The 60948-nt window shown below is 50.9% G+C and overlaps 2 protein-coding genes and 1 non-coding gene across 3 annotated transcripts; 1 reads left to right on the plus strand and 2 right to left on the minus strand.

Annotated features, from left to right (window-relative positions):
- Positions 1–24634: 24634 nt before the first annotated feature.
- Positions 24635–26917, plus strand: MARCKSL1 (MARCKS like 1). The gene is made up of 2 exons (XM_055139073.1): positions 24635–24933; positions 25662–26917. The coding sequence occupies exons 1-2, from the start codon at positions 24847–24849 to the stop codon at positions 26154–26156; spliced, it is 582 nt and encodes a 193-aa protein (XP_054995048.1). The 5' UTR covers positions 24635–24846; the 3' UTR covers positions 26157–26917.
- Positions 26918–27121: 204 nt separating this feature from the next.
- On the minus strand, positions 27122–59849 carry HDAC1 (histone deacetylase 1). The gene is made up of 14 exons (XM_004603567.2): positions 59693–59849; positions 52277–52389; positions 43294–43411; positions 36287–36361; positions 34897–35035; positions 34297–34438; positions 33042–33134; positions 30040–30148; positions 29814–29954; positions 29071–29179; positions 28855–28985; positions 28504–28656; positions 27964–28009; positions 27122–27716 (listed from the first exon to the last, which is right to left on the minus strand). Exons 1-14 carry the CDS (start codon positions 59739–59741, stop codon positions 27689–27691), a joined length of 1446 nt encoding a protein of 481 aa, XP_004603624.1. The 5' UTR covers positions 59742–59849; the 3' UTR covers positions 27122–27688.
- On the minus strand, positions 49313–49420 carry LOC129405259 (U6 spliceosomal RNA). The gene has a single exon (XR_008630440.1). It is a non-coding gene; the product is annotated as a U6 spliceosomal RNA (small nuclear RNA).
- Positions 59850–60948: the final 1099 nt, after the last annotated feature.

Below are 60948 nucleotides of genomic sequence, written 5' to 3' on the forward strand. Positions count from 1 at the left end.
AGCACCACCAGCTGTGCCCACACACACATACCCCACCCCACCCCCAAAAAAAGAGATGGATTATTTTCAGTCTCTCCCTCCTCTCTGCATCTGTCTCTGTCTCTGTCTCTGTCTCTGTCTCTGTCTCTCTCTCTCTCTCTCTCTCTCTCTCTCTCTCTCTCTCGGAGGGACCACACCCTGCGGTGCTCAGGGCTTACTCCTGGCTGCACACAGGGATCACTCCTGGCGGGCTCAGTCGACCATATGGGATGCCTCAGATTAGGGTGCTGGATTCTTCCATTTCTTCCTTTCTCTTTTATCTTCCTGACTTTCTTCTTCTCATCTTATCAACCCTCATTTCCTTTAAAATTGAGGCTCCAGAGGGGCTGGAGCGATAGCACAGCGGGTAGGGCGTTTGCCTTGCACGCGGCTGACCCAGGTTCGATTCCCAGCATCCCATACGGTCCCCTGAGCACCGCCAGGAGTAATTCCTGAGTGCAGAGCCAGGAGTAACCCCTGTGCATCGCCAGGTGTGACCCAAAAAGCAAAAAATAAATAAATAAATAAATAAATAAAATTGAGGCTCCAAAGAAATATCGCAGATGGCTGGTGTGCAAGGTCGGCATGCAGGAGACCCATTCCCTGAACACCACTGTCCGTGAACCCCCAAGCACAGAGCTGGGAGTACCTCCAGGTGTGGTGCTAAGACCAAAATAATGAATGAATAGATAAATAAGATTGACTGGAGCCAGGAATGTGGCACAGTCGCAGTCCACTTGCCTTGCATGTGAGGCTTTTGGTTTAATCCCTAGCACCACACAATCCACACAGCACGGCCGGAAAGGCCTAGGTGTGGCCCAAAATTAAAAAATAGGACAGTATGGGGCTGGAGCAATAGTAGAGTGGGTAGGGAACTCACTTTGCATGGGGCCAAAATGGGTTCGATCCCTAGCACCCCATATGGTTCCCTGAGCTCCGCCAGGAGTGATCCCTAGAGCCAGGAGTTAGCCCTGAGTACCACTGGTGGTGCCATTCCCTTACCCCCCAGAAAAAGAGGGACTAGAGATATAGTACAGGGGTTAAAGTGTGTGCCTTGTATGTGACTGACCCCACTTGAACCTCTGGTACCTCGTGTTCTCCCGAATACCACCAGGTCACAGCCCTGAAGGCCCCAAGCACTGCCAGTAGTGACCCTGGAGGCCCTGGGCATCTCTGCATCTTGGATCCTAGCATTGAACCCAGTTGGCCGAAAATCACTGGAAGGGAAACCCAGGTCTCCTGAGCACTGCTTGGGTGACCCACAAATTAATAATGAATAAAAGCTATTTGGGTTACTAGTTTTCTGTATTCCAGAGAGATAGATAGTACAGCATATAAGCTGACCCAGGTTGAATCCTTATCATCACATGAGTCCCTGAGTCCTGCCAGGAATGATTCCTGAGCAGAGAGCTAGGAGTAAGCCCTGAGCATCACCAGGTGACCTTAAAACACACACACACACAAAATAGACTTGGTATACTAGCAATGGGCTGGAGTATACAAGTTTTTTATCACTTGGACCCCCAATCTCTGAGCAGTTCAGCTCCCAAAAATGTGTGTCACCCCCAAATAAACAGAAGTAAAATATAAGTGAGGGCTGCAAAAAATTCCTTGCCAATGGGTCAGAGCCTGTGGCTTGTTAGTTCTAGAAGCCCCTTAGCAATGAGGCAGGTGGAGAGAACATTATGAGCCAGAGAAAGGGAAGCACGTTTAAGGAATCACTCAATCTGAGGGCCAGGACCACGGTATAGCGGGTAGGGCATTTGTCTTGCATGCAGCCAATCCGGGTTCAATCCTTAGGACCCCCGTGGCCACCTGAGATAGCCAGAGTGACCCCCAAGCACCCAGCCAGGAGTAAAACCTGAGCACTGCTGGGTGTGGCCCCAAAACTAACAAAGAAACAAACCAAAAATGGAGGCATCCTATCAACCCACAACAACTATCAGAGGCTCGGAGCCAGGAGGGAAGCAAACAGCTCCTTTCCCTGCCGAGCCCAGAATCAGAATTCAGGATAGTGAGTAAAAAAGAAGCCAGCGGGGGCGCCTGGCAGTAAGGCACTTGCCTGGCAGGTGCAAGCTCCAGGTTCGGTCCCCAGCACTGCAGTAAGCCAAAGAGACCTGGAGTCTGAACTCGGGTCTGCAGGTGACCAAATAACAAATGCCATCCCTTTCTGTTTCCATTCCTTTCTGTTTCTTCTTCCTTTTCCACGCACTAGGACAGTCACAAGTGCCAGGTTTGGTTCCTGACTCCGCCATGCATGAGCTGTGCCAGCTGGGACTGGCTGCTGAGCCTCTCTGAGCCGCTATCTGCAGCCCGTAGACCGGGGCGAATGATGCCTGCTGGCACGTGTCGGTCGATGTGCACGTGGCCCCAGGCAGGCCTCTCTGGCACAGCCTCCCCTTCATGAATAAGTGACGCTCTCTCTGCTTCTGCTTTTGACTTTAAGGGGCGGTAGAGAGCCAGCCATGTCCCCCAGGGCCAGCTGATACCCAGCCTTGGGGACTTCTTGCCTCCCTCTGCCAACTTCTGCTAAGGAGCTGCAGAACTTGGGGGGTGTGGGGGGGGAGAATATTGCCAGGGGAGTTTCTAGGTGGGAATGGGAGCACTACCTTCCTCACTCGAGCGGGTAAATCTGTCCCCAGTCTCCAGAGCAAGACCCCCAGATTCCAACCATTTTTCCCCCTGAGCCTGTGGAAGAGGGAAGGGCCCTCGGAAGGAGGGATGCTCAACTCCCTGCCTTTTCAGACTTCTCTGTCAGATAGCTTATTAGCCAGCCCCTCCCTAAGGGACCCCCATTTAGAAGGAGGGGGCGAAGTACAGATGGACCCCCAGGTTTCCATGGAGATGGCAGGGAAAGGGTTGCTGTGTCACCATGGCAACAATTGACGTCAGTGCTACCCTTTCCCATTGCTTCACAGGAGAGGGGGGCAGCCACCCTACCCGCAAGCAAATCCCCCACAAAGCCTCCTCCCCTCCCTGAGCCAACCAACCAGGGGGTCTCTGGGCTTAATATAGCACAGGAGCTGAGCGCACAGACTCCAATGGCAGCCAGTCCCCGATTCAAGTCCTCACCCAGCTGCATGCTGACAGCATATCAGCAAGTCTCTTCATCCCTGGCAGTCTCAGTGTGCCCTGGGAGAAGAGTCCGGGGCTCGACACGGGGAGGTACGCTCAGTCCCTGGAGGCAAACAGGTCCCTAAACCTGGGTCCTTGCATCTGAGGATCTCAGAATTTGGGGGGCTCAGGATGGAACCAGCAACGGCGGAATTTCCAGACTCTGAGATGACCCGTTGCCGGAAACTCCAGTACATCTGGACTCTGACCCAACTTCCCCTTTCTCCCCCAACCCCTCTGGGGCATCCTCTCTCTTGAGTGTCCAGCTCCTCTGGGCAAAAGGACAGCAGTAGGGAGATCCGGACCCTGGATTTGTGGGCTGAACCCTAATAGGAATGGCCTCTCCCCCATCCTTTGGAACAAGGTCACTAGAATCATTCTCATTCCCTCTCTCGCCCCCAACCCAGACCGGGGACCTCCAATCTTCTCATTTACATCCTATTTGTTTTTTATTTTTGATCTTACTCTGCTCGGGCCTTGGCACAGCAATAGGGCGTTCACCTTTCATGCGGCCGACCCGTGTTCGATTCCTCCACCCCTCTCGGAGAGCCCGGCAAGCTATCGAGAGTATCGCGCCCGCACAGCAGAGCCTGGCAAGCTACCCGTGGCGTATTGGATATGCCAAAAACAGTAACAACAAGTCTCACAATGGAGACATTGCTGGTGCCCGCTCGAACAAATTGATGAGCAACGTGATGACAGTGACAGTGACTCTGCTCAGGCCTTACTCTTGGCTCTGCACTCAAGGATCACTTCTGGCAGGACTGGGGAGACCACAAAGTGTCAGAGATTGAACCCAGGTCAGCCACATGCAAGGCAAGCTTTACTCTCTTACTCTTTACCCTCTCTTTCTCTCTCCCCGCTGTACTCTCTTTCCGGCCCCTCATTCCCACCCTGAATCAGGCCCCTGACACTGATCATGTGGACAGCCTAGCCGTCCCCCAACGGCCTCCTTGCTTCCTTCCTCCTCATTTCCCCAGTCTGGAATGATTTATAAAGCCCCCAAGCCCGTGTTCATGTTGCACTTAAATCTCATCAAGGGAGTTTTCTCTCTCCCTGCCCAGACACACTGGACACCCCACAGCTCCTCACCAACATGTCCCCACCACTCACCCCTGGTGGTGCTCAGGGCACCATATATGGTCCCAGAGAGTGGACCAGAATCGGCCTTGCACAGGCAAGTGCCCACTGTCCTATCTCTCCACTCCGTCTGTCCCTTGCTAAACCGGCTCCTTGGCTACCTGCAGAGTCCACTGGCTCAGGTCTATTCCTGGACCCCATGAGAGTGCGACTCACCGGCTGTGCCGCAGCGCCCTGAGATCCCTGGGCCTAGGGTGTGAGGGCGCAGGAGTGTGAAGACCGCAGCTCAGACTTGTGAGTGAATGACTGCTTGAGAAGTCCACAGCGAAGAAAAGTCAGGGCAGAACCTTCCAGGCTGGCCCCTTGGGGCCTAACCCTGGGATGGAAGGATGAGGAGCACCAGTGCAGGCAAAGACCTGGGCTAGGAACTGTCCTTGGCACTGAGATTGGTAGGTGCCAGAACAGTCTTTTTGGGGGGCCAGGGGAGGGAGTCGAGGGAACACCAAGCATTGCTCAGAGCTTACTTCTGGCTCTGCCCCCAGGAGTTACTCCTGGCAGTGCTCAGGGGACGTTATGGGATGCCAGGGAACGAACAGGCATTGGCCTTGTACGATGCAAGTGCCTTACCTGCTGTTCTGTCTCTCTGGCCCCAGGATACTCCTGAAGATACTGTCCAGGGCAAGACAGGCGAGAAGGTCCTGAGGGAGAGCAGTAGCGGGACAGGCCTTGGTTCAGTAGTGCTGTTCCTCCCAGGTGAACGGAAGTTTTCTCTACACCCAGGAATACTACCTCTGTGCTCAGGGATCACCCTGGGTGATCACTCAGGGTGCCTGGGATTGAACCATGTGAGCTATGTGCAAGGCAAGTGACTTAAACCCCTTTAACTCCTGAACTATCTGTCCAGTCCATGACTTTTAAATTTTTTTAAGATTTCTTAAATTGAATCACTGTGAGATAGACCCTTACAAAGCTGTTCATGATTAGGTTTCAGTCATAGAGTGTTCCAACACCCATTTCTCCATCAGTGTACATTTCCCAGCACCAGTGTCCCCAGGTTCCCTCTCATCATCACCCCCCAAGCCTGTCTCTATGGAAGCACCACATCTCTCTCTCTCTCTCTCTCTCTCTCTCTCTCTCTCTCTCTCTCTCTCTCTCTCTCTCTCTCTCTCTCTCTCTCATTCTCTCTCTCTCCTTTTGGGCATTGTGGTTTGCAATACAGATCCTGAAAAGTTATCGTGTATATCCCGTTACCTACTTTTAACACTCAGTTCTTGTCCAGCGTGACCAATTCTAACTCGTCCAGGACTTTTTTGTTTATTTGTTTGTTTGTTTGGAGTATTTTGGGCCACACCAGTGATGCTCAGGGGTTACTCCTGGCTCTACACTCAGGAATTTCTCCTGGTGGTGCTCAGGGGACCATATGGGATGCCAGGGATTGAACCCTAGCAAGCACCTTACCCGCTGTACTATCACTCCAGCTCCACCCAGGATTTTTATTTTCAGGCCTCCCAAGCTATACTCAGAAAACTGGGCCAGATAGTTCAGTGGTTGGGCTCAGCAGTGCTGGTGGGGCGGTGATGGAACTCTGGGTCATCCTAGGCAGGCATCCTGGCCCCTGAATTATCGCCACAGCTCCCAAACAGAAGAATTTTAGGTATGTTGGAAAGGAAGAGAGGGGCGGGGGAAGGGAGGGAGGGAGTCTTGAATCAATCCCAGATTTCCAGGGCAAGCAACTGAGAAAACAGCCAAACTCAGGACCATGGGGGAAAGGGGCAGACCTAGGCACATGACCTGTGAGGTGGGCACAGGGCAGAGATCTGTGAGACAGGTGGGGCAGGGAAGGAAGGATGCCCCTGAATGGGAAGGGAGTGTCACACATAGGGCACAGGGGGAGGTATGGGAAACTGAGCGATTCCCTCCGGGAATGGGCCGAGCACCTGAAACATCCGTGATTAGGCAGCGAGCCGTGGATAAGAAACTTGCCAGGAGGTGGCATCCACTACGATAGCAAGCAAATCAGAAGTGCACACTGTCCAGAAAAACAAGGGGACGTGGGCATTTCTGATAGGGCACTGACCTCATGAAGTCAGCCCCCACTGCTGAGGCCTCAGTCAGATAAAGACTCCCTGGGTGGCACAGAAAGGAGGTCAGAGTGACCTTGAGGCAGTCCCAGGGCAGGGTGGGGGAGCAGGCCAGATGGCTGGGGTAAGGGAGGAAGAGGGAGCAACGGGCGGGGACAATGCTCACGAGAGTGTGGGCTCGGAAGGGGAGCTGGAGCGGAGTATGGGTGGAAGGAGGGCTTTCTGCTTTCTCAAAGACAGAGAAGACGAGAGCCCATTTGTTCGGGGCTGGGAAGGAGCCATCTGGAAGAGAGAGGTCAGAGAGAGGGAAAAGAGGAAAGGGGAGAGGAGGGAGAGTCCCGCGGGGTGGGGGAAGGGAGGTGGACTCCCCCCCAACATGGCTGCACAACTGGTAGGGGGCACGTTGGGGCCTGTCCTGTGCTCTGGGGGCTGGCATTGCTGCCCACTCTTCCGAGCAGCCAGTGTGAGTCATGGGGTGAGACAGCCCCAACTGGCAGTGTGGGAAAGGGAACTGGGCCAGCATGTTCCTCGGGAACCCCAGGGGGTCGAGGAGCAGGGCCCAGTCTGGGCTCTGAGCCCTGAGCCTCGTGTCCTGGCAGGACAAGGACACAGCAGAATTCCCCCAGCCCCGCCATGAGGGGCAGGCCGCAGAGTAGAGAGCCAGGCTTTTCAACTTTCCTCGGCCCCTTTCTGAGCCTCAGTTTCTCTTTCTGCAAGCAGCGAAGGTTTGACTGGATCAAAGAGTTTTCACTGTTTCTTATTGAACAGTGGTACCTAGGACCCTGTCTAGATATTTCCGGGAATATTTGTGGTATTTTTAAACTAAATAGGTAGATCAGTGGATCCCAGAACCTCAGATTTCTGACTTCCAGAGAACTTCTGAACCAGAACCGACTGAGAAGCCTTCTTGACGGAGTATTGCAGAGGGCTGGGGAGACGGCTCCAAGGGTTGAAGCACATGGGTGAGGCTCAGGGTTGGATCCTGAGGTTGGATCCCTCATAGCCCACCACCCTATGCCCCCCATTACCCAGAGACCAGACCCTGAGCACTGCTACACATACTTCTTGTTTTAGTTTGGGCGACACACTCAGTGATGTTCAGGACTTACTCCTGGCTCTCCTCTTAGGGTTGACCCTTGGCAGGCTCAGGGGATCATATAGGGTGTTGGAGATTAAACTCAGATTGGCTGCATGCAAGGCAAATGCCTTACCCTCTGTACTATCACTCCAGCCCCGACTCAATATACTTTTAAAGAAGTGAGGTCAGTCAGGCACCAGAGGGATAGTACCAGATAGTACCAGAGGGGTAGGGTGTTGGCCTTGCACCGACTGACCCAGGTTTGAACCCTGGCACCCCATATGGTTCCTGAGTCCTGCCACAAGTGATCCTTGAGCACAGAGTCAAGAGTAAGACCTGAACACAGCTGGGTGTGGCCCAAAATAAAAAATAAAAGGGAAGAGAGGGCCAGTGGAGAGATAGTACAGCAGACAGGGCTCTTGCATGCACCTGACCAAAGTTCAATTGCTGGCACCATATAGGACCCCTGGAACCCCACCCAAGAGTGATCCCTGAGCACAGAGCCAGGAGTAAGCCCTGAACACCTCTGATGTGGCCCAGAAAACATACAGAAAAGTGGGCCTGGAGAAAGCATCCTGCTCTGGCCTTACATGCAGCTGACCATCGTTCAATCCCTACCACCGTATATGGTCCCCCAAGCCCTGCCAGGAGTGATCCCTGAGCACTGCTGGGTGTGGTTGTACCTGCCCCCCAAAATAACACTTTTTAAAAAGTATGTACTTGCCATACATATTTGGGGGGGGGTGAAGGCCCACCTGGCAGTTTGGGAATTGAAGCCTGGTCATCTGTGTGTAAAGCATCTAACCTGTTGTACTATCTCTTCAGTCCCAATTTTTTGTTTGTTGTTTTGGGGTCACACCGGCGGTGATCAATGATGACTTCTGGCTCTATGCTCAGGGGTTACTGCTGGTGGGAATCACAGACTGTATGTGGTGTCAGGGATCAAACTTGGATTGGCCACATGCAAAGAAAGCGTCTTACCCACTGCACTATCGCTCTGACCCCTCTGACAGAAATTTTTAAAAAGTATATTGGAGGGGCTGGAGTGATAGCACAGCGGGTAGGGCGTTTGCCTTGCATGCGGCCGACCGGGGTTCGAATCCCAGCATCCCATATGGTCCCCTGAGCACTGCCGGGGGTGATTCCTGAGTGCATGAGCCAGGAGTGACCCCTGTGCATCGCCGGGTGTGACCCAAAAAGCAAAAAAAAAAAAAAAGTATATTGGAACCTAAAAGGAGGCTCTCCTAAGAGCAGTGGGAGACAGTGCAAGGAGGTCACTGAAGTGTGGGGTTCTCCCTGGCACCCCTGGCTCACTGCCTCTGTGCTTGCCCCTCAGTCCTTGATCTGGGGGCGGGGTGGTGGTGGCTACAGTACCAGCAGGGGCTCCGTGACCTGGCCATCAGCCCCCTCCACTAAAGCAGCTCAACCTGCTGTAGGGTTGGCACAGCCCCTCATCGCCCCTGCCCGCTGACGCCTGCTAAAAGCAGCAGGGCTCAAGGGGACAGCCGCTCTCGGCCGCCCCCTCCACCCACCACCCACGGGCGTTATTAGAGACGCCAGAGTGGGGTTGGGAGGGCTGGACACCACGACCCGCACCAAGACTGCCCCGCCGTGCTGTGTTTCCCTGTTCCGGTGGGAGGGTCGGGGAGAGCACCCAGGGTTCTATAAAAGTCTTGGTCAGGCTGCGGGGAGGGGCAGGCGCCCGTTCCTCGGGAAGGCCCGGCGGGGCCCTCCAACGGTCCTCTAACACCAGCAGGAGAGGCGGGAGAGCCGGCTGCAAGGGCTGGAGCGCACGCTTCGGATGCGGGAGACCGGTGCTCCGACCCCGCGGCTGCACGGTCTCCCGAGCGCCCTAGAGACTCAGCGCCCCCGGTGTGGCCCGGAACAAAACCTAACTCTCCCAGGAGTGACCACGGGGCTCGCCCACGCCGCATCTGGCCAAAGAAGGCCCCCTTCCGTCTCTGGGGGCGCTCCCGGGGCCACGCCCCCCCGCCGCACGCACGTTTTCGCTGCTGTGGGGTCGCAGCCTGGGGGATGACTGGCTGAGCCCCAGGCTCACTCCGGGTAGGCGCGCAACCCGAAGCCGCCCTGGGGAAGCCCGACCCGCCGCCGCGCCCCGAGCACGCCCACCCGGGAGCTACTGCGCGCGCCCGCGCGCCCCGTCAGCGCGCGGCGCAGAGGCCTGCGAGTTGTGACAGGGCGGGGCCCTACCGGGGGCGGGTCTGGGTAGGGGGCGGAGCCCCAGAGCGGGGCCGAGTCAGGATTGGTTGGGAGGGGCCTGACGGGCTTGGGAGCGGGAGGGGACGGAACCGAGGTGTGAAAGGCGGGCCTGAGGAGACTGAGCGACCCGGAGGGAGGGCGCCCTTCCCCCCATCCAGCCTGTCCAATTTTCTCTCCATACAAGAGTGAGCACTGGTGGCAGAATATTAACTGTCAACCCTTCGACAAATGGAAGAGATATCTCGTTCCCCTCGCCGGTGAGAACCGATGAGGGGCGGGACCATAGAGGGCGCGGCCGGAAGGGCGGGACCTCACGGAGAGGCATGACTAGAGGTGGGGCCTGTTTTAGAGGGGTATCTGGAGGCGGGGCCTATCCCAGGTACTGCCTGGAGGCGGGGCCTATCCGAGAAGCTATCTGGAGACGAGGGAGTATCCCAGAGGCCGTCTGGAGGTGGGGCTTATCCCAGGGGCGTGTCTGGAGGCGGGCCCCAGCCGAGAGGCGTGTCTGGAGGCGGGGCTTGTCCTAGAGGCGTGTGAAATGTGAGGTGTGAAGGGGTGAGCGCAGCGGAGGAGGCCTGGTAGAAAACTGTCGGCAGCAGCCACGCCTTCCTGGCTCACCCCGGTGAGGTTGAGAGAACTCAAGCCCTCGGGTTCCGCTTGAGTCTGTTTGGGGTTTTTATCTTTCTCCTTTCCAAATTAACACACTTTTGATTTTTGCATTTTGAGTCTTTGGTAACTACTTGAACCTAGACTCCCTCATACAAAGCATGAGCACTACTAGTCCAGTGAGCCCACTTCCAACACTTAAAACAAACTTTTGGGGGTGCTGGGGATTGAACCCAGGTGCGTTCAAGGTAAGCGCCCACCTACTATATTATCTCTTCAGCGCCTAAAATTACTATTGTGGCCATAGAGATAGTACAGTGGGTAGAGCACTTGCCTTATACACAGTTCGTTTGGATTTGAACCCCGGCAGGAGTGATCCCAAAACAAATATATAAAATAGCATAAATCACAGTCACAGGAAGATAGCAAAAAACAGTCAATTAGAATTTCTTTCTGTTTTCTTTCTTTCTTTCTTTCTTTCTTTCTTTCTTTCTTTCTTTCTTTCTTTCTTTCTTTCTTTCTTTCTTTCTTTCTTTCTCTTTCCAATAATTAGGGAGCTTGTTGGTGCCAGGGCTTAAACTGGGGTCAGCCACATGCAAAGCAAGTGCCTTAACCTCTGTACTGTCTCTTTGTTCCCTAGTAATTTAGAATTTCAAGCAGGTTCCTCTCAATACCGGGTTTTGTGCTATTAGATCAGCCCCAGGCTAGGAATGATTCCTAGGTCAAATGTGTGGCTCAGTATGTTATATGTTTGGCCTTGGGATTCAGCCCAACTCTGCAAAAAACAACAACAATAATAATAGGGCTAAAGGGACAGCTTAATAGGTTGAGCACATACCTTATATGCCGGCGCTCAGTTTAATCCATGGCACCACATGGTCGCGTCCCTCCCACTACCTTCTCCTGTCACAACCAAACTGAATGGCCTAAGGGCAAGAAAGGCAGAGTTGTGGGACCCTCCTGTGTGTTCATGAGTTTGCTTCACACTTTTGAGCATCTGATCAATTGTGCTTCTGATCAGAGCCCTGAGTGTGACTCTGTTTTTCTGTGTGTCCATCTCTCCTGTCCCTGTGCCCATTTAGTTACTCAGCAGGCACCTGGCCGGGGCCTGTTTTAGGTCTTGTGCTAGGTTTATACTCTGAATTGGTCTTTGGGTTCACATGGATGATTGTGCCCTCATGGCACTTGCCTTCATCTGGGGAGACTGACAGTAGGAGAGAAATGGTTCACTGTTTGAGAAGACAAGGCAGCCCGAGTGTCCCTGCAGGGGACTTTGTCATATTTTTGGCCACACCCGGTGGTGCTCAGGGTTTTACTCCTGGCTCTATGCTCTGGGATCACTCCTGGCATTGCTCCGGGGACCCTATGGGAAGCTGGGCATTGAACTTGGGTTGGCCCTGTGCAAGGCAAGTGCCCAACCTGCTTTACTCAGAGAACACTCCTGATGGTATTGGGAACTATATGGGATGCTGGAGATCTACCCCAGGCTGACACAGGTGCAAGGGAAGCGCCCTTTCTGCTGTACTATTTCTCCAGCCTGAGCTCAGTAATTATTGAATGAATCTGTGGCTTGGCAGGAGGTCATGTCTGAGTAGGTAACTCTCAGTCAAGGCTTGCAGGATGACAGCTCATTGCTCAGACCTGGGAAGAGTCAGCATGACAGGAACAGCCTGGCTGAAGAGCCAGCATACGGCTCATGCCTCTGGCCGGCCGGCACATTCCTATGCCTGCATTGGTGTCCCTGTCCCTTTGATTCTGCTGGAAGGTGCTGAGAACTAGGTTTTAATTAAATAGGCAGAATTAAACTGGGCCCCTCCACAGGCCTAGGGAAGTAAGGTCACTCCAGAGCTAATTCAACCCATTGGCTGTTCCCCTGGAAGTGGCCCCTTCCCCCACCACAGTCCCCTGACCTCTGGCTCTTTCCCAATGTAGCACCCTGCAGACCGGAAGGAAGTCCTTAGTTGTGTCGAACTAGGGTCCCAGCTGAGGCCACTCATCTTTTCTCTCCTGCCTGGTGGGCCACAGCAGCAGGACCTGCCTGAACAGAGCCCAGGAAGGAGCTGACAGTATAGTCACTCTTCTTACAAGCCTCTGGTACATGCATTGTTCATATCACTCTTCCGCACCCCAAAATACAGTGAACACTCGGGCAGGCCAAGAGAGGAAAGCATGATGAAACAGAGACAAGAACTTAAGTCTTTTGATTTAAAAAAAAATAAGTAATCAGGTGGCAAGAGATGGTTGGAGCGCAGGTGCTGTGCACGCAGGAAACCCGGGTTAGTTCTCCCAAGAACTACCCCAGGCTAGGAGTAGCCCCTGAGCATGGTGGGTGTGGCATAAAAAACCAAAATAGTCATAACTGATATTTATTGTAGGGGCAGCTTGGAGGAAGGTGGGTGATTGGCAGGGCACTCACTGGGGGTCCCTTAAGACTGGTGGCCAGCTGGACTCTATTTAAAATCTGGACCTGGGGTTTCAGGATCTTGAAGTCCAGGAGAGGGGTTGGCATTACCAGCAAGAAGGGGACACCCAGGTCCCTCAGTACCACCAGGTCCCAGCTGTGACTCCCACCAGACCCTCTGCTGACCCAGCACGGGTTCTTTGTGGATCTCTGTCACATACTGCAGAGCTACCCTCTTGCCTCCAGCCCTGTCTGCCTCCACTGGAGGCCAACCAGGCCCTGGAATTCTCTCCTCTGCTCAGCGCCCAGCATTGTTTCTGGCCCAGTTCTGCTGACTCTTTCCTAACTTGCCTCCAACGCGTACCTCTGCCCCTACTCTGTGTCCATGGTACACTGCCCCAAACTGGCCTCTCCGTCTCCTGTGTCCGGGGGCCTGGTGCCTCCTTCTACTTGCTCGCATCAGACCCTCACCTGCCCTCCTCCTTGCTCCCAGCAGCCTTAATCTTTTCCCTAGATTCTGTGCTTCACACCCTCTACTCCTTCACCCCCACTTCCTCCACCGATCAACAGCACTTTTTTTTTTTTGGCTTTTTGGGTCACACCCAGCGATGTACAGGGGTTACTCCTGGCTCATGCACTCAGGAATTACTCCTGGCGGTGATCGGGGGACCATATGGGATGCTGGGAATCGAACCCAGGTTGGCTGTGTGCAAGGCAAACACCCTACCTGCTGTACTATGGCTCCAGCCCCTGATCAACAGCATTTTGACAAGGCGCATCATTTCTTCCTTCCAGAAACATTTCCTCTCTCAGCCTTCAGGCCTCCTGCTCCGGGCCTCCTTTCTCACTGGCCATCTGGACCCTGCTGTTTTACCTTCAGAGCCCAAAGGGTGGCGAGTTTCACCTCTCCCTGGTGACTCCTGTCTGGTCCTGGGATTTTAGGATTCCCCCCACCCCCACCATCGCCAGTTCTCCACCTTGGTTTAGGATCATGGATCCATGAAGTGCCAACCTGATGTCCCCAGAGGGACCCTCACCAGCATCTCACACTGAACCCTCAGCACCAAGAAGAGGTTTGGCTCAGGACTGGATGGACGGAGCTTCAGCTCACTCCTCTGTTTATAGCCTCGTCAGGATTTCAGCCTTGTCGGGATTTTAGCGACAAGCTTGCATGGCAGGGAAGGGCGATTCGATGCGGGCAGAGGGACTGCCTGCCTGGCCGCCTGCCTGTGCAGAGGTTGGGGCTTGGCAGGAAGCCCGGAATATGTGGGGAATCAGACAGTGACAACCTTAATGGAAGGTGCGCATTTGTCCTCAGGCAGTAGAGAGCCACGCGCAAGTCTAAAGGGAGCAGGATGAGGCTGTAGATAGCTTGGCGGGGTGAAGCATTCCCTGGCACATGCAAATCTCTGGGTTCAATCGCCTAAGCCACATGCCCACATCCCCTGGCATATCAGAGTGGCCCTGGTGGCCTCAGTACTGTTGGCCACGGGGTGGTACATCACTGCCAGGTGAAGCACTGGCCACCAGAGCACCAGCAGAGTATCAGCAGAGTGGCACCTGGGCATTCACGGACCACAAGAAGGACCCTGTACATAAAATAAAGCGGGGGGGGGGGGCCGGAATGATAGTATAGGGGTGGGGCGTTTGCCTTGCACATGGCCAAACCTGGGTCGATCTCCGGCATCCCTGAGCACTGCCAAGAGTAATTGCTGAGTGCAGAACCAGGAATAACCCCTGAGTACTGCTGGGTGCAACCCAAAAAAGTCTAACATAAATAAATCCCTGTATCACTGTATCACTGTCATCCCATTGATCATCAGTTCGCTCGAGCTGGCACCAGTAACGTCTTCATTTGTCCTAGCCCTGAGATTTTAGAAGCATCTCTTTACTCATTATTCCCAGGGGTGCCACATTGGAGGCTCTTTCAGGGTAAGGGGAATGAGACCCATCATTGTTACTGTATTTGGCATATTGAATACACCACGGAGAGCTTGCCAGGCTCTGCTGTGTGGGCAGGATGCTTTCGGTACCTTGCCAGGTTCTCTGAGAGGGAGAACTTTTGCAACCGTGCGCTTCCAGGAGCTTTGTTTTATATTCTCTGGATTTTGGCTGTTGATAGGATTACTGGGCACCAGGGGGCAGTTTGTGGATGTGACTGCCAACCTACTAGAAAATGGGGGATCTGGGTGGAGGAGACCCAGTCCTGATCTGAGCAGGCTTGGCGATCTCAGCCCCGGGTCCCGCAAACCTGGGTTCCTCTGCCAGTTCCTTCATGCGTGAGGCTCGTCCGAACATGTGGAGAGGGGCCTTGAGCATGGCCATGGCTGGGTTCCGGAGCTCTTCAGACTGCCGGGGCTCTGCTCCAGGCGGGGAAATAAATTAATTAAATAAAGTGGGCTACGGAAATAACTTAGCACACGGAGCACATGCTTTGTATGCAGAAGCCCCAGGTTCAGTCCTCAGCACCACAGTCCCGCAGCACTGCCAGGACGACTTCGGAGCCCTGCCTGGAGAGCACCTGAGTCCTGGTAGGTATGGCCCCAAACCCAAGATACTAAAGCAAGCCGGCAGGACAAAGGGATGGATCCGACAGCATGAAGTCACAAGTTCGAACACCCCACTCCACCCGCACCGGTCATCACAGGTACAGAAGGAAAGGTGGAAATTTCAAGAGTAAAGCAACAGGGGCCAGAGAGACAATTCAGTGGACCAAGTGCATGTGGGAGGCTCCCAGCATGCTCTGGCTCCCCGATTACTGCCAGGAGTGACCCCAAAGCATAGTCGGGAATAGCCCCTGAGCACTGCCAGGTATGGCCCTACAAAATAAAATTAACTAAAAATAAAGAAGCAGGACATGTTTCCCCTATTTAGGCCACTCCTGCCTTCCTGAATTTACATTTATGCTGTCAGTCAATCACTGTTGAACAGCCATTTAGTTTTTTTTTTTTTTAGGTTTTGGGCCACGCCCGGCAGTCCCCAGGGCTTACTGGCTCTGAACTTAGGAATTACACCTGGTGGTGCTCAGGGGACCATAAGGAGTGCCATGGATTGAACCTGGCCACGTGTAGTGTAGTAAGTGCACTACCCACTGTATTATTGCTCCGGCCCCCATGAATAGCGCTTTGAGAAAATGCCCCTGAGATAATGGAGACTGTATTGGGACCTGACTTGTGGCAGCGACAACGGAGGCAGATCCAGTGAAAAGGCAGTGGGACTAGAGGGGGTTGAGGGGTGCTGCGTGGAGGTGGAGGTGGGGGGTTGCTGGATATCACAGGGGTTTCTGGTTCGGGCTCCTTTTGCTTGTTCTTGTTTTGGAGTCACACCCAGTGGTGCTCAGGGCTTACTCCTGGCTCTGTGCTCAGGGATCACGCCTGGTGGTGCTGGGGGATCATATGTGGTGCCGGGATGGAACAGCGGTTAGCCATGTGTAAGAGGAGCCCATGGCTACCCTTGCAAGCACTTCACTACCTCTCCAGCCTCTGGATCGGGGTCTTAAGACAGGACTAATACCCAGCGGCTGGAGAGGGGAGGAGAGGAAGTGTAGTATGGGACATGGCATATTCAAAGGTCCTGGGGTGTGAGAAGTTCCCAGCTCTGAGGAACTGAAAACCTGTCCCTGGGAGCTCAGGAGACTGAAGAGGGAATGGAGGGGTGTGAGACGGGAGGACACTGAGCTTTCTCTCTTGGGCCACTCCAGGAGTATCGTGGCAAGCCTGCAAGTGCAGAAGAGCAGGAAGGGGAGTGTGAGGAGGGCCAGGAGGGGATAGACAGATGAAATGTGTGTCAGAAGGGGCTCCAGAATCCGTCTGTCGGGAAAGAGCCACTGACAGGCTAGTGACCTGACTGAGAAGGCAGACAGCTGGGCTTGCTTCCCAGAAACACTCCCCCCGGTGCAAAGCGGGAGCGAGGGAATCCCGGGGATCCAGAGGGGCAGATTTCTTCACCACTGAAGGAACTGACGGAGCCAAATAAATTTCACCACAAATAGCTGAGCACCCTAAGCACCGCACCCAGCCCCTTAGTAAAATGCCCAGAAGAAAGTGGCAAGAGAGGACCGGGGTTATCTCAGAGATTTCTGGACTCCACTCCTGTGCTCTGTGGGAGGCAGGGGGAGGAGAGGAGGGCAGGGAGGGGGAAGGGGAAAAAGAAGGAACTGGAGGGGAGAAAGGGAGGGGAAGAAGTGGGGAGCAAAGGGGAGGAGGAGGAAGAAGGGCAAGGAGGAAAGGGAGGGAGCAAAGGGGAGAAGAGAAGGGGAGGTGTGGAAGAGAAGCTGGGAGGGAGAGCAGGGGAGGGGAGGGAAGGGGCGCAAAGGAAAGGAAGAGGAGGGAGGAGAGGGGATGCAGAGGGGAGAGGCACACTTTTACTCAGCATCACCCAGTTACTCCCAGGAACACTGTGGACTGTTCCAGATGTCTTGCTTCTCAGGGATTCTGCTTGAAGCGCTTTCCTGGATGGCACTTGACTTGGCTCCCAGTAACCCCGAGAAGTAGGTACTATTATCGTCCTTTGTTACTGGTGAGGGCTCAGAGGGGCCTGCAGCCCACAGCTTGGATTGGATGGAGCCTGAGCATCAGGGCTGCCGTGGCCTCAGCCCAAGACCCTCACAGAACGGGCTGAAATGGGACCCGAGGGCCTTAGTTTATAGACGACGCAGGGTAGGAGTAGACCAGGGGAAGGGGCTTGCCTGAGACCACAAAACGGCAAAGGACTAGAAGTTTGGGTCCAGGTCTCTGCAGGGGAGGGCCTAGGTGAGAGAGAAGTTGAGGCACCCATGAGAGGAAGAGATGGAGTTGGGTAATGGACCAGGCGAGACTGAGTTTTTTCTATCTTTCTTCTATCTATCTGTCTGTCTATCTATCTAGATATCTATCTATCATCTCTCCACTCTTTTTTTTTTTTTTTTTTTTGCTTTTTGGGTCACACCGGCAATGCACAGGGGTTACTCCTGGCTCATACACTCAGAAATTACTCCTGGCGGTGCTGGGGGACCATATGGGATGCTGGGAATCGAACCCGGGTCGGCCGCATGCAAGGCAAACGCCTTACACGCTGTGCTATCGCTCCAGCCCCTCCACTCATTCGTTTTTTTTTTACCTCACCGGAAATTGTGTCCTGGGAGGGGGCGGGAACAAGACCTGGGCTTTGCCACTGAGTCACAGCCCCAGCCTTCAGTTGCTGTTTAGAGGGACTTCCCCTAAGCGGGGGATTTCTGTTGGAAAGTTGTAAACAATCCACTTTGTGCTTGCAACTCACATTCTCTTCTGGGGACCAGAAAAGAAACTGAAAGCTGGGAAGAGAGGGAAGGGGGGAGGGAGAGGCTGAGGATGAACTGGGTTGAATTTCTGGTGACCTCATCAGGCCCGTGGAGAGAGGCAGAGAGCTGGGATTACATGCCTCTTGCTACTGGCACAATTGAGCCCAGAGAGATAGGGGCTGGGCCTGGCCAGCTTACACCATCACCCCCCGCCTCCCCACAGTCACACACACACACACACACACACACACACACACACACACACACACACACACACATACACTCACTCACCCACATACACACACATTCACACACAGAGATCTCAACATCTAGAGTTTAGAATCTCAGAATCCCTGTGATTTGTAAAATTTTAGAATCCCTGTGAATGATCTGTAGAATTTTAGAATCGATGTGATTTTTTTTTCCTTTTGTGGTGGCAGGGACCAAACTCAGGGCCTCACACATGCAAGGCGGTGCTAAGCCACATCCCCAGGCCCTGACCGTGACTGATTGGATGGTGGGTCCCAGAGAAGGGGTCCTAAGTTGCCCAGGTGTCCAGGGCTCAAAGGCTCTCCTGGCCAATGTCCCAACTGCATTTCCCAAACCGGAAGCAATGGGGCCCTCTGCGGCCGCCTCCAGCAGCCCACACCATGTTCTCAGACTCGGGGGACAGCAGCTCTTGCTGCTTATGCTGATCTCCTCTTGCTCACAGGGAAGCTTCGCCCCACACTGTTTCCTCTGGAAACAGAAGCAGCGGCGGTTCACATCTCCTGGAGCCTGAGCACGTCACGGAAAGCGGTTGGCACCTAGGGGCCAGGGAGAGAACTAAATGGGCTGAGCACACGCTTTGCATGGGGGAGGTCCAGGGTCTATCCCCAGCACCACACTGTCCCCCAAGCAATGCTGGGAGTGACACCCCCCACACACACACACCAGCAGAGAGCCAGGAGTAGCCTCTGAGCACCACCCATTGTGGCTCCCAAGCTAAACTAAATTAAAACAAAACAATAAGCGTGGAATCAATGCAGGCAGCTATGATGATTATTTTTATTTATTTATTTTGGGATTTGGGCAACACCCGGTGATGCTCAGGGCTTACTTCTTGCTCTACAGTCAGGAATCACTCCTGGCTCTGCATGGGGGACCATGTGGGATGATGATTATGGTGGTTGCTTATCCCTGCCCTTTTCAGACTCTCCTCTGTGCTCATGGAGCTCCAGATTTTGGGTTTTTCTGCCCTCTCTCCTGTTCCCCCTCCACTCATTCCTGACCCCTTAGTGCCAGGGCTCCCCACTGCCAAGGAGCTTTTTGGGGCTCATGAACCCCTTATGAACTGGTTCCACTCATACTCTCACTCGCAGCAGCCAGAGGCCCAGATTTCCTGGGGTCAGTTCTGAGCTAGAACCTGTCGTCTCTGGAACATCACCAGCCAGATTTGGGGCCCGTGTCTTTGTCTCAGAATCAACTATCTGTGTGCTGAAACTGAGAGACTTTCAGCTGCCTCCTGGTTGTCCCCTTGAGTTGGAGGCTCTCAAAGTGATTGGCCTACTGCCTCCTTTTCAGACCAAATACATCACTCGTGTCTCCCTAGAAACCTGCCTTCTTTCAGCCAGAGATAGTACAGTGAGTAGGGTGCTGGCCTTGCATGTGGCCAACCCAGGTTCAATTCCCAGCACCACATAGAGTCCCAGAAAGAAAGAGAGAAAGAGAGAAGAAAGAAAGAAAGAAAGAAAGAAAGAAAGAAAGAAAGAAAGAAAGAAAGAAAGAAAGAAAGAAAGAAAGAAAGAAAGAAAGAAAGAAAGAAAGAAAGAAAGAAAGAAAGAAGAAGAAAAAGAAGGAAAGAAAGATGGGTGAGAGGGAGGGAGGAAGGAAGGAGGAAGGAAGGAAGGAAGGAAGGAAGGAAGGAGGAAGGAAGGAAGGAAGGAAGGAAGGAAGGAAGGAAGGAAGGAAGGAAGGAAGGAAGGAAGGAAAGAAGGACGAAAGGAAGGACGGGGGAAGGGCAGAAGGAAGGAAAAACAGAAAATGTCCCACCAATTGCACCCAAGGCTACTTAGTGCACCCCCCCAACCATTCCAGTACCCTCCAGGGTTAGTATCCTCCGCCTTGGGAACCACTGTCCCGAATGTTCTCTAGCTGTCCTGTCTCCAGGCCTTGCTCCCGACGAAGGCCCTCTGTCTGGCCGCCTCACACAAACCCCACGCCGCTGCCTTAGGCCTACTCTCTGCTCCACCCCGGCCACTGGGCCACCTCAGGCTCTGTCTGAACCTACTCCAGGCTTCTCTTTCCCCCAGGCACTGCCCATCTTCTGCCCTCCCTGGGAACCCTCGAGGGCACAGGCCCCGGGTGACTCACCTCCCGTGTGTGAGCGGAAGGAGGAACTCCAGTCTGGGAGCATGAATCATGGCGCCTCACTTGTGACCCCACAATGAGAAGACTGAGGCACAGGGGACGGGAAGAGCCAGGGGAGGCAGCCCTGGGGCTCACACCAAGGTCTCAGGGGCCAGCTGGTGCTCTGGGATGAGGACCTGGGCTGGGAACCAGGGCTCCGTTAGCTCCGCCATCCTGCCACTAGGGGGGCCCACCAGCAGGTCTGAACAATGAGCGCCCCCATCCACCTCACCTGGCATCTAACCTGCTCCCTCCCGCAGGGACACCGCAGGGACACCTCGGCAGCCTCCATCAGGCCTTGCTCGCTTGGCCTGCTGCCACCGCACTCTCCCCTGATGTGCGAAGGGCAAGGAAATTCTTTTCCTCCCTCCAGGGTGGCTGAAGTCCCTCAGCCAGGGCCGGGGCCTGAGACGGTGAGGGAGAGGGGCCGCAGCGAGAGCACAGAGGTTAGGCGTTTGGGTGCGATCCCCAGCATCTCATATGGTCCCCCGAGCATGGCCTGGCGTGATTTCTGAGTGCAGAGCCAGAAGTCACCCCTGAATACTGCCTGGTCTGGCTCCCCCGCACCCCCCCGCACCCCCAAAAAAGGCATTACAGGAGAGACGGGAGTGAAGGCAGGTGTGTAGAACCTGGGCTTCCCTTCCTCCTCTCCATGTCAGTCACCCTGTACCTTCCCTGCTGCTCTGTCCTGGCAAAAGCACAAACCCCCAAAGTCCCAACCATCAGGGCCTGGGAGTCAGTACAGGGGTGAGGGCACTTGTCTGTGTGTAGCCAGCATGGGTTTGTAGGTTTATTGTTGTTTTGTTCTTTGGTTTGTTTGGGAACCATAGCTGGTGGTGCTCAGGGCTTACTCCTGGTTCTGTGCTCAGGAATCACTCCTGACAGTGCTCAGGGGACCTTATGTAGTGCCGGGAATCACACCTGGGTTGGCCACATGCGGGACTAACGCCTTAACCTTCTCTTGTCTCTCAACCTGAGTTTGACTGTCACCCCACGTAGTCTCCTGAATATCCCGAGGTGTCGCCCTGCTGGGGTGGCCCGGGGGGTTCTCTGCACTGCAGTGCCCAGGCTTTGCTGCAGCATCCCCAAGCCCTAGTTTGAACCATCCAGCCCAGTTGGCCGAGAGTCACTGGGAGTGGCCCCTGGGTCCCCTGAGCCCCCTGACACCACTTGGGAGATCCTGCCCACCGGAACAAGTTCCTCCACCACTCCTCAGTGACCCACCAAGGCACACTCTGCTCCTCTCAGGGTCCCTCCACAAACCTTCTCATCTAACTCTCAGAGACACTCTCCCTCAGAGCCACGCACTCACTCGTCAGCCTGTCACCGCCGACAGTAACCAGTGTACAGTCTCAGACAGGCACACACCCAGAAAGTCTTCCAGTCACCAGGAGTCACCAAGCCTCTCTCACCTTCGAGACAGATCCAAGTCCAGATGCAGACTCATAGCACCAGGAACAGACACACCTAGGGACACACACACACACACACACACACACACACACACACACGCAACGGAGTCACAGAATCGCACACACAGACACAGAGCGATAGAGTCGCACACAGAGAGAAACAGACGCACACAGTTGCACGCAGGCCCCTGGAGACCGGAACAATGGGCGCATTGTCCAGGCTGGCAGCAGCTGGGGAGGAAGGAGCTCAGGGCGGACGGAGGAGGCCGTGGGGGATGCCCACCCCCTGCCTCCCCGCCCCAAGCATCTTTAGCCTTGCCCCCTTTCAGAAGCTACTTTCTGCTGGGACCCAGCTTTGCTAAGGGATTGGACTCCAGACCCCCCACCCCCGCAGACACCCGGTGACAGGGCTGCAGGGGCTCCCCTGAGACCTCTCTCCCTCAGTCTGGGGACTCAGGGTCCTTTAGCCCAGAGGAGCCTCCTCTTGGGCTCATCCCGGTTCCGTGGTCCCCAGCATCCGGGGTTCGGAGTCAGCCCCGCTTCCCCCAGAGCTCACACTCCAGCCTCTGCGCCCTGCCAGACAGTGCGGGCAGTGCCTGGCAGCTCTGGGCTTCCTATTGTGGCCCAGACAGAGGTGCAGGTCACGAGGCTGTCCCTCAGTGGCGGCAGGTGAAGTCACTGTCCTATTAGTGAGCTGCAGCGGGGTATGGGACCCCTTCTGTGCCAAAGCCAACTCATCTCTCTCTTTCTTCTTCCTCCCTCTCTCCCTTCATTTCTCTCTCTTCCTTAATCTTTCTTTCTTTCTGCTCTTCTTCCTCCCTCCCCCCCTCTCTCTTTCCTTTTCTTCCTTCCTTTCCTTCCTTCCAGAGTCCCACACATGTAAGATCCATACCTTACCACTGAAACCACATCCCTGGCCCTAATCTCTGCTTTGTTTTCTTTTGGCAGTGCTCAGGAGCTAGTCATGGCCCTGTTAGGGCGGGGAGGGGTTACTCCTGGCAATTTCTGTCTCCTTACCCCTTGCTTTAGACTTTAAGAGAGGTGTTTGTATGTTTTATTTTTTCTTTTTAAAGAAATCCAGCTGGGGATCAACCTCATGCAAGGTCTTAACCCCTGTACTCTCTGTCTCTGAATAGGCAAGAGCAATTTCTCCCTCCCTCCTTCTCTACCTCTCTTTTTGTCTCTCTCTGTCTCTGTCTCTGTCTCTCTTTCTCTCTCTCTGGCGCGCGTATGGGTTGGGGGAGTTGGGGTGGTCACACCTGGGATGCTCAAGAGTTGCGCAGGAATCACTCCTGGCAGTGCTCAGGGGACCATGTGGGGTGCTGGGATTGAACCTGGGTGGCAGTGTGCAAAGTAAGCGGCCCTACCTGCTGTTATATCTCTCTAGTCTCAAGAGTGATCTTTTAGGAGATTCCTTATAGCCTCAGACCAATTTAGGTCTTTGTGGATGTGGGTTTTTTTTTTTTTTTTTGGTGGGGAGCACACTCAGGGATCATTCCTGGTGCCCCAGGTGACACCAGGATCAAACTCAGGTCAGCTGTGTGTAAGGCAAGCACCCTACCTACTCGAGGCCCCCAGACCATTTAGAAAGTCTGTTTAAAGTCTCTCATCCTCAGCTTTTGGTTTCTTGTGTATGTTTGGACATGTCAATTTCCTTTCCTAAAAGCTGGGGGTCCAGACTGTCAGAGGGTGGGAGGCTGTGTGGGAAGCAGTCTGGGGCTGGGGAGGTCAGATGGACACGGGAGCAGGTACTGGAAGTCGGAGCCCATCAGCTCTCCCTGACACGATGCTCGGTGCTCAGGTCTTTGGGAAGTTCTGGATTTTTCAGGCCCGGGGGTGTCTCTGCACCTCCTAGTAGGAGGGGCAGGGGACAGGCTGATCTGTTCAGGACACAGCCTCACTTTTGCAACATTTTGCTTCCTTCAACCCACATCTTCCTCCTGAGGGCTCAGGGCACTAGCAGAAACACAAACCCGAGGCCAGCCAGGACTCTGGACTTTTCATGGGGCTTTCACAGGTCTGTCCACGTCAGGGGAAGCAGCAGGGGCCAGTGTCTGAATCACCTGTCAACCGTCATCCCTGCCCCCAGGTCTGCTCCCTATTGGGCTGAACTGGAGGCTGGGTAGTCTTGGGTGCTCCAGGGCTCTCTGAGAGGAACTTTTGGGAGACCCCACCCCCACTCTTCAGGAAATGAAGTGTTTCGTGATGTGCTCAGTTCTGGGGTTCCTGTGCCAGGTCGGGAAGCCTGTTGCAGCGGGGAGGGAGAGAACAGCAGCCAGATCTTATCTCTGCTTCCAAGAGGGGTTGCCGGTACCCTCCAAGGTCCCAGGAGCTCGGGGCATTCAGATGGCTCAGCCGGGATGGAGAGGGGCTGAGGGTGGGCTTGTCTGTGAGGGCTCGCTGTGATTGGCCACCACGGGGCTGAAGATGAACCACTCTGTCCAGAGGGACCCTGGGTCAGAGGGCTCAGCTGGCTTGCGGGGCAAGTAGGAAGGGAGGGAGGAAGGTGGCATCCCCGAGGTGCTTCTAGACTTGGGGCGGAATGCAGAAACAGCGCGGGGACCCTGAGGCTTCACTGACTATCATCTCGGGAGCAGAATTCAGGACCCATCTTCAGACGAGTGGGTCAGCCTGTGACCCTGTCCAAGACTTCACAGGGGCTGTCAGGGTAGGACCGGGCGCTGGAGGCCACTCCAGGCGTCCAACCCGAGAGGCGAGTGGTGAGAGGAGGCATGACGGCTCTCTCCCCTTTTCTCTAGGAGCGCCCCCTCCACGCAGCTGGCCGAGGGCCGCCTCTCTCTGTCCCAGACCGCGCCCCACCTGGCCCTGGTCACCGCGAGGCTGGGGGACCCGACCGCGGCCCCGCGCACCGCCCGCGCGGGCGGGCCCTGACCCCACCCCCGCCCCTCCATTGGGCGCTCATTTAAATGTCCGGCCCCGCCCCACGCGCCGGGCGCCTATAAAAAGGCGGCGCGGCGGGCGGCGGGCTGCATTCTGGCGCGGAGCGGAGCGGCGGTGGGCGCAGCTCGTGGGTCGGGCGCGGAGCGGGGGCTCAGCCTGGTCTCCCCCGACACCCCTCCCCCTCCGGCGCGAGCCCCACCCCTCCGCCGGCCAGGCCGACCCAGCCGAACTCTCCCCTGCGGCGCGAGCCCGGGGCGGCTCCGGGCGGCCCCCTGCAGACCCCCCCCACCATGGGCAGCCAGAGCTCCAAGGCTCCCCGGGGCGACGTGACCGCCGAGGAGGCAGCAGGCGCCTCGCCCGCGAAGGCCAACGGACAGGTGGGTGCGCTCGGCGCCGCCGGCCCCGGCCCCCGCCTCCCGCACCTCGCCCCCTCGAAGGGCCCGGGGCCGGGGCCGCGCGCTTTGTCCGGCCGGGGACACGCGGCGCCCCCTCCCCCGCCCGGTCCCTTTGTTCTCGGCGCCGCAGCCCCCGCGGGCGAAGCGAGGGGAGGGGCGCGGAGGGGGCGCCGGCCCGGGCCCCGCCGCCTCCTTTGTTCGCGGCCCCGGCCCCCGGCGCTGCCCCCCGGCCGCACCGAGCGCCGCGCGGGGAACAAAGGCGCTGCTGGGCCGCTCCGAGGGGGCGCTCGGGGGCCGCGGGGCGGGTACCCGGAGGGGCGGCGCTGCGCCCGTGGACCCGACCGCGGTGGACCACGTTTCCCCCCCGCCCTCCGAAGGGAGTGGAGATGTGGGGAGAGGCCGAGGTGGGTGGGGGCCCGTTTACACAAAGCGGGAGGCCGCGGGCGTGGGCCCGGCCAGGTACCCCGGGCAGCCCCCGGGCCGGCTTCCCGCCCATTGTCGGGCGGCGCGGCCCTCCCGCCCGCCCGGGACCCGAAGCTCCGAGCGGCTGTTGGCGGAATCGAGCGCGCCCCGGGGGAGGGGGCGGGGGGGGGCCGGGACCAGCGCCTCCTGCCGGCCGCGGCGCGCCGGGTGGGCCGGAGGGAGATGTTAGACGGGACCCGCGGGCGGGGCCGCAGCCTGGCCTGAGCGCGCACTCCTCTGCCTTGCAGGAGAATGGCCACGTGAAAAGCAATGGAGACTTATCCCCCAAAGGTGAAGGGGAGTCGCCCCCCGTGAACGGAACGGAGGACACAGCCGGGGCCACTGGTGATGCCATCGAGCCCGCACCCGCTAGCCAGGGCGCCGAGGCCAAGGGCGACGCCGCCCCCAAGGAGACCCCTAAGAAGAAGAAGAAATTCTCTTTCAAGAAGCCTTTCAAATTGAGCGGCCTGTCCTTCAAGAGAAATCGGAAGGAGGGTGGGGGTGATTCCTCGGCCTCCTCGCCCACCGAGGAGGAGCAGGAGCAGGGGGAGATCGGTGCCTGCAGCGAGGAAGGTTCTGCCCAAGAAGGGGGGAAGGCTGCTGCCACCCCTGAGTGCCAGGAACCCCAGGCCAAGGGGGCAGGCGGAGACACCGAGGAGGAGGCTGGGCCCCAGGCCGCCGAGCCATCCTCCCCCTCGGGGCCTGAGAGTGGCCCCACACCAGCCAGCGAGCAGAATGAGTAGCTGGGTGGGGGCAGGCGGGTGATCTCTGAGCTGCAAAAACTGTGCTGTCCTTGTGAGGTCACTGCCTGGACCTGGTGCCCTGGCTGCCTTCCTGTGCCCAGAAAGGAAGGGGCTGTTGCCCCCTCCCAGCCACGTTCCCCCTCCTCTCCCTCCTGTGGATTCTCCCATCATCCATCTGGCCTTCCTCCTGAGGCCAGTTGAAGGTGGTCCCTTGCAGTTTCCCAAGTTAGGTTAGTGACGTGAAATGCTCCTGGCCCCTCGCCCTCCCGCCCCCCTGTCCCGCCCCTGAAGGCAATTGCTGGTTTTCTCCCCCGTTCTTTTCCAAGTAGGTTTTGTTTACTCCCCAAATCCCTGAGCCAGATGTGGGGTGCCTACACTCCCAAATCCTGAGTGTCCAAGCTTTCCCCCTGTTGCGTTTTTAGTCTCTTGTGCTGTGCCTCGTGGCACCTGGGCTGGTGCACACTGCCCCTGTCTGGGTTTTTATAAATGTCTTTACTTACTCAAGTTCAAACCTCCTGCTTGTGAGTCAGCTCTCTTTTGGTAAGCAAGTATTAGGCTTTGGGGTGGAGGGAGGTCTGTAATGTGAAACAACTTCTTGTCTCCCCGCCCCCTCCCCTGCCCCCCACTCCCATTGTTGTAAATAACTTTTAATGGCCAAACTCCAGATTTGTACTTTTTTTTTTTTTCTAACTGCTAAAACCATTTCTCTTCCACCTGGTTTTACTGTAACATTTGGAAAAGGAATAAATGTTGTCCCTTTAGTGGTGTTTTGTAATGAGTGGTCTTCTGTGGGCAGGGAAATAAGCTTGGTTAACCACGGACCTGGTGAGATGGGTTAAGAAGTGTGTGTGTGTGTGGGGGGGGGGTCTTCCGTTCTGGGGGTTGTTTAGATCCTTCTACACCCCTTGAAGGTCAAGGCAGTACAGTTGAGATCAACCCAGGGATATGACTAGGAGACAAGATCAGGAGGGTATAGAAATGTACCATTTTATTACAAAGATTCTCACAAAAATGAAAATAGTATCTCAAAAAAGAAACTAGACTACCGGTCTCCACTGCAGAATTGGGGGAGGATAGGGCATTGTGGCAGCTTCCAGGCTCACCTGGGGCCTGCAGAAAGGCATGAGAACAGCCAACCTAAAAATGGCTGATGCTGCCGTAATGAGCTGCAAAGCTCCTGAAGACAGTCACCCTATAGAATGCGCTATAGGGGCACCTTTCCAAAGCTTAGTACTAGGCAGGCACTTGGCATTTCAAGATCCTGCCCTATGGCTGCTGAAGAGGCCTGCTTCCAGTCAGGCCAGCACCCTTTCCGAGTCAAAGTGAAGGGGGAGACAGGCAGCAAGGCAGCTGAGAAGAGCTCACGGGCATGTGCGCCCTGGGTAGGGTCTGGCTCCTTTCTAGTCCCTGTGGATAGTTATACTTAATATATTTTATATATAAATACACAGAAATAGAAAATATAAAATCTGAGGGGTTGTGGGAGAAAGGGGTGGGGGCTTGGCAAGAGGCCAGAAGCCTCAGGGATCTGCTCAGGCCAACTTCACCTCCTCCTTGACCCTGTGGAGAGAAGACACTGCCGTGAGATAACCCGCCCGGAGTGGGGACAATGATACGCACAGGCCCCTGCCGCCCAGGTGACCACCGAGGGCTGGGGCTTCCTAGCTCTGCCTAGAACTGCAGGCGGACACGCTGAAAGGGGCCTTTATAGCCGGACCAGCTGTCCCGGGGCCTTCCTCTCCTGTGCCACGGGATAAAGGGCTGGTGCTCTGATGCCAGGGACACAGCTGATACACAACTTCCTCACCCTTTGACTTCTTGTTTCTCTTCGGTTTTCTCCTCTTCTGTGACTTCTGGAACATAAGAAGGCAGGGCTAGCCGACAGAGTCCCTTTCGAAAGACCCAAACCCCTTCCCCAACACTATACAGTTCACTGGACACACAAAAGAAAAAGCCCATCCCAGGTCCTCCCAATGAGCCTGCAGAGAAGAAACCGGTCAGGCCGGTTTCCCAGCCTCCCAGAGCCCGAAGCCAGTGCAGAGAGGCAGCCCCCCTGGGAAACTTGGGGAGAAGGGTTGGGAAAAGGGGTTCGGTGGTATGTGGGAGCCACCGTCCTGTCCACGGGGAGCCCAGGCATGTCCCTGGCACTGCAGCCTGGCAGGGCTCGGTTGTCCAGTGAGGACAACGGAGTTTTCCTCCTGTGGGTCCTCTGTGCCAAGAGCCTGGGAAGCGCTGGGAGGCCCCCCGCGCTGAGGAGCCAGCTCCATCCTCCCCATGGACTGGCAGGGCCCATGCACAGGACCAACTAGCAGGGCCCATGCACAGGACAGGCCCCACCCAAACCCACCTTTCTTCTCCTCTGGTTCTTTCTCTTTTTCATCTTCGGTTTTGACTCTCTTGGCTTTTTTGAAGTTGGAAGAGTTCTTGCGGCCACCCTCTCCCTCCTCCTCAGAGTCTGAGAATTCTTCCTCACAGGCAATGCGTTTGTCAGAGGAACAGACTGGGAGGCAATGGAAAGCCATGGGTGACAATGGGGACTGAGTGGGTACCGGGACTTCCCTGCACCTCCTCCAAGAGACACCAAGGTTAAGGGGGAGGGACCTTGGGCTCCCCAACTTGTTCCTACAGGCACCAGAACGTGGGTTTCTCAAAAGGGTGAGGCGAGTGGGAAGGAAGCCGCCCTGGGTCTGAGACTTACTAGAGATGCGCTTGTCAGGGTCTTCTTCATCCTCATCGCCGCTCTCCTCCGGGATGGCATCTTCAGGAATCGCCTGCATCTGGACCCCAGGGGCATGGGGCAGCATTCTCAGGTTCTCGAACAGTCGCTGTCTATGGCCAATGGTAGAGAGGGTGGCTGGGCTCCGGTTGGGGGTAAACCAGAACCCAATCGAGGGGTGTCTGCAGGAATACTCACTTGATCTTCTCCAGATATTCATTAGTATTCTGGTTAGTCATGTTGGAAGGACTGATGTGAAGCTTGAAATCTGGTCCAAAGTATTCAAAGTAGTCATTGTATGGAAGCTCTGATTGGAGTAAGAAAAAAAATAAGGTCATGAAACTTGCTCCCATGGGACCCTGAGCAAAGCATCTGTAAATTTAACTGAACTTGCCTGTCCCATCTTCCAAATTGGGAAAAATATTTACAACCTAGGGGGATATCTGGGCCTATAAGGCTTCAATCTTTTTATTACTATCACCATTTTGGGTGGGAGTACCGTGTACCATGGACTGAATACAGGATTTTACATATTCTCATCCCTTGTCAGATTTCAGTGGTTTTAATGCCATTCTCTAGTATCCACACCAGAGGTGGAGATATACAGACATAGGTACAGACGGATAAAATCGCTCTAAGGAGAAGGCCCAAATAAATCTCTGGTTTAGAAATATTTAGACAATGCTTATGCAAACACGCCCTCTACTAGTTATCCTACAGAACAGAAATATCCAAAGCTAAAAACAACCACTGATCATTTTCTCCAGACCAGGAGCTGAAAGGAGAACACAGTGTGAAAAGGACTGAGCAGATACTGATGGCTATGGTGATGACTGCATCAGAAGGAGCAGTCCTATGACCAATGCCAAGGGGTGAGTGGACCTGAGGGCATGAGCTCCAGCTGGTGCCCTAAGGTCCCAACTTGGTGCCCAAGCTGTTACCATTGGGGATCTCCGTGTCCAAGGCCACAGCTGTTTCGTACGTCCAGCACCGGGCAACATTGCGAATGGTGTAGCCACCGCCTCCCAGCATCAGCATAGGCAGGTTGAAGCTCTTCACAAATTCCACACACTTGGCGTGGCCTGGGGTTGGAGGCAAGGTGCTGGGTTACAGGAGCACCCGGCAGGATCCTGCCCACCAGCCCAGCCCCATGTTACCTGGTCTCACCTTTGATGGTCAGATTGAAGCAACCTAACCGATCTCCAGAGAGGGAGTCGGAGCCACACTGTAAGACGACCGCACTCGGCTGGAACATCTCCATTACTTTGGACATGACCTAGAGGACATATCCAGATGACTAACAGCCACAGGAAGAGCTATTTGGGATCACCACTCATGTGAGAGAGATCAGAAAGGAAGAGTGGGTGGTACAGGACAGGAGTACCAGTCTGAGGTGTTCATTTTCCCACTCTGATTTTAGTGCCCGTTTCAAAGGATGTCAAACAGCCTTCCATCTCCAGGGGTCTAGCAGTTAGGGCAAGTGATGAAGCACACACATGTGCAAGGCCCTGAAGTGTGATTCCCTGCAAGCCCCTCCTGTGGCATCACTGGGTGCACCCTATCGACATCTTAAATCTTTCTCCTCTTTCACTGCCCAAACTCCATAGCCACATCCTCTAGAAAGACTTTCCCCTTAGTTGATTTTGCTCTACTCATACCTATGGTAGATGTAAGCAATTTTATATAAGTGTCATATAAACAATACAAGATATTGAGCCTTTGGGGGCCAGAGAGATAGTACAGCAGGTAGGGTGTTTGCCTTGCATGTGGCCAACCCCAGTTCAATTCCTGGCATCCCACATAGTCCCTTGAGCACCGTTAGGAATGATTTGTGAGTGCAGAGCCAGGGATAACCCCTGAGCATTGCCAGGTACTATTGGTCCAAAACCAAAAGATTAAGAAATAAAAAAAGACACTGAGCCTTGGACCACAGAGGTAATAGATGTCTACTACCGTGCATGCAGTTGATCCCTCAGCACTGCTGGGGGGGCGGGGGTGTCACTCTTGAGCAGAGGCAGGAATAGCTCCTGAGCACAGCTGTGTATACCCTCTTCCTCCTATTCCTCCCCTCTCCAAATAAGACACTGGGCCTTATTTTATAAGGAAGCACTTCACTTTTATATTTCCTATTCTCAGAATTACAGTCTAACTTGGCTGAGGACAGAGACCCTCCTCGGGCTCCCCTGTTATATCCCCTGTGGAGAAAGCACATGGCAGGTACTTGGTGTTTGCTGAATGACTACCTGACCTTCTCAGATCAACACTTCACTAGTGATTCTTTGTTGTTTAAAGGTGAAGATTTAAAAGGCTTAAAGGTGAACTACTCAGCCTGCATTCAAGGCTTGTCTGTTCGGGCCACACCCAGTGGTGCTCAAGGACTATTTATTCCCAGCTCAGTTTTAAACAATTTTTGTGGGGGGGGGGGGTCCATGCCCAGATGTGCTCAAGGTTTACTCCTGGCTCTGCCTTCAGGGATCACTCCTGGCAGGGCTCAGGAGACCATTCCGGATGTCAGACACAGACCCAGGTTGGCTGTGGAAGGCAAGCACCTTACCCACGGTGGTTCTCCAGCATGCAAAGCATGTGCTCCAATGCTAGGACATTCCTACCCTTTGACCTATGTCCTTGGCTGATACTCAAATACTGAAATACTGACCCTACATTCATTTCCCATCACATCTCTCAATATTCCACACATCATACTGGCCACCAACGCTAGATTGTAACACTTCTACTTCACTGGGCCTGTTCCCTCTGCCAATCGCCACTCCTCCTTCCCAGTCCCCACACCCTTCTTCAGTGGGTAACCTCTTATGTGGAAAACTGCAGCTCAAATGTCACTTCTGTGAAGTCATCTCTGACTACCCTCCATCCAGCCCAGGCCACAGTGATCCCAGGTCTCAGATACCCCCAAAGACAGTACTGACCACAAGAACAGGTATGTGCTGGGGGTCTTCAGGAGCACAGAACACGCCTTTTTGTTTGGGGTCACACCCGGTAGTCCTCAGGGCTTATTCCTGGCTCTGTGCTCAGGGATCACTCCTGGTGATGTCGGGGATCAAATGGAGGCCTGACGCATGTAAGGCAAGTGCCTTACCCACATAATAGCACTATGGCCCCGTGTCTTTTTGTTTTGGCCACATCCAGCAGTGCTCAGAACCTACTCCTGGCTCTGTGCTCAGGAACTACTTCTGGAGGGGTTTGTGTAATTGTATGGGATGCTGGAGATCCCGCCTAGGCGGGCCATGTGCAAACAAGGGCCCTTCCTGCTGAACTCTTACTCTGGCCCCATGTCTTTTATTAAAAAACACATATTTCTGGTGCTGAGGACCCAATCTGGGGTCACAAATGAGGTTCACACTCTTACCACAGAGGTTTGCTCCCAAACCTAAATATATCTTTTGGATACTTTAGGGGACGAGGGCTCCCAAATAGTGTTTAGCGGGTCGAGGGGTCACTCATGGTGATACTGGCCAACCAGACAGGCAGTTCAATGCTTGGGTTAGAGGCCGTGGAGCTGCTAAGGTCCCATAATTCTAGGACCCCCCCCAGAGCCACTGCAGCACTGCTCAGGGACAAATCTGGACCTCCACCCCTGACCCCCAAGCCAGAGAGTGGCTCCAATTTGTTTGTTTGGGGATCACACCAAGTGGTGCTCAGAGCTTACTCCAGGCTCTGTGCTCAAGGATTATCCTTGGTGGTGCTTGAACCAAGAATGCCTGTGAACAAGACAAACACCTTATTCCTATATTATCTGGGCCCCTCATAATATTCTTTTGTAGGGGGCCACACCCAATGTTCAGGGTGGGTTTGCTCTTGGCTCTGCCCTCAGGGATCACTCCTGGAGCGGCTATACTGTACGTGATGCAAAGGACCGAACCAAGGTCGGCCTCGTGCCAGGCACGTGCACTACCTGCTGTCCCAATGCTCCAGCCCCATTATAATATTCTTAAATGTAACGGATATCTGGCCCTCAGAAGACATCACCAAATATTTGGATGAATTTTGTTCCTCTTACTGACCACAGAGTACACAATTCAGGAGTGAAAGGCACCTAACCAGCCTTTCATGGAGAGGCCCCAGAAGCACCACGAGGGTGCTTTGTTACTTAATACTCCCTCCCTTGGACTGATCCCGTCTGTAGCCCAGGTGGTGGAAAGACCACTTACCGGCTTGAAAATGGCCTCATAGGACTCATCATCAATCCCATCACGGAGTGGGTAGTTAACAGCGTAATACTTGCCTTTGCCGGCCCCAATATCCTAATCAAGAAGAACAGTACGGTGAAAGTGGAAGACGAAACAAGGAAAAACTTCAGATAAAAGAGGTTGTAAAGTGGTGGTTCTAAGCAAGTGATGCTGGGGCTAGGAGGAAGGCCAGGGACAGAGCCGGGGAACTGTGTTGGAAAATCTGTGGTGGCAAGTCCTGCTCACATCTCTGTGACTGGGACCTCCTTACAGGACCATGAGTGATGAATCTTCCCCACAGCTCACACTGTCTCCCCTGGGGTGGGTCACAAAAATAACACCCACCCTCACAACTTTGTTCTCTCCAGAGGGGCTTCCTGCTCACTGCTCTGTCCCCACTCTCCTCTCTGAAGACGCATTGAAGAGGCAAGTTCTTCGAAAGTGAGAATGACCAATTACACTAATGTTGGCCATAGTGAACAACTAAATTGGTGTCACTTTATGGAGCTGGGACAGTATAGTGGGTAGGACACTTGCCATGCATGTGCCCAACCCAGGTTTGGTCCCCAGCATCCCATATGGTCCCAAGAGCACCACTATGAGTACTCCTGCATGTAGCATCCCCTAAGCATAACCGGGTATGACCCAAAAACTAAATAAATTGGTGTCATTTTTCCACCAAAGGGTCTAAAGGCTATGAACAACAGGCTGGTTTCATAGTTTATTAACAGAAGCAGTTAATGAATTAGTTTCTGAGGACTCTTATCCTGAGGTCTACGGATTTGACCATCAGGAAAAGTCAGTATCTCTTAATAAAAAATATCTAATGCCAAGGTTCACGTACGTTACTAGAGAGAGAGCCCATAGCTTTCAGATGGTCAAAGGGAAAGGTGCTCCATTAAGAAAGCTTGAGAATGTCGATAATGTCTCCATTCCTAGATCATGGGAGAGAACCTGCCATTTTAGGCCCCAGACTCAAACAGTTTAGGTCCAAAGCCATATGGGACATCTGAATGGTGTAATGCAACCTTGCTGTGGGAAGTGCCGTGAGTCAGGAGACTACTGTCCCTCCCCATCCGCATGCCCCATCATTCTCTTCCTCCAGAATTATGAAGGGAAAGAGACAATGAGCAGTGGCCCAGACTGGGGTATGGTGATCGAAATGTCAAGAGGAGACAGTGGGTTTGGGAGACAGAGCTGGCAGCTGAAGGCTAGCTGGTTGGCAGGGAGTTCTCACCCGTAGGTCACCCGTTCCTGGGAAGTATTCTCCGTATTTATGAAAGGACACAGTCATGACCCGGTCTGTGGTGTAGAAGGCCTCTTCCACGCCGTCGCCGTGGTGAATATCAATGTCAATATACAGCACCCTCTGGTGATACCTAGGATCAGAAGAGGGTCAGGGGCTCTGGGGGCTCTCTGAGAGTGGGACGCGCCAAGGGCGCTAGGTCCCAGCTTACCAGGCTGGCTGCCTCCCTCAGGTATCTCTAAGCACCAGAGACGTGGAAACTGGCTGAAGGAAGGTGGAAGAGCGGCAGGGTTTCTCCAGAGGCCTGACCAAGCCGACCAAGTCCGATCTTCCTACTCTACAGCCAGGGTCAACTCCAGCCACACAGGGACACTCTGGAGGCAGGATCTGAGCAGCCCCTGCCTTGATCTTGCCGTGGGCTCAGATCAAACCAAGACCCCGTCAAGGAGAGGATGGCCAGAGACACTCACCGGACACATCCTAGCCGGCACACCACCAGGAAAAGCAAACTAGGGAAGCAAGCCCAGGGGAGAGGGGAGAGGGAACCTGGCCTAAGGTGCTCCTCCAAGAGACAAGGCCAGGCAGGCATACTTGAGCAGCTCCAGGATGGCCAAGACGATATCGTTGACGTAACAGAAGCCAGATGCCTCAGACTTCTTTGCGTGGTGCAGGCCCCCAGCCCAATTCACAGCGATGTCCGTCTGCTGCTTATTAAGTTTCACAGCACTTGCTGAGTGAGGGGAGAGAAAACAAGCCTGTTACCAAGCCGCTCTCCCCCCAGCCCTAAAGCAGCTCACTCAGAGGCAGGCCTGCCTACTCCACAGCTGTATTAAACCGTTCACAGGTCAACCTCTCCCTCCCACCTATTCTAACGGTACTGGCTACTTTAAGAAAGTTGTTTTCCAAACTGAGGGTAGTAACCTATCATTAAGCCTTACATTATACTTAAATGAAAATCGACAAGAATAAAAGCATCCACATAAGAGTACAATAACTGCGCTACTGTGAGACTCTGGCGTTAGACGTAGTGTGGGTGTGTGAACGTATGGACTGAAAGTATAGATCTATTGCGGTTTACTATCAAAATTTTTGATGACAAAAAAATAGCAGAGGCTGAAAGTACAAATAGGGTCAAGCTCATTTCTGAGCAAAACTCAAATATCAATAAAAACATAGGGCAATCCAGATGATCAGCTGTGTCAACTAAGTAGGTCCATAACGTGGGCTAAATATGTAGCCACTAGAAATTGTGTTAAGTTTGGGGCTTTTTTGGGGGAGGCTGACGGGAAGAAAATTTTTACTAAGTTAAATGCACAGAACTATGTACTTGATAAGATGCATCTCCCCACAAAATATACATATACAGAAAAAAAGAAAGAATATACACACACCAAAATGGTACAATGGCTCTCCATGGACAATGTGACTATGGGCAGTTATTTTCCCTCTCTACTTCCTTGTGTTTTGACATTATATTTGGAGGCCAGGGGAGGAGGGGTAGGGAGAGAAAATAAAGGCCATGGGAAAAAATATTCACTAAGAAAGGGTTTTGGGTAGTGAGAATTAATTAAATGTCTCCTGAAGTGACTTAAGGAGAGAATAAGAATTGTGAGGAGTATTCTGACCTCCAAACACAATTACCATGCTCTTTTGTAAGACACAGATGTTGACACTTCCTGTTTTTATAGCACTTTGCAGTCCACAAATTGGTAGTATGTATAGCATCTCAACAGCCCATGAGGCCTGCAGGGAATTCCTGTGTATAAGATCTCTAAATAGGAGGCTAGTCAAGAACACCTGTCAGTACCATGTCAGATTAAACCTAGTCTGAGACTGATCTATAAGGACATTTTAAAGACTTAAGGTAAAATTCACAGGCCCATCTGATGTGGGCACAAATCAGCCCTGTTGGGACACTGGCAGCTTGCAGGCTAATCTCACTAGTGAAGACCCGCAGAGAGCTCAGAAGGGAATTTCTTACCCACAGAGCCACCGGTAGATAACTGACAGAACTCGAACAGCCCATCGAACACTGGACAGTCCTCACCAACATTGACTGAAAGGAAATAAGAAAAAGATCCATTTCCATAATTTCCTTTAGTTTTTGTTTATGTAATTATAAATGAGGGGGAGAAAAAACTCACAAAATTTGGATTCAATGGGTTGGAGCACAAGCTTGGCAGCCAGGAGGATTGATTCACCCCGACACACCAAGTTGGGAGTAGCACAGCATAACACCAGGTGTGACCCTCAAAAAACAAACCCAAAATTTTTATTCATTTTTATTCATTTATTTATTTTTGCTTTTTGGGTCACACCCGGAGATGCTCAGGGGTTACTCCTGGCTTTGCACTCAGGAATTATTCCTGGCGGTGCTCAGGGGACCATATGGGATGCTGGGAATCAACCCAGGTTGGCCGCGTGCCAGGCAAATGCCCTACCCGCTGTGCTAACGCTCCAACCCCCAAAACGAAAATTTTTGACTCAGAATCTAAGCTTGGGTTCTAGACCAGGGTCTGCTACTTACTGGCTGTGTGACTGGGTCAGGCTGGTAACTTCTCTGAGCTCTTGTCTAGTATCTTTTTTTATGGCAGGGCAGATGCGGTTGGGGGTAGGGGGTTTGGGCCACACTCAGTGGTGCACAGGGGACCATATATGGTGCTGAGGAAGGCTGGTCACCTATAAGGCAAGTACCTTCCCCCATGTACCACCTCTCCGATCCCAGGCCCATTATCTTTACCTCACCCAATTGTTGAGAAGATGAACAGTATTCTTACATGGAGAAGCACTTAACAGCAAATAAATACTTGGAAAACAATAGTTTGCCCCTTGAGGGAGAAAAATTTATCCTCTTATGTCCATCTGGGTTTAATGACCAACAAGGAAGTGAAGAACGGAGATCTATATAAGTGCCATTCACAGAACACTTACCAACAGTCCAACACTATGCTAAATGTTTGAAACGCTCAAAATAATTTATCTTTTGTTGTTTTTTTTTGCTTTTTGGGTCACACCCGGCTATGCACAGGGGTCACTCCTGGCTCTGCACTCAGGAATTACCCCTGGCCATGCTCAGGGGACCATATGGGATGCTGGGAATCGAACCCGGGTCGGCTGAGTGCAAGGCAAACGCCCTACCTGCTGTGCTATCGCTCCAGCCCCTCAAAATAATTTATCTTCTGGGGTAGAATCTGGTCTGATTACATAAATGGGGAAACTGAACTGGAAAGAGAAATTAGTAATAAATGACAGAGGCAGTATTTTATATGCCCGGTGGTGTTAGAGAAACAGCTCAATGACCTAGAATACATTCTTTGCATGCAAAGGTCTAGGTTTGATCTCCAGCATCATACTGTGCCCTGAGCACCCTCAGGAGTCAGCCCCAAGCCCTGAACCAAAATGGTCACTGAGCACTGGTAGATAAGGGAGATATCAACCCACTGTGAAGAAAACAGATATGGAGAAGTTAAGTGATTTGTCCAAAATTATACAACCATACAGGATGAACCAGACTGACAGTCTGGGTGTTTTGAATCCCACAGTCTAGTGCTTTTGCTATCATGTCCACAAGTGACAACAATTGAAAAGTTATTTCTAGGCCTAAAGGTATAAAAATACAAACTAACACATAATGTGGAAACATGCAAACAATAATGCAAATGAAAAAGCAGAAAGGGAAGCACACTTAAAGGTTGGAGATTCACACAGCTAGACAGAAACCTAATGGTTCCAAATTGTCTTTTACAGAAACAGAAACTGTGAGATAGCAATGATGCACAGCAAGTCAGAGGATGGGGCAGGTCTAGAGCCTTATATTCTTGCTCCAGGCTCCCCACTATATCCACTGTTATCAGTAAGGGTTCCCCCAAAAGTACTAGGTAGAAGAGTCCTGGACAGGAGGCTTGGATTATCATAGCTGTCCAGCTTGGATTGTGGTAACTGACCAAGACCCACCTACAGCACCAGGTTTACAATAACTAAAAGAATCACAAATCTGGGACCAAAGAGAGAGCGCAAAGGGCTGAACATGCAAAGGGCTGAACATACTTTTTGCATGCGGGAGGCCTAGGTTTGATACCCAGCACTGCATGGTTCCCCAGCTACCCACAGGGATGAACATTGAGCAAGGAGTAGTTGTGGGGTGTGGTCCAAAGAGAAAAACCTGCAAGAAGTTGTCCTGATTTGGTACCCTGCCAAATAGGTGCTCCTCGGGAGTCCAGCCTGCTTATGAGGTCAGTAATGACAACCTGGTGACATCGGCTGTGTCAATAAGAACTTTGATCCCAGGGCCCAAACTATTCATCCACTGACAAATAATACCCACCACTGGCTGCTTCCTCCTTTAGCTGGTTTAGCCTGTTTCCAGAGAAAGCTTTGCTTCGATTCCCATTTGGAATGTGGAGCCTCCATAAGAAGAAATTGGTGTTTTGAGTTATAAGGAAAAAAGAGTTTTCTTCAGGCTGAAGACTAACATGTGATTCCAGTGGCCAGCCCTTCCATTCCCCGTTCCACAAGCCACATGATTAAAGTTGGGAGGAAAAATTGAGAGCAGATCCTCATCGGGGCTTATTTGTGAGATTAGGGAGAACTTTCCAATGGATCTCCCCTCTTCCATTTTCCAATTTCCCCCTCCTATGTTTGCTGCTGTTATGATGACCAGGGTTCCCACAGTCAGCAGTGGTACTTGCACTCTAAACTGCTATGCCCCAGAAAACTGCTCACTTGGTTGTGGCATTGGGGGTCACAGATGGCAATGCCACCCGAATCAGGGTTGGCATGTGGGGTAATGGTGGGGATCAAACCAGAGGCCCCATGCTTGCAAGGTGCTCTAACACAGACTCGTCCTTGGGTTCCTCTTTCTTCCTCCTAAAATACTTTAATTGTATTGGTAATATTTTCTTTCTTAGGCTACAGGGTTAGAAGGACTGGTACATCCCTAAATCTTATCCTACTTCTCTGGCAATGATCTCCATCCAGTGATTCATATTGAAAGGTTGAGAATCCTTACTAACTCTTATCTATCTCATATTTGTACACATCATTCATTCAATGAAAAATAAAATCCTTTTGGTTCAGCTTGAAAAAAAAAAAGAAAGAAAGAAGCGTTGGTACATGGATTTTTTTGGGGGAGAGGGAGGACTGGGAACCACACCTTACTCCTGGTTCTGTGCTCAGAGATGATTACTTCTGGCAAGGCTTGGGGGACCATTTATGGTGTCAGGGACTGGACCTGGGTTGGCTGTGTGCAAGCCAAGGGCCCTACCTGCTCTTGCTCTACATGCAATTTTATTTTATTTATTTTATTTTTTTTAAATATTTTAATTGCTATTTGTTTATTTTTTTCTTTTTTTTTTAAATTTTATTTTATTTTATTAAATCACCGTGTGGAAGATTACAATGCTTTCGGGCTTAGGTCTCAGTTATACAATGCTGAAACAACCATCCCTTCACCAGTGCCCATATACCACCACCAAAAAAAAAAAACAAACCCCACACAGTACACCTCCCATCCCGCCCCCCCACCCCCTACCTTGTAACTGATAAGTTTCATTTTACATTCTGTTTACTTTGGTTACATTCAATATTTCAACACAAACCTCACTATTGTTGTTAGGAGTACCCCACTAGATTCAGACCTACTGTGAAGACAAATAAGGTAGCGGCCGCGCGGTTTTGAATTTCTGTACTTTAACAAGAAGTCCAGGGAGATTTCTTCCAGATATTAGATAATTGCAGGCTTGAAAACCCAATCTGTGGTCGTCTTAATATGGCGGCCACCGCGCCCTTCATCCCCGGAGAGAAAGAGGCGAGAGAGAGAAATACCGTTCCCCTCCCGGGCGGGCACGGGGCCAAGGCTTAGTTCTCAGGCTGGAGACATTCTGAGAGGAGTTGCTCACACCGAAAGAGGTTTTGCTGGGTCTGGATTCACGCTTTCTACATGCAATTTTATTTCTTTTGCCAAGAAGGGGAGAGATTTTATTTTTGGACCACACCTGGCAGTGCTTAGGGACTACGCCAGTACTCCAGAACCAGGAGACACATTCCATTCTCCCATGGCTGTGCTGCACCACTACGGGAACATCATTTCCTCCCTTGGTCTCAGTTTAGATATCTATGAAAGGGACACGACTACTGGCTGGAGCGATAGCACAGCGGGTAGGGCGTTTGCCTTGCATGCGGCCGACCCGGGTTCGATCCCCGGCATCCCATATGGTCCCCCAAGCACCGCCAGGAGTAATTCCTGAGTGCAAAGCCAGGAGAAACCCCTGAGCATCGCTGGGTGTGAACCAAAAAGCAAAAAAAAAAAAAAGAAAGGGACACGACTACCATTTTCTTACCCTATTAAGTTATTTTTATCATGTCTCTACTATACATTTCACATTCAGATAGGTATCTATCAAAAAATTTGCTTATGTTCACATTTTCAACTTTGCTAATAAAGTATTAATTAAGGCTTCTGATGGTTTTTCTTTTGGCGCAAGTAATGCTGTGGGGTTATACTGCTTGGGTTATACTGCTCAAGTTGCACACTGGAGCTGCTCAGGGTACTAAGAAGGAGCAGGGTTCAAACCCAGGTCTTACACTCTAGTCCTTCGATTTATCTCCCTTCATGACACCTAATTTTTTTTTTTTTAAGTAAAAGCCAGTTTTATTTGGAAGTTTTAAGGAAGTGTTTTGGGGAGAAAGAGAGAGTGAGAGAAACATGCTCAAGAGAAACATGGGCTTTTCCAAAGTAGAAAGTCTCAAGAGGGAGATGCAAACACACAAACCAAGCAACACATGCACCCAGTGACACACATGCTTGGGCAGTACATGCATGCCCTGAGACCTAATTTTTCAGTGTAAAAATACATGAACTTTAAAATAATAATGTAAACAGATAATGTAAGCATTTATATTCCATACAAATATAAGATAAATATGATATGATTTTGATTTTTTTTTTTAGTTGGGAATGAGAGTGATAGCACAACAGGGAGGGCGTTTGCCTTGCACGCGGCCGACCTGGGTTCAATTCCTCCGTCCCTCTTGGAGAGCCCAGCAAGCTAATGAGAGTATCCCGCCTACACAGCAGAGCCTGGCAAGCTACCTGTGGTGTATTCGATATGCCAAAAACAGTAACAAGTCTCACAATGGAGATGTTACTGGTGCCCGCTTGAGCAAATCGATGAACAACGGGATGACAGTGCTACAGTTGGGAACAGGAGGGGGGTGTTGGGGCAACACTGACAATGCTCAGGAGACCAGATATGATGCCAGGGATCAACCAGTGTCAGTTGCATGCAGTACTCCATCTTTCTATCTTTTGTACTATCTCTCCAGCCCCAAAGCACAACTTTAGAACTATAGGATTCAAGAAAATTTAGAGAAAACTAAGAGTTAGAGCCAAAAGTGTAGCCTCAAGAATCTTAATTTTTTTTGGCCTTATAAGATCTAAAAATAACAAAAATATGGCTGGGGGTGTAACGCGCCGACTGACATGAGGCTGTGGTTTGATCATGGAGACAAAGATAAAAATAAAGGAGGGTTAGAGCATGCAGGAGGTCTAGGTTTGGTCCCTGGCACTGCATGGTCTCTGGAGCCCTGCTGGGAGCCACTCCTGAGCATTGAAAACAAGAAAGGAAAGAAAACACATGGGGTGGTGGTGGGGGGGGGGGAAGAGAAGGCAGAAATGAGAAGGTAGGGAGAGAGAGAAAGGAGGGAGGAGGCGAGCAAAAGGAAGAGAGGAAGGAAGGAAGGTCAGGTTGGGAGGCACAGACCTAAACATCAGCGTTAAAGGATCCATCAAAGCTCATTTTCGGGGCCAACCCAGGTTCAATCCCCGACATCCTACATGGTTCCCTGAGCACTGCCAGGAGTAATTCCTGCATGCATAGTTAGGAGTAATGCTTGAGCATCACCAGGTGTGACTTCAAAGCCAGAAACAAAAAGAACAAAACAAAACAAAGTCATTTTTTTAGTCTCAATACCAAGTTACTCCTTTAGCCAGTGTCTTTTGGCCAGAAAGGGCATGCATATTAGAAAAAGTCACTAAGTAACTGACGGATGTACACTCTGCAGATACCATGTGTGCCCATGTGACATTACAATGGTGGCACTGGTAGGTGCCATCCAGGCCAAACAGTCAGGCGAGAAAGAGTGCTGTATTTACCAGCTATGCTAAAAATATAGAGAGCAATGCTAAACTTAAGGGTTTAGGTGGAGATTCTCTAGTAATTGAGCATATCCAGGTGAAGAGAGCGCCCAAGATGCAATGCACAACAGAGGATTCTTGGGTAGATTAACCCTACCATGAGTTCTTCCTGATACACTGAGAGGTCCCTTACTGAAAAAGAGCAGATTGTTCTGAAACCTGGAGAGGAGGTTGCACATAAGGAAAAGATAAGACAGAAGAAAACAAAGAAGCAAAACCTTATGGCCTGGGGATAAAGTAGGCATAAAATATACAGAAATCTAAGTAAAAACTAATAATAACTAAAAAAAAAAATCAACTAATCAAAATGTCTGGATAGTGTTATACTGTTTTATCATATAAAATCCTGGTGTCCGGGATGGGACGCAGATTGGCTGCATGTAAGGCAACTGCCCACCTGCTCTAGCCCTCAATCTCCACCTTTAAAATCAGGGAAAAGCACACCTAAGAAAAGAAGTAGCACTCTGGCACCTTTGGGAAACAGGAAGTCAGGTGTCATCTGAATGAGAGGTGACAAAGAAGGCAGGGCAGTCCCACCAACAAACAGAAGGGAGATCTGGGACTGGGGACATGGCTCAGTGGTAGAGCAGCAGAGCAGACATTTGATAGTATCGCCTTGCACATATGAGGGCCCGGTCTGATTTCTGGCACCACTGGGAGTTACCCCAGAGTACTGAGTGTGGTTCAGCTCCAAAGCACCCAAAAACCAGCGGGATTTAAAAAAAAAAAATCCAACTGTATCCAACTCAGGCCTTCAAAACAAGGAAAATAGGGAGAGAACAGATAGAACTTACATCTCTGCATCTGCTTGCTGTACTCAGACATGTTATCTGGACGGATGGAGCGCAAAAACTTTATGTAGTCATCACTGTGGTATTTGGTCATCTCCTCAGCATTCGCCTTGTGAGGGCGCTGGAGGGCAGAAGGGAGAAAGGACATGTTATTCCTTAATGCCAATCTTCAGTCTGTCTAGTATGAATATTTATGTTCTGCCCATAGGGTAACCAGGGATCAAACCCAGAACCTCACACATACAAGGCAGACAGTCCACTACTGAACTACACCCATAAGTCCATCTCCATTTAAAAAATATATATTTATTTATTTATTTTGCTTTTTGGGTCACACTCACGATGCCAGGGGTTACTCCTGGCTCTGAACTCAGGAATTACCCATGGCAGTGCTCAGGGGACGATATGGGATGCTGGGAATCGAACCTGGGTCAGCCACGTGCAAGGCAAACGCCCTACCGCTGTGCTATCGCTAAATAGATACCTCGAAATGTTTGGGGCTACTCCTGGCTCTGTGCTCAGGAATTACTGCTGGCCGACTTTGGGGGAAATCATACAGGATGCAGGATAAAACTCAGGTGTTGTGTGAATGGCAAGCACCCTACTTGCTGTACTAATTCTCTAGCTCCACCTCATAAAAATAAAATTTAAGTAGGGGGTGGAGCGATAGTACAGTGGGTAGGGCATTTGCCTTGCACACAGTTGATCAGGGTAGCTGATCAGGGTAGTTGATCAGGGTTTGATTCCCAGCATCCCATATGGTCCCTCGAGCATTGCCAGGAGTAATTCCTGAGTGCAAAGCCAGGAATAAGCCCTGTGCATCGCCAGGTGTGACCCAAAAAGAAAAAAAAATTTAAGTAAATAAGTGGATAAACAGCAAAGTTTTACTTTTAAACTTTTGTTTTTACTTTGAGTTTTTGGGCCACATCCAGCAGTGCTCAGGAGCTTACTCTTGGCTCTGTGCTCAGGGTTGCTCCTAGCAATGCTCTGGGGAATAATCTGACGCCAGGGATCAAATTGGGGTCAGCTGACTGAAGGAAAGAGCCTTAACTCCTACACTATCTCTACAGCTCTATTTATTCTTGTTTTGTTTTGTTTGGACCTCACCTGAGGATGATCAGGAATTACTACTGGTAGTGCTCAGGGGACCATAGGGATACCAGATATTGAACCCGGATTGGCAATGTGCAAGGCAAGAACCCTACCCACTGTACTATCTCTCTGGCCCTCTAATCTTTTTATTTTTTTAATTTATTTATTTTTAATTAGAGAATCACCGTGAGGGTACAGTTACAGATTTATACACTTTTGTGCTTATATTTCCCTCATACAAAGTTCGGGAACCCATCCCTTCACCAGTGCCCATTCTCCACCACCCGTAAACCCAGTGTCCCTCCCACCCTCCCCAATCCCATCTCCCCCCCACCCCACCCTGCCACTGTGGCAAGGCATTCCCTTCTGTTTTCTCTCTCTAATTAGCTGTTGTGGTTTGCAATAAAGGTGTTGAGTGGCCGCTGTGCTCAGTCTCTAGCCCTCATTCAGCCCGCAACTCTCTTCCCCCACATGGCCTTCGACTACAATGTAGTTGGTGATCGCTTCTCTGAGTTGACCTTTCCCCGGAACGTGAGGCCAGCCTCGAAGCCATGGAGTCAACCTCCTGGTACTTATTTCTACAGTTCTTGGGTGTTAGTCTCCCACTCTGTTATTCTATATACCATAGATGAGTGCAATCTTTCTATGTCTGTCTCTCTCTTTCTGACTCATTTCACTCAGCATGAAACTTTTCATGCCCATCCACTTAACTACAAAATTCTTGACCTCCTTTTTTCTAACAGCTGCATAGTATTCCATTGTATAGATGTACCAAAGTTTCCTCAACCAGTCATCCGTTCTGGGGCATTCGGGTTTTTTCCAGATTCTGGCTATTGTAAACAGTGCTGCGATGAACATACATGTGCAGATGTTGTTTCGATTGTACTTTTCTGCCTCTCTGGGATATATTCCCAGCAGTGGTATTGCTGGGTCAAATGGGAATTCAATATCTAATTTTTTGAGAGTCGTCCAAATTGTTTTCCAGAAGGGCTGAACCAGTCGGCATTCCCACCAGCAGTGAAGAAGGGTCCCTTTCTCCCCACATCCTCTCCAACAGCGGTTGCTTTTGTTCTTTTGGATGTGTGCTAGTCTCTGTGGTGTGAGGTGGTATCTCATGGTTGTTTTGATCTGCATCTCTCTGATGATTAGTGATGTAGAGCACTTTTTCATGTGCCTTTTTGGCCCTCTAATCTTTTAAATAGAGGCACTTAAAGAGGGCCATGAAGTGCTGGAGATGGAACTGAAGGCCACATACATGCTAGGGAAATGTCTTATTACTTGAGGTTTCTCTACCAGCGCAATGAACAAATAAGAAAAAAAAAAGGAAAAAAGAGGTCAAACGTGGATCATAGATACTTAACATATACTCTCTGTGTCTAAGGTCCAACTGAAAACACAACAAAGACTGAAGAGACAGTATAGGAGGTAAGGCACTTGCCTTGCACACTGTCAATCTAGGTTTGGTACCACATATGGTGGGAGAAGAGCCAGAAGTAAGCCCTGACCACTACCCACTACCAGGTGTGGTCAAAAACAGAAAACAAACAAACAAAAAAAGAACCATGTTCCAGAATGTTCACAGCCAAGAGTGCTGGTCAAAAATAGAAATTTTTAAAAACTGAAATAAGCCAAATGCCCTTTTAAATAATAAAAGGAAAAAAATGTAGTGGTTTTTCAGATGTACCAGTGAAAATAAATACAGCTACATGTACCATGTCTGTTTCTCATAAAAATATGCCAAAAATAGTTCAATAATAAATACCAGACTGGTGATACAGTACCAGGGTAAGTACTTGCCTTGCATGCTATCAATCCCTTTTCAATCCCCAGAAGCACTGTATATGGTCCCCTAAGCACTGACAAGGGTGACTCCTTAGCATTACCCCAAAAGGACAAATAATAAATACCCAAATAATAAATACAAATAATAAATGGCCCCATTTCTGTAACATTCAAACATGTAAAAGTAAAACATATATAAAGTGCATATACTGGAGAGGCCGGAGAGGTAGCTCAGGAGCACATACTTTCCATGAAGGAGCTCTGGGTGTGATTCCTAACAACACACAGTCCTTTGAGCATCACAGTACATGGCCTATCCCTCAAAAGAGTAAAACTATGAAAAACGAAAAAACCACCTCAAACTCAGGGTAGAGCTTAACTCTAGGGAAAAGAGGTAACATCAGGGCATAAAGGGGCTTTACCTATCACAGAAATGTTCCTTTAAACTAAATGTTAGGGACAGAGCAGGTAAGGCACTTGCCTTGTATGTGGCCAACCTAGGTTTGATCCCCAACACCACATATGGTTCTCTGAGCCCCACCAGGAATAATCCCTGAGCACAGAGCCATGTGCTACTGGATTAAGTACTGGGAGATAAGTCCAGCTCTGTGCTCAGACCCTGGCTCCATGCTCTGTCCCCAACTGTGTGGCAGCCCCTGGAAGCATTTAGGTGACCATAGAGTATCAGGGATTGAATCACTGAGCTATCTTTCTGGCATCAACATACTATTTTGGGATCTTGGTTGACCTCTGAGTATAGCCTCAAAGTCCTTGATATTAATAAATCAAGGGTAAATGGGAAATAGTGAGATTTTGCTTTAGGAGTCCATAACAAGATCACCACATAGACTAAGTAATTTATAATAATTTATTACTTCTTGTGACAGCAACTATTGGTTTCTTCACAAATAGACAAATAGTAATACTATTCCTTCTCCTCCTCCCCCCTCAGTAAGAGACCTAAATCTGGTTAGAAATTAAGTACTCAGCACTGGGGATCAAAACAGATTTATTTGGGGTTGAATCAATAGTACAGTGGCTCAGGTTCTTCCTTGCTTGCAGCCAATCCAGGTTCAATACCTGTAAGGTATTGAATATCAATACCAGAACACCATATGGTTCCCAGAGCCTCTCTGCACAGCCCCTCCCCCATCCTAGTGGAGTGATTCCTAAGCATAGAATCAGGAGTAAATTCTGACCATCTCTGTGTAGTCCTAAGACCACCACCCCATCAACCACAACCTTGGTTCGAATCTCAGCACCACATATGGGCCCCTGAGGATGATAGGTGTGGTCTCTGAGCACCATTGAGTGTGGCCCCCCCCAAAAAAAAACAAAATGAAACAATTAATTTGGCCCCAATAGATAGTACAAGGATTAAGGCACATGCCTTCCATGTAGTCAACATGCTTGGATCACTGGAACTGCATGTGGTCCCCGAAGCACTCCCAGGACTGACCCTTGAGCACAGAGACAGAGTAGTTCCTGAGCGCCTCTATACAGCTCCAAACCCTAACCCCCAACAAAAAAAGTGATTCATCAAAACCATTTGTGAGCTCTGATGATTGGCCCAAGGATGGTAAATGGCTCAAAGAGATAGAAAAAAAAAAACTTTTGTCTGGCTCCTTTCTTTTTGGACTCTCTTGTTTGAAGTCATTACATACTTGCACTTCATGCTAAAATGTGATTTCAAGGTGAAACATGAGAATGAAATCACACAAAGGATGTGTGAGCGGGAGCCAGAGAGGTGGTACAGCAGGAAAGGTGTTTACCCTGCATCTGATCCCCAGTAACACAGATGGTCTCCTGAGCCCACCATTAGTGATTCCTGATCACAGAGCCAGGAATACCACAAGGTATGGCCCCAAAAAAATACAAAACAAAAAGGGTCTGCAAAGATAGTACAGTGGATAAGACACTTCCCTTGCATGCAGTCAATCCAGGTTCGATCCCTGGAGATCCATATTGTCCCCTGAGTACCACCAGGAGCAGAGCTAGGAGTAACCCTGAGCACTGTCAGTGTGGCCCAAAACTCCCTCAAAAATCCCAAACAAACAAGCAAAAGGAGTGATCTCTGAACTTGGAGCCAGGAGTAAGTCCTCGAGCACCACAGGATGTGGCCCCAGCACCAATCTGTACCCACTCCTTCCCTACAAAAAAAACACAAAAAACGATGCCTGAACAAAAAAGGACAGAAAGAATAAACCAGGAATTCTGACATCACCTATCTGTAGGGGTTTTTTTTGTTTTGTTTTTAATATTTAGGAAGGAAAATAGACAGGAAATATACAGCCTCTGAAATAAGGACCCAAGTTGGAGTTTTAACGTATCTATTAATAGCTCTGGGATTCTGATGTGTTCTCTGTGCTGAGCTTGTTTCTCCATCTATAAATGCAGGCTGAAAGAACAACAGGAAGTAACAGGCAGCCCTGGCCTGGTACCACCCAACCTTCAAATAAATGACTGAATAGTTTTCCCTATCATGTGAAGAGAGGATTCATCTCACTCATTCTCATGAAGCTTAATCCAGTTCTAGGGGTATGACTCTACCAAAATCCACGGAATGAAAGAAAACAGGACTTGAATTAATCCCTGAAAATGAGCAAGAAAAACCTAGTCTGTCAGAATGGAGGAGAGACGTAGTGTTTTGAGACTGATGAGTGTTTTGAGGGAGCAGTGGCAGGAAGCAGGAGATGTGCCACAACAGCTCTAGAAAGTCTTGGCACTTCCTCTGCTACAGTCAGGGATCCTCCCTTTGTCTAAGCCGCTCTGCTCCCTGGAGGCCTTGAACATCACTGCTATTTTCTGTTTACCATTCCCAGGTGCCCTTCACACCTGAAAAAGCTCTCTGTGCCCAAGGTCCATTTGATCCTGTCTACCTCCTCTCCTTGTTTCCTCAGCTGCTTCTGCTGCCTCCAGAGGCAAGCCATGCCATCTGGGACAGAAGACTCATCTCCTCTGTATCTGGAATAGTTAGGAAGGATACTACTGTTGCTAGGTTACTCAGCAATACCTACAAGCTGTAGGCATAGACTTTTAATAGCATCTTCTAAATTGTGTGAGCAACATCCCAGAATGCTCAGGGGTGATTCCTCCTGGTTCAGTGAATCATGTGGTGCCAGGAATCAAATCTGGGCCTCCTGCATGCAAAGCTATGTGCTGTATACAGCTGTTTGTGTGTCATCCTTGCACAGTGGCCATGCTAATCTTCTCTGTATCATTCCAATTTTAGTATATGTGCTGCCGAAGCAAGCACTGTATACAGCCGTTTGAACTATTTCCCCTGTGTCAATAATAGACTCTTCTGTGCTGACTATAAGGCAACATGGGACTTTAGCCCTTCTTCATTTTATTTGGATAACTGAATCCTAACTACCCTCCCTACCTCTCAAATGAATGTCTATTTCTATTTCTTTCATTTAAAATGCTCCACTTGGGGACCAGGGATGTAGTTCAGTGGCAGAGCACATATCTCACAAATATATAAGGTTCTGGGTTTGATCTCTAGCAACACACACACACACAGGCAAAAATAGTACACCTTCATTTTTTGGGGGGGTTGGGGTTGCTCAGGGCTTACTCCTGGCTTTATGCTTAGGGATTACTGCTGAAGGTGCTTGGAGGACCATATGGGGTGCTGGGGACTGAACCCCACTTGGCTATATGCAAGATAAACACCCTACCCATATATTACCTCTCTGGTTCATCACCTTTACATTTTTGTCTTCTTTTGGGGGACACCCAGTGGTGCTCAGGGGTTATTCCTGGCAATGCTCAGGATTGTATGAGTTGCTGAGTATTGAATCACAATAGCCACATACAAGGCAGAACCCTGCATTATTTCTGTAGCCCTCCAGCCTCTTTCAAAACCCTAAAATGGGAGACTGCTCTTCAAGCCAATGTCCTCCCTTTAATATGTATTTCTTCGCTTGCTTATCTCTATGTATCTTTGCTTGTCTTTTCCATTCTGGAGAAGCCTGATATTTTCTTTTTTTTTTTTTTCTTTTTGGGTCACACCCGGCAATGCACAGGGGTTACTCCTGGCTCTGCACTCAGGAATCACTCCTGGCGGTGTTCAGGGGACTATATGGGATGCTGGGAATCGAACCTGGGTCGGCCGCGTGCAAGGCAAACGCCCTACCCTTTGTGCTATTGCTCCAGCCCTGCCTGATATTTTCTTGAACAAGTACTTCCTCTTTTACTCTCCCCTCACATCTTTCTTTCTTTCTTTTTTTTTTTCTTTTTGGGTCACACCCGGCAATGCACAGAGGTTACTCCTGGCTCTGCACTCAGGAATTACCCCTGGCGGTGCTCAGGGGACCATATGGGATGCTGGGAATTGAACCCAGGTCGGCCGCATGCCAGGCAAATGCCCTACCCACTGTGCTATCACTCCAGCCACTCCCCTCACATCTTTCTAAGTAAGTTTAGCGACAAACTATCTTGCTTCACTAAAAAATAAATTATATGATGGAGCAGGGAGATGACTCAAAGAGCTGGAGCACATGCTTTATATGCAGGAGCCCCAGGTTCAGTCCCCAGCACTACATGATTCCATAAGCACTGCCAGGTGTTGTCCCCAAATAAATAACTAGAAGCTGGAGCAAAAATGGAACTAAGTCAAGGAGTTAGTATTGGTGCTAGACTGATAAGTATAGCAGGTAGGGTGCTTGCCTTGCACACAGCTGACCCGGCATCCCATACGGTTCCCTGAGCCCCGCCAGGAGTGACCTCCAAGTGCTGAGTGTAGCACCAGGAGTAAGGCCTGAGAACCACTGCATGTGGCCCAAAAATAAACAAAAAGTGTATCTACACTCTCTAGTACTAGACAACACTTGGTATCTAGTTCAACACAATTCTATCAAGTGTTAGGTATTGGATTTTCTAAACCATTGGAGTTGTTGAGTACGCAGCACTTTGAATCCTTGCTGACCTTTTCAGCTTAACTCCCCTCACTCAAACCTGTGAACTTTACACTACTGCAGGGGTGGGGAAACTTCTTTCTGCCAAGTGCCATTTGGATATTTGAAATATCCTTCGCGGGTCATGCAACACAAGCACATGAGCCACAAGCACATGAGCCTCGAACAGCTGACAAGAAGCACAGGTATCTGTCCTGTCATGTACCAGGGCCAGACTACATGATTCTGCAGGCTTTGAATGGCCCACAGGCGAGGCACTTCCCACCCCACCACAACAATACTTGCACACCAAGCTATTAAACCCACTCTATGGTCTTACCTCACTGTCTTTTCTGGTCTGGAATATCTGTCTCCTGATTTCCGGGCTAAACTGTATTCAAATAATTATCAGTATATACATATGTATATGCTAGGAATTGAGCCCAGATTCTCACACAAAGTGAGCTTCATTCCCAGCTTTAATTTAATCTTTTAAATCCTGCTCAGATACCATTTCCAGGCAACAGTCTAAGGCTCCCTTCCTCCTACACATCTCTGCATCTTAACATTTTTGTTTGTTTGTATTTTGGGTCACACTTGTCAATGTTCAGGGATTATTCCTGGCTTTTCACTCAGGAATCACTCCTGGCAGTGCTTGGGGAACCAGATGAAAATTCTGGGGATCAAATCTGGGTCAGCCACATGCAAGGCAAGCACCCTATTCTGCACAGTAAACTTCTTAAAATAGCAAATCTCTAGCAAGAGTTCTTGTCTACTATACACGAGGCCTCAAGTTTGATCCCTGCTACTACCTAGCCCCCAAGTGCCAGAGGGGTGGCTCATGTGACCCCAGGACTATATGATTGGACCTGAGTACTGAATAATAAGGCTCATGGAGTCAAACGGAGTATGCCATGGGTGTTGCCTGGGCCTCTGAGTGGTGCTGGGCCCCCTTCCGAAAAACTAATCAACCAATAAGGATCTCTATCAGCTAGGAAACAGCTCACATATGGCACAGCACATGTATGAGGCTTTCAGTTCAGTCCCCACACACCCCAATCAAAGAGAGAATTTCTGTCACTTATAAAGCACATCACAGAACAGTCACTCCACATGTTTCCTGAATAGAGTAGTTGTAAAAATGAGATAAGAAATAGTATAATGGGAACCAGAGTTGGGGGTTAAGGGAGGGTAGGGTTCTAAGTACTCACATAGATTTCCATTTTTCTGTAGAGACCATAATTAAGAAGCAAATTATGAGTCATACGAATTCGGTGAGGCTTCATTGGGTGGCCTTGTCCATAATAGTAATTTCCAACATCCCCTGAAGAAGAAAGATAGCAATTTCAGTGACATAGTTAGACACAAACTCCCAAGGAAGAACCTAAGAAATTTTACAAGAAACTGGTTCATATCCACCTTGAGGAAGGATAACTTGTAAAAGATAAAACAAAACAAAAAGGCACGGGGCCCAGGCAGGAGTCCAGAGACCGAGAGGTTGTCTTGTAGGCATGAGGGCAAGAGTTCGAATCCCAGTACCATCCACATGCAGAGTTCAGTGGGATCCCAACAGACCACCGCTGGGCTCTCCAGTCTCCCGTGACCAAGTGTGTGCAACCCTGTGTAATTACAACAGCTAAAACCAGAAGAGGGGCAAGAGCGGGGAAGAAAAACAACAACCAGGAACCCTTATGAGATCAGCACTTAAGCATGCCAACCTATCCCGTCTTTTGCTCTGAAACCCAAAAGATAGTGTGAGGGGTTTCATTTCAAAGCTTCTAGGGAACAGCAGCTTAATGAGGTGACTCACCTCACAGTATATCCAAGGCATTCACTTCCCAAAACAGAAAAATAGTCATCACTACCCAGTATTAACATAAGCCACAGTTGACCTTACATATTATGACACTTTCATAATAAGCATATTCACATTCATTTTCTTACTTGGTTCTCAAACCCTGTAAAATAGGACAGGGAGTATTATTGCCATTTTATAGATAAGAAAATTAAACTCTTATGATCTCCTGCTCAACCTAAAGCAATAATTTATAACTAGTCCCTCTACTTTAATTCAAGTTATGCACTGTCACTATTTTCTTTTTTGTTTTTGGGCCACATCCAGCAGTGCTCAGAGGTTACTCCTGGCTCCATACTCAGGGATCACTTTTGGTGTGTTTGGGGAACCATACAGAACACGGGATATTTGAACCCAGGTTGGCTGTGTGCAAGGCAAGCACCCTGTCCACTGTACTATCTCCCAGGCCCCACCAGTTACTTTCTTAATCCACTGTCTTGGTAAAAGTCAACCCCCATTCCAAAACCTTGAACGGCTCCCTACTTCCTACAGGATAAAGAATAATAAACAACTTTACTAGCGATGTATCCCAACACCTTTTTATTTTGTGAGCAGTGACACTCCAGTCATTATAGCCATTTCCCCGGCCCCTTAATGACTTTTGTTTTGTTTTCTTGAGTCGGTCAAACCCAGCAGTGTTCAGGGGTCACTGCTAGCAGGGCTCTAGGAGTCATATGCCACGTAGGTGCTGACTGTGATCTGCAGAATGAAAGGCAAACACATCAACCCCTATACTATCTCTCCAAACCTCTTTTTCTGTTTTTCTGGGCCACATGCAGCAGTGCTCAGAGGGTCATTCCCTCTCGGCAAAACTGGAATTATATGCAGGGCTGGGATTGAATCCAGGCCTCCCAGCATGCAAAGCCTGTGCTATACCTCTTGGGCTCCCACCATCGAAGTCTTCTGTTTTGGGGATATACTTATCAGTGCTCAAGAGTAACGGTTGTCAGTGCTCAGGAGACCATATTCAGTGGCATTATCAAACCAGTCAAAATGGCCAGAAGCAAGGCAAGTGTCTTACCTTCTGTACTCTGGCCCTTCAAAAATATTTCTTTTTTGGGGGAGGGGATATCCAATGTTGCTCAGGACTTACTTCTGGCTCTATGCTGAGGGGTCGCTCCTAGTCAGCTCCGGAAACCACATGGGGTGCAGGGAATCAAAACCAGGATGAGCTGCATGCAAGGCAAGTGCCCTATCTGCTATACTATTTCTCCAGCCACTAAGAACATTTTTGAGGGACTGGAGCAATGGTATCTCACTCTAAGGACAAATAAGCAAATCATAACCCTTGAAGCAAATATAAATAGCTATCTATCCTTTTATGTTTCTCTTTTGGGGCCCTACCCAGAAATGCTCAGGGTCTATCCTTGGCTCTGTGCTCAGGAGTGACCCCTTGCAATGTTCAGGGAGAACATGTGCAGTGCTAGGAATCAAACCTGAATTGGCTACATGCAAGGCTAGCACTTCACCTCTTTTCTCTGCACCCCCACAGCTGCCTACATTTTGCAAATAGTTTACTGGAATACAACTATGTTTATCAGTGTTATCTTTTTTGTTTCAAAGAAAAATCATTTTATTCAGGGAATGAGAAGGAAGAGAGTAGGATGTGGGTTTCTCTAGAGAGGAGTCAAGAGAATTAAAGGAATTACACACTAAATTACACACTAAAGGAATTACACACCCCAAATGGAGATGCAGGAGATCCTGCAATAGGGATGAACCTAGTTTATTTATTGTCTATGACTGCTTCGACCTACCCATATGCTCTAAACACTGGATTAGAAGCATCCTATGGGGCATTCACCTTCATGCCAAGGCATTCTTTCTTCAGACTTTGACCTAGTCTTTTCCTCTTTGGTGATCCTCTATTACAATGCCCAGCCCAAACCCCAAACATACTCCTGATCAGAATGAATGGTTCTTCTCCTCTGCATTCCATTTGTATGTAATTACCCAATCTTGTTTGCATCTGAATTATTTACAATCTATTCATATCCACAAGACCAAGTGTTCCTAAAAGACAAGGATAAACAAATCTAATCTATACAACACAGTGGCTCAAGAAAAGTTTAAGTACTTAAAGTCATGCAGCTATTTTTAGTGTAAATATACTAGAATAAACACATATGCCTAATTTTATTAATTTAGGGGACAGGTTATATGGTTTATTCAAGCTCCTAGTCAGCATTTCCACTGATGATCAGGAACCGAACAGTTGGGAGTTGAAGCTGAACACAGCAGGGCTCTCAGGAATGAGAAGGTGAAAGAAGCTCAGTGAGGGCAGGAACAACAATACAGCTAGTAGGGCATCTGTCTTGCATGCAGATGACCTGGGTTTGATCCCTAGCACCCCACATGGTTCCCCAAGCTGTGCCAGGAGTGATCCCTGAACTCAGAGCCAGGATTAAGCCCTGTGCACAGCTGAATGTGGCCTAAAAAAAAGAGAGAAGAGAGAGAGAGAGAGAGAGAGAGAGAGAGAGAGAGAGAGAGAGAGAGAGAGAGAACCTCTTAAAAAAGAGACACTTTTGGGGGCCGGAGCAATAGCACAGCGGGTAGGGCGTTTGCCTTGCACTCGGCCGACCCGGGTTCAATCCCTGGCATCCCATATGGTCTCCCAAGCACGCCAGGAGTAATTCCTGACTGCAAAGCCAGGAGTAACCCCTGAGCATTGCTGGGTGTGACCGAAAAAAAAAAAAGAGAGAGAGACACTTTTGTAATAATGTGACACTAATAAATTAATTTTAATAAATATAATTAACAGATAGTTAATATGCAATTCAGGAATCAATTCTTCTGATTACAAATCTAGTATGCTATAAAGTTACACTGGATTTCCCATTTATATATTACCTTTGCACTTAATCTAAAGGGCTCTCTATGAGTCTAAACTAGTAGAAAGTTTCATGGGGGGGGGAGATGATACAGAAGGTAAGTTATTTGTCCAGCTTATAGCACTCTATTTTGATCCATGGTACCAGAGATGGTCAGTCCCCTGAGCAGCTCCAGGGTCAGTCCTGAACACAGAGCCACAAACAACACCTCAGCACCACTGAATGTGACCCCAAAACCAAAAAAAAATAAAGAGAAGAAAAAAAATTCCCCAAATTGGGGCTGGCTGGAGAGATAGCTCAAGTGAAGTGATAGAACACATGCCTAGGATCAGTAAGGCTGGGGTTCAATTCCCAGAACTGGTGGGAGGGGGGAGGGGGGAACTGTTCCCAAGTTTGGAAAATGCTTAAAGGGCATGCAGGAGTTCGGGCTGATCCTTGTTCTAATTCTAATTAGAGCATAATTCTAATTCTTGGAGATGATCCCTGGCTCCTGCCCCCCAATATTTTTGGCTGGATGTGGCCAAAAAAGAAATAAAAATTTAAAAGCACTTGTCAATATAAAAGAAATTAGTTTGTGCCTGCTTAGGGGGCAGGCTTGGAGGATGGTTGGGGAAAATGGGGGCAATGTGGAAGTAAGGATTGGTGTTGGAACATCATGCCTGTAACAAAGGCATCATGAACAACTTTGTAAACCACAGTGTTTAAATAAAGTGGGGGTGGGTGGGTAGGGAGAGGAGTTCTTGAACAATGTTCCAAATGAAATAAACAAGGTGGAAAGATAGCACAGGGGCTTAGGGACTTGCTCTGCATGCAGCTGACCCTAAATTTGATTCTCGTAGGACATATGATCCCTCAACCCACCCAAAAGTATTCTTTAAAAAGGGATTGAGCCTGGTGGGGTCGGAGAGACAGTATTGCCAGATTGCCAGGAGGACACTCATATACAGTACACCTGGGAATGAGTCCAGCATCCCATATGGTCCCCCAGACATCACCAAGAGTGATTCCTGATAGCAGAGCCAGATGAAAACCTTGAGTACTGCTGGGTCTGCACCCCTCCATCCCCCAAAAAAAAACAAGAACAACAACAACAAGAAGGAGTTGAACCTGATGTCTCTTTTTCAACTATCCATTCATCCCTCTGTTGGCTGCAATCGACCTTTAAAACCCCACTCCAAGAAGAGGAAACAGTTCTTCACCATACTAGGCAACTCACTCCCTCTTTCAGATACTGTAACCAAACGTTTTCTGGTTTGCTCTGTGGCCATTTCCTCTCACATTCCAGTCACTTAATCAACATACTTGCACTGTGAGTCTATGGGCATATGGAAGTAGATAAGAAGCAATGCCTGTCCCTAAGGAGTTTACTCTTACTCCACTAAGAAGCAGAAACAAGTAAACCAATAATTTCAAAGCAGAGTATCAAAACACATGAAGGAAACCCAGCTCTTCCCGTAGTCAAAGGTCTGAGAACTCTAGCCTGGATCTTGTCTCTTTTCATCCTATTCAACTTCCCTGGTGATAATATTCTCATGTGTAACTAAAATTACCATCTATATAGCTGATGACCAATAAAATACTCGCTTCTCACTGGTCTTTTTTTTTCTTTTCAGTTTTTGAGCCACACTCGCCGATGCTCAGGGGTCACTCCTGGTGGGCTCAGGGAACCATAGGGATGTCGGGCATGGAACCCAGATCAGCCATGTGCAAGGCAACACCCTACCCATTGTGCTATCGCTTTGGCCCCTCATTCCTCTCCTTTTGACAGACCTGAGTAGTAAACCATGTACTGAAAAAGCTCTGACTATTCCCTAGACATCTCAGCAAATATCTGTTTTATTTGTTTGTTTTGTTTTGGGGCCACACCCAGTGGAGCTCAGGGCTTACTCCTGGCTCTCTGCTCAGTGATCATTTCTGAAGGGACTAGGGACCGTATGGGGTTTTGAGGCTCAAATCCATGCAAGTCAAGTGCCTCACCGCTATACTATTGCTCTAATCCAGCAAATGTCTCTCTAAAAAAACAAAGTTGGAAGCCAGAGAGGCAGTACAGAGGGTAGGTGCTTGACCTGTACCCAGCCAACCCCAGTGCAATCCCCAGAACTGCAGACAGTTCCCTAAGCAAGGCGATTCAGTCAAGAATAGCCCCTCAGGGCTGAAGCAATAGCACAGCGGGTAGGGAGTTTGCCTTGCACATGGCCGACCGGGTTCGATTCCCAGCATCCCATCTGAGCACCGCCAGGAGTAATTCCTGAGTGCAGAGCCAGGAGTAACCCCTGTGCATTGCTGGGTATGACCCAAAAAGCAAAAAAAAAAAAAAAAGAATAGCCCCTGAGCATGCTGGATGTAGTACCTCAGGGAGTTGGGGGAGCGGCGGGGAAACCAGGTTTGGAAAGAGAGCTGAAAGAGGTGAAGCACATGCCTTTTTTGCATGCACAAGGCCCCAAGTTTGATCCCTATCTTGAGCACCACCAACACAACCCTGGTGGCCCCTAGTAACCCACTGGGCCTGAACAGCCACATCACTGTGCCTAAGCACCTGTCAGACCCACAATGATGATCTTCTGATCACTGGGAATGGCCCCCAAGGGTACCAAGCATAACTGGGGAGCAGTCCAAAAAAACAATCTAACCAAAAAAAATTTTTTTATAAACATATATGGCCATCTCTAAACACTTTGCATCAAACGGTCCAAAACAGGGCTGGAGTGATAGCACAGCGGGTAGGGCATTTGCCTTGCACGCGGCCGACCAGGGTTCAAATCCCAGCATCCCATATGGTCCCCTGAGCACCGCCAGGAGTAATTCCTGAGTGCAGAGCCAGGAGTAGTAACCCCTGTGCATCGCCAGGTATGACCCAAAAACCAAAAAAAAAAAAAAAAAATACAAAAACAAACGGTCCAAAACAAACTTGGGTTCAAGTTTGTTGAACCCCACATTCCTATACCTTACCCCACATTCATAAATTCACTTTGTCTCCAGAAGGGTATGATTTCCTCAGCATCAAGCCCAACTACCTAAGGAAAGTCACTCAGCCCTCAGCACTTGGCTCACTCTGCTCCACCCGTTCCCTGTCGTACTGGACATACACCTGCTTTCCCCAAGCTTCTGTCCTGTCCGCTGTCTAGATTGAGGGTTACCTCTGTCTCCCCGTACTGGACTCCAAGTAACTCCTACTCCTCAGATCCTAGCTGCGACGGCACCTCCTTCCCTGGCACACCAGGCAGGCCGGGAGCCCGGTCTCCGAGCCCCCCAGCACTGCTCTCCCCTTCCTGGCCAGCAGCCCCTGAGCCCCGCTGTCTGCGCTACCTACTCACCTTTCCCAAAGTGCCCTGGCCAGCCCGCCCCAGGGCCCCAGCGCCCAGACCCCACCAGGAAAGGACTCTGAGACTCGACTCGTCGGCTTCTGGTCCGTAAGGTTAGTTTCAACTGTTGCATCCTTCTCCTTTCCACCCCAAGTGCCCCCATTTCTTCCCCCCTGCCCCACCCCGCCCCACCCCGCCCCACCCCCCGCAGCAACCCCAGGCAGGGCTCGAAGACTCAGTGGGGGAGGGGGAGGGTGGCCACTAGTCGGTGATCCCTGCAGAACCTCAGGAGGAGGACGGGGCAGGGCCGGGCAGCAGCAAGCCCAGGTATTCCCAGCAGGAAAACATCCATCCTCGCAACACGGCTCCGCGAGCGTCCGCCTCCCCCCTCAGACCCTGCCCCCGCCCAGGCGTCCCACTCAAACTTTTCTCATCAGACTTCAGACCTCCCCCGCCAACATTCCGTCCGAGCGCGTCCGTGCCTCAGCCTCGACCTCCCTTCCTCGCAGCCCTCCTCCCTCAGTCTCCAGCTCGTTCCCCGGAGCCTCCGCCCTCAGTCTCAGCCTCCCGTCCCCTCAGCCCTTCCCTCTCCCGGCCTCGGCGCCGCCCCGCCCCCGCTGCGAGGACGGCGGCGCTCACCGTCGTAGTAGTAACAGACTTTCCGCCGGGTGCCCAGAGTCTGCGCCATCTTGCTCGCCGCCCGTCCGTCCCGTCAGTCGGTCCGTCCGCCAGCCCGCCCGCGACTCCGCTCAGCGGCTGACCCAGGGGAGGGGGCGGGGCTCCGGGACGCCCCGCCCATTCCCTCCCGCGCTTACCTATAGCCGCGCAGCCCGGGCACCGCTCCAGCCAATCAGATAGCGCGAGAACTGCCCGGAACTCGACTGGGGGCGGCCTGGCGGCCCGGGGGCCCCCTGGGCCTGTACCAAGGGCAGCGGCGCGGGGGGGAGGGTCGGGGAAGCTGCCCCGGGACCGTACCATTAGTCCCGGGGGAAGTCAGCAGGTCTGTTAATGTCACAGACCCATTTCGTGCTGGGGGATTAGAGGCCAAATTGAAGTGACTCGCACAAGGTCTCTCGACTCATGGAAGGGGGAACCAGCCTCACAAGGCCACTTGGAGGGAGCGACTCTGACAAAGAAACTGTAGGGCTGTGTAGATCACGTCTTGCAAGACGGCGTCCAGACCCCCGCCCTGCTGGGGCAGGGTGCCAAGCGAGAGGCCGGAATTGCTCAGCTTTACCCACAGGCTCTAAGACCTTTTGTCTGTGGCGGGGTCTCGAACCCAGGGCCTTACACCTACAGAGCATGTGCTGGACCAGAGCCCATTCCCTGGCCCTGTCTGTTATTTCACACACCAGCTTAGGGCGAGGGTTCTGTGTCGCCATTTTATTAAGTATAGTGCAGTCCAGACATCTGTGACTTGCTCAGTGTCACACAATCAATAGCTAAGTCGTTTTCTTTCTTTTTTTTTTTTGGATCACACCCGGCGATGCACAGGGGTTACTCCTGGCTCTGCACTCAGGAATTACCCCTGGGCGGTGCTCAGGGGACCATATGGGATGCTGGGAATCGAACCCGGGTCAGCCGCGTGCAAGGCAAACGCCCTACCCGCTGTGCTATTGCTCCAGCCCCAGCTAAGTCGTTTTCAATTGTGTAGATTTTTGGAACGTTCAGTGCATGCCGGTACAACGGTAGGGCTCTTGCCTCTCAAGCAGTGAGCTGGATTTGGTCTGGTTTTGACCTGGGTTTGATGTGGTTCCCATCCCACACCCTCGCCCCCAGGCCTGCCAGGAGTGATGCTTGAGCACGGAACCAGGAACAAGCACTGAGCACTGCCAGGTATGGTCCCAAAACAACAGAAGTGCCTTGCTTACACTGAGGCCTAACTGGACTGGCTA

Source organism: Sorex araneus, chromosome 5, assembly GCF_027595985.1.
Source record: "Sorex araneus isolate mSorAra2 chromosome 5, mSorAra2.pri, whole genome shotgun sequence".
NCBI lineage: Eukaryota > Metazoa > Chordata > Mammalia > Eulipotyphla > Soricidae > Sorex > Sorex araneus.

Coding starts and splice junctions, on each gene's coding strand:
- MARCKSL1 (XM_055139073.1), top strand. CDS start 24,847: ATGGGCAGCCAGAGCTCCAAGGCTCCCCGGGGCGACGTGACCGCCGAG. Junction 24,934..25,661: donor CCGCGAAGGCCAACGGACAG/GTGGGTGCGCTC, acceptor TCTGCCTTGCAG/GAGAATGGCCACGTGAAAAG.
- HDAC1 (XM_004603567.2), bottom strand. CDS start 59,741: ATGGCGCAGACTCTGGGCACCCGGCGGAAAGTCTGTTACTACTACGAC. Junction 35,036..36,286: donor ATCTACCGGTGGCTCTGTGG/GTAAGAAATTCC, acceptor CCCCTCACTCAG/CAAGTGCTGTGAAACTTAAT. Junction 33,135..34,296: donor CAGGAACGGGTGACCTACGG/GTGAGAACTCCC, acceptor CTTCTTGATTAG/GATATTGGGGCCGGCAAAGG.